Source organism: Ursus americanus, chromosome 26, assembly GCF_024610735.1.
Source record: "Ursus americanus isolate L20-20 chromosome 26, mUrsAme1.1.p, whole genome shotgun sequence".
Lineage (NCBI taxonomy): Eukaryota > Metazoa > Chordata > Mammalia > Carnivora > Ursidae > Ursus > Ursus americanus.
Genome location: NC_142152.1, coordinates 27706217 through 27778305, shown reverse-complemented (window position 1 = coordinate 27778305; position 72089 = coordinate 27706217). Strand labels below are relative to the sequence as shown.

The 72089-nt window shown below is 36.5% G+C and overlaps 2 long non-coding RNA genes across 2 annotated transcripts; one reads left to right on the top strand and one right to left on the bottom strand.

Moving 5' to 3' along the window:
- Positions 1-36516: 36516 nt before the first annotated feature.
- On the bottom strand, positions 36517-42247 carry LOC148107709 (uncharacterized). The gene is made up of 5 exons (XR_015721724.1): positions 42147-42247; positions 39602-39690; positions 38445-38620; positions 37918-38063; positions 36517-37026 (listed from the first exon to the last, which is right to left on the bottom strand). It is a non-coding gene; the product is annotated as an uncharacterized LOC148107709 (long non-coding RNA).
- Positions 42248-42424: 177 nt separating this feature from the next.
- On the top strand, positions 42425-56498 carry LOC148107708 (uncharacterized). The gene is made up of 3 exons (XR_015721731.1): positions 42425-42469; positions 56034-56175; positions 56411-56498. It is a non-coding gene; the product is annotated as an uncharacterized LOC148107708 (long non-coding RNA).
- Positions 56499-72089: the final 15591 nt, after the last annotated feature.

Sequence of the window (72089 nt, the reverse complement as noted above, 5' to 3'; positions counted from 1 at the left end):
ATTTATACGTTGAAGCACTGACCCTCAAGGTGATTGACACTGCAGACAGGGCCTAGAAGCAGGTGATAGAGACTTGATGAGATCATACAGGTGAGGCCCTAACCTGATAGGCGTGGTGCCCTTCAAAGGAGCAAGAGACACCGGAGCTCATTCTCTTTGCCATAGGAGGACACAGCAGGAAGGTGGCCAGGAAGAGAGACCTCACTAGGGATCAAATTAGCTGACATCTTAATCTTGGGCTTCTAAGCCCTTAGAGCTCTGAGAAAATAAATTTCTGTTGTTTAAATAACCCAGTCTATAGTGTTCAGTTTGACAGCTCAAGCAGACTAAGACAGGAAGCATTAAGGACTAATTGCTTGTTTGTTTGCTTGTTTTAGCTTAAGCAGATATAGAAAGAAACAAATATACACACAAATCACAGTACCCAAAAATAGTAAGAAAAATAATTGTACCTTTAGATTCTTGAAACAGAGGAGACCAGAATTGGCATATGTAATAGAAGCTGCATTTCAACAGGCGAGCATTCCCAGCTCAGAAATCATGAAATTGTTCAATTTAATGTGTGTCATACTTCCATTATTAAGACATAATGTCATGGAAGTTTTTTCTGATCAAGATTATTTTATATGCATAAAAATGCCATCAAAAAAGTGTGGAGTGATAGCAGTAACACCATATTATTTGTACAAAGTAACATAGTGAGAACAAATGGCCGTATTTGAAAGCAGTTGGCTGTCAAATCCATACTAAAGAAAACACAAACGGAATTAATTTATTCAATATTCTTATGCTTCATTAGGCTTTTGATTTAGTCTTTATGTTGCCAGGAGGCAGAATAGTTCCATTTTTTTTTGAAATGATGTATAAAAGATCATATTACCTAAAAGAGCATTTTTGCCCTTAGTGTCTATTACTCGTTGGAAATATGGTCTTACACATATGTATTCATGTGTATATGTGTATATGCACATATATACACATGTGCGTATATGTATGTGTGTGTGTCTTCGTTTATCTGTATCTTGGCAAAACCAACACGAGTGTGATAGAAAATATATTTTTTTTGGTAAAGAAGCAACATTTTGGACTCATTTTTACTGAAAGAATTTGTAATATTAAAAAGAATGACACACACTTGTCTGAATACAAACATCAGAAAAATTTCAAGGCAAAAATTAAACGAGTTTCGGGTGTTTTTTTTTCAAGTTTAGCTAATTTTATGTGGAAAATATGGATTAAGAATGAATTTAAAAGCTCACAGGGTCATTTCTCTTAATCTAATTTAACTTGAATTGCACTCAGGAGTGGTTTTCCACCTCTATGACATGCCTAGGCTTACTACGCCATTAGATCGAGGGAACAGTTCCACTCTGTCACTACTTCAGGGCCACAAATAGGAATTCCAACCTAGGTTAGCCATGGAAAGTCCTATTCTCTCTCCCTTCAGTAACATACTTGGGTTGTTGTTATTGTCGAAAGTTTGAAATTAAGACATCCAGTTTTTTTTTTTTTAAAGATTTTATTTATTCATTTGACAGAGAGAGACAGCGAGTGAGAGAGGGAACACAAGCAGGGGGAGTGGGAGAGGAAGAAGCAGGCTCATAGCGGAAGAGCCTGATGTGGGGCTCGATCCCAGATTGCCGGGATCACGCCCTGAGCCGAAGGCAGACGCCTAACCGCTGTGCCACCCAGGTGCCCCAAGACATCCAGTTTTTGAATGCCAGTTGTGTATCTGAAATATGCTCTTTATATGTAGAAAACATGTGAATATGTGTCAACTGTAGAAGTCTATTCGATTTGGGAATTAGGTTCCCGGCTTCCAAAAAGACGCTGGGACCCTCTAGTGTTTGCGGCCTGATCATGTTTGAATTCCCAGAGTGTAGCAGAATACAGAAAAGAGGGATTTGACAAAATATGTTGAATCAAGTTAAAAGAGTCAGCTACTTAGAAAGAAAAATTCTATCCCTTTTTTGAGAGCCTACGATGACAAAACATCGGCAAAGCAATTGGTGTATAGATATCTTTAGGACTATAGTTAAACTCCTAGAACGATTGTCTAAAACATCCATGAGTGAGGTATGCTAAGAATGTTTCTCCATAGGGGGTCCATATGTTTTCTAATGATAATTTTTTAAATGTCTACTGATTATTTTAATTATATAAAGATGTATACATTAGCTAAGATGTTAAAGAATGAATGGGAAACCCTCTTGTGCATGGCTTCGAGACTTCTTGGCCTCATATCTTATTCCAGCTACTGCTGCTGTGGACAGTTTCACACAGGTTTCGAGCAGCTTGGCACAAGTGTAACCTGACAGAGCCGTCACAGTGCACAGCGGGTCCTCTGACTTTCTGCCCAGAGATCCTCTGACAGTGAGTATGCGTGCCGCACGAAGGGTTTGGCAATCACATATACTCAATGCTTACGTGGTGGAAGGTGAACCAACAGAAAAATGACATCCCTTTTTACTCCTGTGCGGAATGTCTGAAATACACCAGAAGGCTTCTTAGAACTTCTTTGGATCAAGCAAACAATATTCCCTTGAGGTTGCCAATTCAATAACATATTTTTGGATTAGGTTTTACTCTTATTCTATTGGCTCCCTTAAATCACACTTCTGAGTAAAGCATTCATAGATTAGCCTTTGTCTCAGAGTGGGCTTTGGAGAAGCCCAGACTAAGACACTGAGTCTCCTTATTATTTAAAATCTTCTTGGTTGCCAAATAGTTCTGTCAAATTACAGAGGGCTAAAAATAATAATAGTAAGATAATTTTAAGAACAGGCTTATTGTAAGAATGATAAAATCCTGGAAAGTCATTGAAAATATGACTTTACAGCATATTTGAGTTAAAATTGCCCAAGAATTTGAATAGGAAAAAAGTGATGGGATATTGCATTATCCCCAGTTGCTGTGTGGTAAATACAAATCAAATTCAAGAGTCCTTCTATGGGGAGTCTGGGTTGCTTAGTGGGTTGAGTGTCTGACTCTTGATTTCAGCTCAGGTAATGATATCAGGGTTGTGAGATTGAGCCCCAAGTTGGCTCTGTGCCCAGCACGGAGTCCACTTGAGTTTGTCTCCCTCTGCCCCTCCCCCCACTCTTTCTCTAAATAAATAAATAAATAAATATTTAAATATTTAAAAAAGAGAAAAAATCCCTCTAACTACAGCAGTTAGTGCCATACTCATATAGACAGCAATTTAAATTCCTTAGTTTCCTTCCTTGAATTAAATTAATGTTAATAATTTGAAGTGCATTGACTTTCTTGTTCAGCTTGTAGTTAATGTTTGTATGTGTCTTTGTTTTTTGGTTATATGAGAACTATAAGCATAAGGAATTTAAAACTGGATCCATGTCTGTATTTGTTTATAAAACAGCATCTTAAAATACTTTAAGTCAACACTAGAGGTTTATGAGTAGATTTTCCCAAAACGAATCCATACATTACTCAGCTTTTGGAAACTGTTCAAAGGTGAAGACCTTAACTGACTTCCCTTGGGATTATTTACCACTATTAACAGAAATTCAGGAACCAGGTTTACCAGAGAATGTAATCAAGGACTGTCGCTTTATATTAGTACATTATGGCATTTATTTTTATTAAAAATATAATAAATTATTCCCCAGAGCTTTCTCCAAGATATTTTCAAAGAGTCAGATGACAATGCACATGAAATCTACAGTCCATCCACCCGAAAGAATTATCTGTGTTCACTCAAATCAGTGTAACCCAACAGATGTTTCTACTTTAAAGGTCATAGAGAATTTATAAACAGTTTCTTCTTTCCTGTTTTCCTTAAGTTTAAATAGTCCTATAGTCAAAAAAATGTAAGTCTCGTGATCAAATCGAGACTTACATTTTTTTGACTATAGGACTATAAGATAATAAATATCTGGAGAATACGGTCCTCTACAGAAGGCCCTTTGCAAAAACTGGAAAGAACAGCGGTAGATTTTGTAGTCACACAGACCTGGGTTAAAATCCTCATTTTGCCACTTCCTATTTATATAATATATGTGGGCTTAGAAAAACTATATACCACTTTTGAATCTCACTTTACTGATCTGGAGAGTAAGGTAAAGTACCATCAATTTAAGTAATGTGTGCAAGCATATTTTTTATGTAGCATCTAGAATGTATTAGAAGCACTGAAATAAATAAATATATATGCCTATTTATATATCATATGAATGATTTGCAACATATGTGCCTTTAACTCTTTTGTTAGTGCTCCACAACTTTTCTGTCTCTTTCCCTAAAAAAAAATGAACATACATAAATTAAGAAAAGGATTTTAAAACCAAACTATATACCCTTACAGGTTTTATGAAAACCAAAGGAAATCACATATGAAAATGACTAATCACAGTGCGTGGCAGAGTAAATACTCATGTTTAATCTTTATTTCTGAAATATAAAGAGAAATTAGGATATTGTTACCTAAAAAAATAATAAAAATAAAATGAGAAAGGATTTTTTGAAAGATTTTATTTATTTTTATTTGACAGAGAGAGTGAGAGAGCACAAGAAGGAGGAGCAGTAGAAGGAGAGGGAGAAGCAGGCTCTCCACCCCCGAGCAGGGAACCCAATGCAGAACTCGATTCCAGGATCCTTGCACCATGACCTGAGCCGAAGGCAGACGCCTAACCATCTGAGCCACCCAGGCACCCGAGAAATGATTTTAAAACCAAGTAACTAAATAAAAGGAGACATCAAGTGATGTATCGGAAAAAGAAAAGATTAGGAGTAAATGTTTTCACGCAACAGAAATTGCCCTGATGACCTACTGAATGTGTAGGTGAACTTGCAAAATTAAAGAAACCAGTATCGGGTGAATAAGCCCCTTATTTAGTGGAGCCTGGTGAGGAATATCGAGTCAGGATACCACCCAGGCTCTTCCAGGATGATTAGCATCTCCTATTTTTACTTTTATTCTTAGATTATCCTCATCTCAGCTCCGGTCTCCACCTTCCAGTGTTTTCCCCGCAGAATCTCATCTGTCTTGTGTAAGTCACAAACTTGACTAGTGGAGGGAGGCAGATGGATTCTTTTTTTTTTCGATTGCCAACTCCATCAGGACTGCACACAAAGGATATATAGGAAAATCCCCCGAAGGAAAACTGAGTTCCTCTTCCCAGATGAAGGGGGAATGACCAGCAAGACCGAAATTGTAAATGTTTTCTATGGCTCCAGTAATTGCCACAAATGTCATGAATTTAAAGCCAGAAAATAAGTCAAAGATCTATCTGAAGAAATACAATGAATTAATGAGGTGACATTGTGTCATGATGGTGACTACTCTTGGGATGTTAATAATTAGCTGTGTGACCCCTGTATCTATCCACTGTAGTATTTTTCTGATGAAGCACATTGGGGTCCCCCTTAACTCCCAATAAAGCATAAAACCATTTTTCATGCACCGGCCCCCCTCATTTACCCAGTAACCGATATCAGGTATAGCGGTTACCTCTGGGTTCATTTTCACCATTGTTACACTTCAATATTTTTTTCAGGTTTAATTGCTACTGTTGAAACCTCTTTGGTAAGTATATTTGAAAGTGTGACTTTTCTTTCTTTCTTTTTTCTTCATTTCCTATATGCAGAAGCTGAAAGGAGCCAGGAAACTCAATTATTCTGATTCGTCACAGCCCATCTACATGAAACAGGCCACACAGCTAAAACATAGAAACATCATCATATCCTCAATTGTGTGCCATCAAACAATACTTTGCCGAGTTAGTCTTGGGAGGATCAGACATCTCAGTCTCACTGACTCTTGTTATGTGTGCCAGGACAAAATGCTTGGGGGAAAGCTCACTGCTATGGTCCAAGGTGTGTCTAAAATTTTCTTTTCTTTCTTTTCTTTTCTTTTCTTTTCTTTTCTTTTCTTTTCTTTTCTTTTCTTTTCTTTTCTTTTTTCTTTTCTTTTCTTTTCTTTTCTTTTTTATTTTAATGTTTTTTTATTATATTATGTTAGTCACCATACAGTACATCCCTGGTTTCTGATGTAAAGTTCGATGATTCATTAGTTGTGTATAACACCCAGTGCACCATGCAATACGTGCCCTCCTCACTACCCATCACCAGCCTATCCCATTCCCCCACCCCCCTCCCCTTTGAAGCCCTCTAGCACTGCTATCTGAAATCACTAAGGTCAGATACAGAGACCATCAGAGTTAACTCTTGCACTGGATTCCATTAGTTCAAGCCACATGGTTAAGTGGCCAAATCAAGATGGATGTTGAAAGGGTTTTTTGTTTGCCGATAACAGATGTCTAAGTAGTAACAGATAATGATGACTTTAAAACCCAGTTTCATTAGATGAAGACCTAGGTATTGTGTAATACTTAGTTTTGACAGGAGTAAATTCTTAGGCAATTAGAAAGTTTTCAGAGTGTATCAATATAATATAAAGACATCTAGAATTTATTTTTATTTATTTTTAAGATTTTATTTATTTATTGAACAGGGATAGAGACAGACAGACAGCGAGAGAGGGAACACAAGCAGGGGCAGTGGGAGAGGAAGAAGCAGGCTCATAGCAGAGGAGCCTGGTGTGGGGCTCGATCCCATAACGCCAGGATCACACCCTGAGCTGAAGGCAGATGCTTAACTGCTGTGCCACCCAGGCGCCCCAATAATTTATTTTTAAAATATGCTCTATTTTTTATTACCTTTCTGAGGGTGGGAAACTTTTTAGTTTGAATTCTCTCAAAGCAGGAAATTCTAGAAGTCTAAGGAATCACCAGTGGAGGATTGCGGAAATGATGGGATGTGGCCAATTAAGGAAGTGTTATCAAACACATTACCTCTACAAACTGGGGATGAATCCCAATGGAGAGAAAGAGTCAAGTGTGTGGCAGCCTTATTCCACCTGAGAGATTGGGAGCTAGACTATTTTCCACCAACTCTCTGTCACTAGGTAATGACTTATCCTGGGGGCTCTAATTCCCAGCCCTTTCCAGTCAGCTCTGCCCTGAGCAGAGCTGCCTGTGGTGGCCAAAGGAGGACCTCACGCATAAAATGCATGGATTTGGGCAGTTGGAAGTCAGATCACTATGGCAGGGGAATAGAAGAATAGAAACATTATCCCGATAATGCTAAGTGAAATAAGTCAAGCAGAGAAAGACAATTTTCATATGATTTCTCTCATCTATGGAACATAAGAACTAGGAAGATCGGTAGGGGAAGAAAGGGATAAAGAAAGGGGGGGTAATGAAGCATGAGAGACTATGGACTCTGGGAAACAGACTGAGGGCTTCAGAGGGGAGGGGGTGGGGGAATGGGATAAACTGGTGATGGGTAGTAAGAGGGCACGTATTGCATGGTGCACTGGGTGTTATACGCAACTAATGAATCATCGAACTTTGCATCAGAAACCAGGGATGTACTGTATGGTGACTAACATAATATAATAAAAAAATTAAAAAAAAAAAGAAGAATAGAAGCAGGACACTGTATCTGCTACAGACGTATACCAACATTTTTTGTTTGTTTGTTAGTTTGTTTACGTGTAGAAACTAGGACAAAGATTTTATGCAGGTTTTTTATTTCAAGAATACAAAGAAATCTACTGGGCTAACCGGTCTGGAAAATACACTAATGCATATTAAAGTTAAAACTACAAATTAAACTAATCTATTTGGATATGTGTCCCTAATCCCCAAGGTGACAAAAGCTACCAAGGTCTACTTCACTCCATTTCCAACAGTGATGAGTCACACCTTGAACCAGTGATGTTATGAGAACCTATCAGAAAATGATAAATAAGTGGCATTTCATAATTTCAATTTAGTGTTTGGTAGCTGGAAGAATCATATCTACATCATGCTTCTGATGGTAACTGCACTAACTTTACAGATGAGCTCACCTCAACTCAGAGCAAACATACAATTTAATTCCACTTGGTGTGTATATTTGATTGCACTATATCCTGTTAGTACTTAGTGCTAACGATCTGAAATGTGAATGTGACTTTATCAATAAGGGAAGTTAACTTGAGAAGGAAAGGCTGATCTCTATAATAAAATAGCAACCTATATAGAAATCTATTTCTAAAACAATTTTTTATCCCAATTATTGTTGATCAATCCAGTTTTTAAGAGTGGTTTTCCATAATGTGCTAACAGTTTTTCTTGATTTTTATGGTATAATCCCATGTTTATTTATTTTTATAGACATTTTAATAAAAATTTTCAAATACACAGATAAATTGGAAGTATACAGTGCAGATCCATAAAGCCATGATCTGCATCCTACAGTTAACATTTGGTTATATTTTCCTTATTACATAAATCTATTAGTTTCTTATTAGTGCTGTAATAAATTACCACAAATTCAGCGGCTTAAGACAACACAAATTTATTATCTTACAAACCTGGAGGTCAGAAAGCTAAAACAGGGGCGCCTGGGTGGCACAGCGGTTGAGCGCCTGCCTTTGGCTCAGGGCGTGATCCCAGCATTGTGGGATCAAGCCCCACATCAGGCTCCTCTGCTATGGGCCTGCTTCTTCCTCTCCCACTAACCCTGCTTGTGTTCCCTCTCTCTCTGGCTGTCTCTATCTCTGTCAAATAAATAAATAAAATCTTAAAAAAAAAAAAAAAGAAAGAAAGCTAAAACAGGTTTCATGAAGCTTAGAATGAAGATGTTGGCAGGGCTATGTTCTCATCATATGACTTTCTGGAGACTCCAAAGAAAAATCCATTCCCTTGACTGTTCCAGCTGCTAGCGGCCACCTGCATTCTTTAGCTCCCGGGCCCCCTCCTCCACCTGCAAGGTCAGAAGCAAAGTATCTTCAAATCTTTTTCTGACTGTGACCCCTGTTTCCCTTGCCACATCTCCTTCTCTGACCCTTCTGCTTCATTCTTTCATTTTTTTAAGGACCCTTGTAATAAATATTGGATCCAGGATAACCCAGGATCATCTTCCTATTTTAAGATCCTTAAATTAATAATATCTGCAAAAAACCCATTGCCATGTAATGTAACATTCACAGTTTCACATTATTCTCTCAACTGCACCATCTAACCACTGTCCATCCCCCTTTCTACCCACTGATCCATTTTTTTTTTTTTTTGGTGCATTTCAAAGTAAATCACAGGATACTTATTCTTACCGGTCACTCTTTTTTGCTCTGTCAATAAAGACAAATTATTCTGTATCTTTACACTTAATTTAAAGCATTATATATTTTACAAATTCTTCATATTTTTTCAGGAATTTTTCTATGTAATGTTTACACAGTTTTGCTACTCTATGCCTGTATTTTTACTGATCTACTTATTGTGTTAACACAGGGTGCCAATTTATGGATATTTTTAGTGTTTGTTTTGACATTTATTTTCTTTTTGCTGCTTTATGTAAATATTTTGCTCTCAAGCAGTTCATATTGAACCCTTCCCACAATATTGGTTGATGAATAGAAAAAGCAAATTCATGTTTGAGTAGAGTATTTTATCTTTGTGGGCTGAGTTTAGCAGCAGTGTGGAATATATATAGATATATATATATATATATCTCCAAAATTATGTGTATCATCCTTTAATTAAGCAAAGATTTTGTCCCCCAAGGTGAGCATGTTTCTATAGAAATATGAAATGCTTCTTCTGAACTAGAATTCACCATCCTCTCGTGCAAAAGAAAGTAATAAAGTTACAGTGGTAATGATATTAATAGATATATATTGAGTATTGAATATGTGTCAGATACTGTGAATTATTTAATATTATCACTCCTATTTTAGATAAAGGGGGAAAAGTATAGACAGATTGAGTAAAATGTTCATATAGGTAATGCGTGTGAAATTAAAATGGAAGTAATCCTTCTGAGCATTGTGCTTGGCACTCAGAAGCAGGAACCAAGGAAGACATCTTATTCAGTATGAAGGGAATAAAGAGAAGCTTTCCAAGAGAAGTAACTTATTCCCTTGTTTGATTTTTAATTATATAATATATTATCATCAACTATAGTAGCCATGCTTTACATTAGATCTTCAGATTTAGTCATGTTCCAGTTAAAAGTTTATACTTTTGTACTACTCTCTCTATTCCTACCACTCCCTTCCCCCAGCCCTTGGAAACCATTTTTCTAGTCTCCATTTCTGTGTGTTTGACCTCTTCCTTTTTTCCTTCCTTTGCTGTTTTTTTCATTCTTTCATTCCTTGCTTCCTTCTTTCTCTCCTCTCTCCCTTCTTCCCTCCCTTCCTTCTTTCCTTTGTTTATTTTATTTCTCATATAAGTGATACTATACAGTCTTTCTCTGTCTGACTTATTTCACTTAGTGTATTGCCTTCAAGTTCTATCCATGTTGTCACAAATGGCACGATTTACTTCTTTCACATAGTTGAATAATATTCCTCTGTGAATATATACCACATTTCCTTTATCCATTCATCTGTTGATGGATACTTATATTATTTTGGCTATTGTGAATAATTTGATATCTTCTCTTCATTTCCTTTGGATATAAACCCAAAAGTGGTTTTGCTGGATTTTATGGTACTTCCATTTTAAATTTTCTGATGAACCTCCATACTGTTTTCCATAGTAACTGCACCCAATGAAGGCAACTTCTGGTGAACATGTTGGAGTCATTCAATTGTAGAAATCAGATTGGCATTTTCTGGACCAGGAAAACAGAATGAAAAAATATCTAGAGCAGTGTTTCTCAGGGTGGGGGGATAATTTTGTCCCCCAAGGGGCATTTGGTAATGTCTGGAGACATTGTTACCTATCACACCATGTATGGTTGCTGCTGGCCTCTAGTGGGTAGAGGACAGGAATGCTGCTTTCCATCCTGCAATGCACAGCAAATCCACAACAAAACTTATCTGGTCAAAAATATTAGTAGTGCCAGGGTTGAGAAACTCTAACCTAGAGCATACACACAGATGCATGAAAAGTGGCAGGTGCAGGATATAAGCAGTTCCAGTGCCTAGAACAGAGGAATGAGATGTACAGCAGGAAAGAAGAGAGTGGTAAGGTAGTCATGGTCCACTCGTGAATGGTTTCATACATTAGGCGATGGACTCTGGACTTTATCCTCCAGAGAATGGGGAGCATAGGAAGAATTTTTAATAGAGGGATGACTTGACAAATCTGTGTATCTTGGGAGGACGGGGTGCTTTATGAAAACAAAATAAAGTAATGCATATGAAAGCAGTTTAAAAATTGTATATAAATTTTAAGCATTATTATTTCATACAAGTCAGGCCTCATCATTAAAATAGGTTGATATCAAGTAAGATTTATTAGAGCAATAAAAAAAATCATACCACAATTTGACAAGCTCATCTGCCAATGCTCCCATAATCTAATGCATTGTTACTGTACCCTAAAGAAGCTCAGTCATATGCCTTTTGATTTCTGTAAAAGTGGCATTTCTTGTTCTCTTCACAGCTATTTATATTTCCGGCTCTTATTATGCATTCACATTACAAATCTGTCAGTCTACTAAGCCAGCTCTGTTCCAGCACCTTCTCAGGGGTATATACTGCTTTGACAAGTGCAGTAGTACCCACCGCGTTGCTGATTCTGATAGACAATTGCATGGTAGAAAGTGAAATACGTAGAAATCAATGTGGGTTTTTTTAAGCTTTTTCCCCCCCAAATTCTCTTTTCTCTTCCTACTTTTTCTCTTCATATTCTTTTTCTTCCTTGTTCTTCTCCCTGTCTTTTCTCCAGAACCTGGCTAACGGCAATAGGAAAAGCTAACAAGAAAGAAACCCTCACCAAAGTCTTCCTGTGACATCTGATTGTGTTACTGGTGAGGTATAATCATAAATGACTTTAAAAATGACCTCTGGCAGGAATCATCTAAGATAGCTCCCAATGATCTTGCCTCTTGGTATTTACAGCTTTGTGTAATTCTCTCCCCTTGAGTAATTTGCTACCGATCAATACAATATGGCAGTACTGAGGAAATGTCACTTCCCGTAATTAGGTTACAAGAGACAGTGACTTCTGTTTTGCTGATAGTCTCTGTCTCTCTCTCTCTCTCTCTGTTGCTGGTTTTGATAGAGCAAGCTGCCACATGGGAGAGGTCCATGTGCCAAGGACTTGGGGGAAGACTCGAGTCATTAGCCAGCAAAGAATGAAGGCCCTTCTTCTGACAACCCTGCAGAATCTGAGGAACTGCCAATAGCCACATGAGTTACCTTGGAAGTGGATCCTTCTATAATTGAGCCTTTGGAAGAGACCCCCGTCTCAGCAGACACTTTGATTGTTGGCTTCTGAGAGATCGTGGTAGAGGACAGGCTAAGCTATGTGAAACTTCTGGACTCACGGAAACTGTGAGATAATAAACCTGTGTTGTTTCAAGCTATCGATGTAGTAATCTGTTACACAGGAACTAGTTAGTAATAAGACTCTTAGTCTAGATTCTTTCTGAAAAGAAGTTATCTTCCTGATAGGTGCTGAGGACACAAAGATGAAAAATGTGTGGACTTCAAATGATAAAATCCCAAGGTAGCTTTGTTTCATTGTGACATAAATGAACTTAATGAAGGTAAGATACTTTATACAAATGTACAGTTATTTCTGGCATTCTGAAAAATAAGTGAAAAGAAAATGAATTTTTTCTTCCCTTCTGTGGACATTCACCTTTGGATCTGTAACCTTAGCATAGAATGATAAAATGTTGGACCTAAGTGTTGACATAATCTGTATTAGTTGGGGTAATCGTAATGACTGTAATAAATAAAGCCAAAACCACAGAGTACACAGTAGCCATTTATCTCATTCACATAAAGTTCAAAATGCACGTTTCTGATCTACATGAATTTCTCTTACGAGTGTACGTTAGAAATCCTGAGCTTTTCAATCTTAAGGCTCTGCCATTTTCAATTCATTCCTGCGCTTTCCACAAAAGGGGGAGTTGTTCATAAGAAGATTTTATGAACCATGTCAGGAATTGGGTTACATAATTTCTGCCAACTTGTCTTTGACTGTTAACTAGTGTCGTCATGCCTACTGCCAGGGAGATGGGGGAACACAGTCTAGCTGTGCCCTGTTGGAAGTATAAATGGATATGGTGACCAGAACACCAGGCTCTACCGCACGTTCTGACTCTTTCACTTTCTAAAGGAGAAAATGGAGATTTAAAGAGAGTCAATACACTTGATGATACTGACACCACAAAAGCAATTGCAGACATAGGACTAAAACAAGTTCCTCTAACTTCTTGTTTGCCACATTTTCTGTGAGTTATTCTATTTTTTAAAAAAAGGAGAATACGTGGAGCTTTCAAAGACTGAAGTTATTACAAATTTTGGTAAACTATTATTAAAAGCCATTTGCAAAGATTCAAATATGTAATTAATCAACATGTAATTACTTAGTATGCCAGTTTAAGAGAAGTAGACCATGGGTCTCTGTTTGTGTTGAAAGGGCAAATAAAATATAGCATTTCTCGAACCTTACATTAATGAAAATTAATTAATGAAAGTGTAATTCAATTGCAAGAAAACATTTGGGGCATATGTAGGTTTATCAGGTGCATCACTTTAATTAGAAATATGTAATTCTATTATCATTTGTTTTAACTAAATTTAAATTTCATGCCATTAGATCAACAACACCTGAAAGAAAAACAAATGACATTGCATCCCAAATGAGCTGTATAGATTCTAACATTCATTAACCTTTTACCTAAATGAGCTATTTCAGAGAGGTCTATGTGACCATGGGGTTAGGTAATTTAGTTAGCTGGAACTTTCCAAAAGGAATCACGCTGCTTCTAAGTCTTAGACACTCCCTTCTGCTTTCATGCTAGACTAGTCAGTTCCCAAAGCCTTCGTTTAACTAGTTCACAAAACAAATATATTTTTCTTTTTATACTCACCTGAACACTGATGTATTTTTAATCATGACATTAAAATATCTTGTACACTAGTTTTCTAACTAGAATGAGGTTTCTATCTCTTTTAACTAAAAAAAAAAGCTCATCATAAATAATTTTGAATTAGAAATCACCTGGAAATCCTTTTGATTTTTTAACAACTGCTTTTAATCACAGAAATGAAAATACACTATACTTACCATTCATCATTTTACAGGATGCAAAAGTGGCAGCACATTGTGATAAATTGAAGATGCTACATTCGGACATCCAGTTACTTTGCCCCTGCTCTGCTAGTACTCTGTAACTATGTGAAAATAAGAATCGGTAGGTTGGGTGGGTGCCGTTATGTATCTTAGTTTTGTAAAGCTGAGAATGTATGATAGACCCAGATTTTAAGGACTTCCATCTAGAATGGCAAAGTCCCACAGGCACGTAGCTGTTTGTTGGTAAGGTCTCTGCATCGAGGTATCCTGGTGGAATGTTTACTGAAGGACAGGATTGGTCTCAGAGAGAGTCATGAAAGTATAACGGAGCTCATTCTGGTTTAGGAAATGGACAGGATAAATGATACGTTATAAGTTGTTCTTCTTATAAATTGATGGTCTATAGGTGAAATCATATGTTCATCTTAAAGTTGATCACCTAAGGATCAGGACTGTAACTGGAGGCCAAAAATTTCTCATACACACACACACACACACACACACACACACACACACACACACACACAAATAAAAAAGTATTGGCTGAACAATGTTGTTTTAACTTCCATAGGGCACTTCATCTTTAATGGCTATTTATAAGGTCCTCTGATGAACTGACTCATATATATAAAATGTCTTTATCTCCTTGGTGAGAGCCACTATTTCAAGTCACATGATTATAATTAGTGGGAGTGAGCACTGAACAAATAGAAGACAATTTTTGTCAGTTTATGAGGGAAAAACTTCAGAAAACTTTTTCCAAGATGAAATTCACCTAATTGAGGTTTTTTTTCTCTTATCTTTCAAAGATAATAGGAGAGATAGTTCAAGAAAGCTGAAACATCAAGTATCTGGTCCTGTAAATTTGGGTAAAATAATCAGTGTTGTGTAATTATTGTTTAGGAAAATTACAAGTAACCTTATTCCCACCTCATGGCTATTCTTTCTGTTTCAGGCCTGGACATTCCAAGTTTGAATTTAGTTATTGTATGTAAGTGGCGATACCAGAAACATTTGTCTCTTCTTCCATACTTAGTACAAGTTCGACCTTCGTTGGAGACCAATATTTTGTCACCACAATCCTGTCCGGTTCTTTGAACCCTTGAATCAAGTACCTGCATTTTCTAGCTTGATATAGTTGCAATTGTTACAGTAGGTTCCTTCCTTACTTCTTATTTATTTATTTATTTATTTATTTATTTATTTATTTATTTATTTATTGGGGAGTTTAATTCTGGTTACTCGCTGGCTCTTTTGGCCCTTAAACTTGGCCTCACCATTGTAAAAGGCTTATATCACATGATTGGTGAGATGAGAGACAATAGTTATCAACTCAAATTCAGTTAAAGGAAAAATTCCAGAAATTTAGTGAAATTCAACTGATTCCTAATTATTAAAGTTCTTGGTTGTGTTCTTTTCTCCCCCCCCCCCCATTTTTTGTCTAACTGCAGGTAGCTTCTTGCTCACTTGTTGTCATCAGAGTTTACTCCCTCTTTTTAAAATTCTTTTTAAAGATTTTATTTATTTATTTATGAGAGAAAGAGAGAGAATGCAAGAGAAGGGGAGGGCCAGAGAGAGAGGGAATGAATCTCAAGCAGACCCCCTGCTGCACAAGGAGGCCCATGACCTGGGCTCCATCTCAGGACTCTGAGATCATGCTCTGAGTGGAAACCAAGAGTCAGATGCTTAACTGACTGAGCCACCCAGGTGACCCTTAAAACATTTTTTTTTTAATTTAAAAATTTTAAAAGTAATCTCTATGCCCAACATGGGGCTCAAATTCACAATCCTGAGATCAAAAGTCTCGTACTCTGCTGGCTAAGCCAGCCAGGTGCCCCAGGTTTATTCCTTCTTAAAATCAGTGTTTACAGTTGTCTATCATTATAAACCTTTCAGATGATTTTATAAAATTAGATAATCCTTTATATTTCATTATAATTAAAAGCAGAATAAAGAGGCAGGTAGAGTGAATTATAACAGCTTTAAGGAAATGTTAATAAAGTAAATGCATAGTAAAGGCAAAACATTTGAAGAGTCAAAATGACAAAATAAAAAAGTGAGACACGTTAAAAAGATAGCAGTTAAGGGAAATAATAACAACAATAAGCCAGGCAAGAATTCTAAGGCCTCTATCATTTTACAAATAGTCAAGCTCTACAGAGTAAATGTGAGACTTGTTGATGGTAACATGGGAGCTTCCTGGAGCTAACAATTCTAAACTTCCTTTGTGTATACGGCTTAGAAGTTTGAGTGAGTCCTTGTCAGTGTTCAAAAGAAGAAAATATGTCAGAAGTAGAGACTAGAAAAAGGTATGAAATACTGTAAGATCTCCTTGGGGTGAATCATCTAGTAATTTTTGCTGGGAATATGAGGAAAATGTTAGTTTACCCCAGGTTCACCACCAAATCTAGTGGGCTTTTTTCTTAATACTATGATTTGTTGGGTTCCCAATTAACTCAACCATGTGAGTGTCAACCTGTATTAACGTTAAATGGTGGACATGAGAAAATGAAATGAGAGATTAACCTGTTGCCCTTTAGAGATGAATATAAAGCTCAAAGTGGACCATAAGGTAATATTTGTAGAAGTCAGTGGAATAAAATCAATGTATTTTAAACCAGGTTGGTTAGTTTTTTGCATGTATTGATCATTGGTCTTTGGATGGTTTAAGGTATGCTACAGAAACAAAGCCAAAATTTCCGCAGCTTAAAGTTAAAATGTTGAAAATTCTCAAGGAAAAAAAAAATTGAAAATTTCAATCTTCCTACATGTTCACCTTGGGTTGACAAGGGACTCTAATCCATATCTTATTCAAAGACTCGCTAATAAAGACTAGCATGTCACTGGTTGAAATGTCATTGGTGGCTGTGGTGGGCAAAAGGCATATGGAGAATCACATACTTGTTCAATCATTTCTGTTCTTAAATAATACACATTTTTACTTCTCATTTTACCGACCAAAACAAGCATATGACCATTTGAAAAGAGCAAAAAAGCCTAATTGTACCCTGTGTCCAGAAGGAGGAAAAACAGAAATATTAGTGATGACCATGAATAACTACCCATTGGATCTGATGGCTTGCACCAATAAACATATGGCAGATGTTTTTGAAAGAAATGTTATCAACATTCTTAAAAATGTATATTTGTGTGTAGTATATATGCATGTGTATATATATGTATGTATGTGTCTATACCATACATTATAATTACCAATTATGCAAATGCTAATCAATGATATCTTTTATATATATACAAGATAACAAGGTAGAGGGATTACTACAAAATACAAATTTTAATTTCTTTGTCCACAAGGTCCTTGTAGTTTATTAAAGGAGGATGTTTTAAAAAATTAAAATAATTAATTTCTAATAGATAAAGCATTTTAATATTCCTTGCCTCATCTGCAAGATCAGAATATTTCTTGAAAAAGATTAAAGTCATTTTTTAAAAATGGAATTGAACAGAACTTAGAAGAGAAAACCAGAACGTATTTATATTGTTTATAAATGGTGTCACTTAGCTGTTATAAAGGAATTCCCAGCTCTCTCTGAGCTGTGTAACATAATCCTAAATTGCTATACGCCGGTTTTCTTTAGGAGAACATATGGATCCAAAGATAAAAGCACCGAACTATCTTGCATGATTTATGATGCTCTCTGCTTACCCAAGGCTCATTCTTGTTCTTTCATTCCCCTTTAGTAATATAAGTTGGTCATTTCCCAAGTATGTTAAGATGATATCCACTTTATGCTGGTCTCAGAAAATTTACAAAAATTCTTCATGTTTGCTTTCAAAGAATCTGTTCAAATCACAGATTTATTGCTCCTACGTGGCTAAATGCCAAGCTGAACCATGTCAGTGATGAGAATGGCAGTAAGTATGGGGCGGGATAAGAAAAATAAAACAAGAAATAAAATAATTCTTCATTTCTACCTTTGAGGTTTTCCTAAAACACCTTTAAGGATACAATTAAGTCAAACAAATTCACAATAAAACGGTGAAATGCTGCCAGTAAACTTTTAAAAGTTGGAAAATGACTATCCTCCCCACTTTCGATGACTTTAGCTTGTGGAATCACATGGGAAAATTAGAGTTCTCAATTCAGTATAAAAAACAATCATCAGGCAAGGTCAGGGGATGGTCATTGCCCTGCCAACTGCTTCAAAGAGGAATAGCACTTTCAGAAATTCTAAAGTTTATGTTAATACAACTGTATTGTGAGTTGGTTAAACCAAAAATTAATGCTTTCAAATGTAGTTCTTATAAATTTTAAATGTATAATGTACATATTATTTATGCTGTTAGTTTTATTCTCTTATACTGAAAAAGTCAATTAGCCCTTGGAAAAACTATTCTGAATTTACCTTACATTTGTTGAGATAAATGTTTCAGTATCTTCAAGTGTCTTTGTTTCTGCTGAATGACATTGTGGAAATGACCATTAATAGGGATGGAATTAATTATCATTTTGACTTTATTTTCTATTGAGAATACATATCATTGTATTAAGCAATAAATGCTTTCCATATAATTGTAAAATACAGGTCTTCTGGTAGCAAATGCAAGACCATGAAAAAAAACACCTGCTATCTTTATGACTATTATACCATTTGGAGACCAAACTCCAGAGGTGGCTGTACTAGAAAAATCTGTTTCCACTATTGGGGTGCCTGGGTGGCTCAGTCGGCTGAGTGTCGGTTTTCAGCTCAGGTCATGATCCTAGAGTCCCAGGATCAAGCCCTGCATTGGGCTCCCGGCTTGGTGGGTGGTCTGCTTCTCCCTCTGCTCCTAACCCTGCTAGTGCTCTCTCTCTCTCTCAAATAAATAAATAAAATCTTAAAATAAAAAATACTTTGCTACATGAAGTATTGCTACATAAACTAATACCAGAGGGTATGATCATCTGCATAAGAATGTTAGAACTAATTTTTTATTGTTGAAATCATGTTCCAGTTATGTTGACTACTGAAAAATATTTTACATGATCCTCTGACCTTGCCAGAAGTATTTAAGAGGCTGGTGAGCAGAGCAGTACAGTGGAGTTCTAGTCTTAGAATCCCATTGATTTCAGATCCTACCTCTACATAAAGGTTCGTGTTGCCTGATCTACTGAAAAGTTTAGCTTCATTCCACCCCTATGAGCCTATTGAATCCACCTCTGTGAAACTAAAAACAAACAAACAAACAAACCAAATAAAAAACCCAGTTGAGTACTTAGGAAAGAATGTTGGGATATTTCCCAGCCCATGAAAACAGACAGAGCAAGAGCAAAGTTAGCATTTGCTCATTTTGTTTGCATTTTACTAAATAATCAGCTGGACCATTCTTCATGTCCTCATCATTTGAAGACTTTCCAGGTACCTTGCCTTTTTGATCTCATTGTCCCCGTTAGGGATTCTAGCAAAGATTACATTTACCTCCTTGTACTTAAGTCGTAGTTTCTGTTCACATTGCATTCACTCCCCACAATTAGACTCATTTGTTGCATAAATAAATGACTGTATTGCCTGCTAATCATATTCTTCTGTGACCTAGAATTTTGTCTAGAGATAATGAGAGGGAACTCTCCTTACATATCATCATCTACCACATAAAGACAAGGAAATCAGCAAAATCATGGCACCTGGAAACTTCTGTGTTTCCCTTTTGCACTCTTGCTCATGCCTAATGTTGTCTTACTGGTTCTGTCTGTTGAAAACTGTTCATCAAATTCACCAGTCATTATCAAGATGTAAAAGAATACCAGTAGCTTAAGATGTTACTCTTTCTTAAGGTAGTCCTCTTAAGATGACAAAAATCATGTTAGAGAAAATCAAAGCCTTTATTAAGTGAATTAATTTATCAAAGTTAGATCTTCAGAATCTACGTACAGGACATTTTGAAAAACACCTGAATGTTCTTGTCTTCACAAAATCCCTCCTTCCCAGTGTATGCCTATATTCCCCAACACATCAAGGCAGACTCACAGAAAGTATGATTCCAGTACAAACTTAGCCAAAATATGCAACTAACATTTGTGTTGCTAACAATGCATTTTTCAAATTATAGAAATTATACAAAATCTTCAATAAGAAGCATGAGCCATGGTGTTGGGGTTTTATGTTTTCTGTTATGTCTAGTTTTCCTCCTTGTGAATATTAGACTTGAAAGGGGCCCCATGATTCCACTTCCTGGCGTCCTGTGTAACCCTCTCTCCTTGTGGGTGAGTGGACCTGGTGACTTACTCCCAACCAACAGAACATGTCAAAGGTGATGGGATGTCACTCCATTGATGATACTAATCTCTGTCTTGGGAGAAGCTCGCCATAGTCTTTCTTTCTTTCCCTCATCGGCTTTGAAGAAACAAGCTGCTGTGAATCCTAGCACTACAAGAAAATAAATTCTGCAAACAGGCTGAAGGAGATTAGTAGCAGCACCACACTGAATTGAACCTTACTGAAAACCCCCGACCCTGCCCACCCCCTTGATTGCAGCCTCTGACAGCCTAACCAGAGGACACACCTAGCCTGTGTCTGGGCTCCCGACTCGCAGAAACAGTGAGGTGACAAATGTGCATTTTTTTTAAACTTCTAAGTGTATGGTCATCTGCTATGCTGCATAGACAACTAATAATAGTTCCAGACTATTCTCAAGAAATGCAACTTCTTATAATTTTCTTGCAACTAGCAAACACTAAGTAGTTAATGTTGCTTTTATGTCACAGACTCAAACTAGCTGATTTTATGAAACATTGGACACTACTAAGGGAAGACACTTTACTACTGTACACACAATAACATGTGAAATGTTGCAAAAATGTCCCTTTTGTTGCTTATGTTTACTATATGTGTGTCAGCCTAATAGCCAGACAGAGTAAACAGACTCATCTTGTAATATTGTTTCAGGGACAAAATTAAAAGTGTAATATAAGCATTATGCAGAAATTCCCTTATAGGGGCCACACTACTCTCATTTATGTCTATGTGTTTGTCATGGTTTAAAATTAGCACATTAATAGCAATACTTTCTACAGAAGACCATATAACTTGAAAGCACAGGAAAGTTTGCATAAAATGCTAAAGGGGCAAACTTGGCATGCACAATTTGCCTCCTTGCTGAATTTTATTTAAACTTAATTTTTTTCTAGCACATTTTCTCCCTTTCTCATCACACTTTTACAGATAAATAGCTTCATAGCACCCTAAAGTCCATTGCAATATGGCGTCTTCACCATGAAATTCTTGTTTTCCACGTCTCTTTGCAGTTCTTTGCGTTCAGTGACTTTACCTAGAGTTCCTTCTTAGAGTCAGAATCCTTTTCCTCCATGCCGTGCTCCTTCCCCAAATGGATTATTTATATTCCCGTAACGGGTTTTCCAGGTTTTAGAAAGTACAGGCAGTACTATATTTAGAGTCACTAATATTTTATTTTCTTATGAGAAATTCAGTTTCATTGGACACGTGTTTTACACCTTAACAAGGTCTTACCCACACGTAATCAAATAATGTTGCTAGCACCTCTTAGTTTGCATTGACTATAGCTCAGTACTGAAAAGAAAACTTATTGGGCTACCTGGATGGTGCAGTTGGTTAAGCATCCAGCTCTTGGTTTCAACTCAGGTCTTGATCTCAGAGTCATGAGTTGAGCCCCACATGAGCCTCCTTGCTCAGCATGAGTCTGCTTGAGACTCTCTCTCTCCCTCTACCCCTTTCCCCAGCCTCCCCCGTACACCATGCTCTCTCTCATTCTCTCCAAAATAAATCTTTCAAAAAAAAGAAAAGAAGATTTATTAATATGGTTACCTAACTTTGCATGGTAAAGGGGATTTTGCAGTTGTGTATTAGTTAAAGATCCTGAGAGGGAGAGATGATCCTGGATTATGTGGGTGGGTGGACCCGATGTAATCACAAGAGTCCTTAGAAGAAGGAAACAGATGAGTCAGAGTCTTAGAGAAGCTGGACAGAGGTCAGTGAGGAGAAAAGATGCCAGACTGCTGGGTTGGAAGGTGGAGAAGGGATGCTATGAGGTAAACAAGGGAGTCATCCTCCAGAAGCTAGAAAAGGCGAGGAATAGGATTCTCCTCTGGAACCTCTAAAAGGGAGGTGACCCTTTGGGGCCATTTTAGACTTTTGACCTCCAGCACTCTATGAGAATAAATGCGTTGTTCTAAGCCACTAAACTCGGGGTGATTTGTTACAGCAGCAATAGGAAACAAACGCAGTTTAGAAACCAAAGAATCTTAAGGACTTCCACAGTCTGAGAAACCCAAGGTGGCCAGGTATTTCTCTCGTGAAGGGGGTTTGTCCTTTTGTCGTTATGCTTAGGTAATAGCCATTTTCTTTCTTAGAGGAAAGGCACATTGTTTATGAGTCAGCACAGCCCAGACTGGGAAGGCACACTAGCTCATCACCAAAATTTAAGGTCTGCAGGCAGACCTCAGCCTGGGACAAATTTCTTTGACTTTGAGTAGCTATGGAACTGAAGGATGATTTGGATCTAGACAGGTGGGCATTGAAGATTTTGCCAGAAGCCTAAACCAAAACCCCATGGGAACTGTCATTTTGGATTTGTGCGGAGACCTCCCGACTACAGATTTTGTTCCATAGAGAAGAATTTGTACAACCAGAGTTGTAGTCAGTCAAAACTCTCTTACCTGATTCGGCTCCCTGGCGACATCACTCCCCACTGTTGAACAGCAAGAGCAAAGCCACAACAAAAGTCAAGTTTGAGTTCTAACCAAAGAAGGCCAATTCATAGAAAGTTTGCAGATAGTTCATTAGTAGATACTCTTCTAACCTCCGTAGGTGCATGAAGATTATGTGCTTTGTTTAAGTGTAGCAGACAACAGTTTTGTAATCCCATCTGTTTCTCCTGGGGAAGGAAAATAAATTGCAGTAGGGAGTCAAAAGGTCTCAGAATTTCCTTTAATTCTGGCAAATATGTGATTTTTCCAGCCCGTGCTTGAACATCTCCATGTATGGAGATATATCCACAGACAACCTTGCCTTTGATGAAATGCTAGAAAGTTCCCAGTGAGAGCTGAAGTCTTCCTTCCTTCCTGTAACCCACAATCTGCGCTTACCTTATTAAAAGATGCCGCCCTTGGCAACATGACCGCAATAATTCACAAATGTAAAAATCCCTGTGCTTACTGAAAATATCAGAGCAGAGCTCCCCTTAACAGCCTTCTTATCCCAGTTTTGCACTGGTTTTTCTATCATAATCAAAGTTGAACTCAATGTTAAAAACTCAGTTATATGTTGCCTTTCCAATGTTTACTGGGGGAAGGGAATCTAAGAGTAGAATAAATGGATTGAGTGACAGAATCCTATTTCAAGCATAAATAAATTTTATGAAAACATGACTCCATGTCTGTGATAGTCCAAAATTGTTTTCTCCAAGTCACTGTGAAAAACTGCTTAGCGTGGAGTAATTTTTATTTCCTATTAAAATATATTTTGAAAGATCTTCATGTAAGTTTTGACTAAAAAGCATGTTTATCTTTTCAATAGAAAGCAAAAAAAATCATAACCTACAAATATTAAGAAAGAACAGGTTTATGGTGTGGATGCTTAACATAGAGAAAATAACAAGGTTGTTATCTCAAGGCCACAATCCCTGAAATATTTTAGCTGTTGAATCATAAATGAAAGAGGCTAGGTGCCACTCTTTTCTGATCCTGGCTCTGTCAGAATTGTCATTATGTGAATTTAATAAAATATTGTAATGCACGTAACTCTCTCTACCTTTTAATAAAAGGGAACACGAAGATGTGGCCTCTGAAAGTACTCCAGCACTAGAGACCTCTTATTCTATTGCAAAAAGAAAATCCTTCCTGTCTCATTCCTGATGCGCTTGTGTCTTTATTGTTTCTGCATCTGGAGCATACACAAATTCACTTGGCACTTCTGGTCTGGGTAGTTTTAGTATTTAGTAACTGTTCCTAGATTTTACCCATCCCACCCCTCCACCCCCACTGCAAAATCAAATCAAAGTTGGAATTTAGTAAAGTCAGGGCATCATATGCCCTACTTCTAGACTCATTTTGAAAATTTCATCGTGTTTAGGTGTTTGAAAAGAATAAATATACAATAATACTTTGGGTGCCATTCAGTAAATAAAATGAATTCTGAATTGTCCCAAGGGTGTTAGCAATGGACAACTGTCTGTGCTTGTGGACAGTAATCAAACAACCTGTTTAATTCAGGCTGAATTTTTGTTCACCCAAGACTGGGGCGTGTATTTAATGAATTGTATGGTTATACTTTAGGCAGAAATTTTGCTTTGCAAATTCTAGTAGACTAACTTACCTGACACACTTTAAGTTTAGTTTGGTGTCAAACCATATGTCAACATAATTTTAATATCTTTTAAATGATTATGAGTATTATTAAAGAAAACCATAAACTCACACCAGTATGCTCACTTGGTTTTTGACAAATGGGCAAAAGCAACTGAGTGGAGAAATTACGGTCTTTCCACCAACTGTTGCTGGACCAAAGGAGTATCTGTAGGGAGGAAAAATCAATTAACTTCCAGACCTTTAGTTTCCAATTCTGCTTGTAAGGAAATCACAGCTCCCTCCTAACTAACTGACTGACTCAATAAATAAATAAAAACACAATAGACATTATCTGTACATACTAGCTAGTCAGCCTACTAACTAGTTCATTTCCAAAAACAATTTATATACAAAGAGAAGACAAATGATAGAAAAATAATTTGAGGCTTGAACATCTCACTAATGTTTATTTTGTTTCCAAGCTAACAAAGTGCTCTTGATGTCAGTGTTTCTGTATTTTGATGTTAAGCAGAGAGTGAATAAATGTATGAATTTATTGTGAAAGTGGGAGGATATTAATAAAATACAATGAAAATTAGAATGAGTCACGATCCTTGTTCATAACATACTCTCATAATAGGTCCAGGGTGGCTTTCTGTCTCTTCCATAAGTACCTGTGAGTTCATCACTGATAATGAGAGCTTCAACCTTTGCAAATTGCTTACATCTACCTCTGTGTTCCCATCCGATCGCTCTGCCCTTCCCAAATGATACATTTTTTTATTACGTTCAGAGTGCTCCTGCTTTGTTTAATATAGTTTTTGCATGAATATATTACACCTACACATGTATTATTTAGTTTTTGATGTTTTAAAATTTATCAAAAAAGATGAACATATTATAAATAACCTTTGGGTCTATAGTTCTGCCATTCCATATTACATTGTCATGATTCATCCATATCATGGTATGTAGGTATAGTTCATTGTAGTTCGTTTATTGTCTTGGCTGTATATTTCATTGCTTTAATGCAGGGTTTCTCAACGTTGGCAGAACAATTGATATTTTGGACTGGATAATTCTTGGCTATGGGGAGCTGTCCTGTAGCAAAGTAGAATGTTGAACAGCATCCTTGGCTTCTGCTCACTAGATGTTAGTAGCATCCCCTCCGGTTGTGACAAACGAAAATGTCTCCAGATGTTGCCAAACATTCCTTGGGCACAAAATCACTAGAGGTTGAAAACCATTGATTTAATATTATCACAGTTTGTTATTCATTATATTACCAATGGCAGGTGTGTTATTTTCATATTTTGTATTATTCTTGTAACTTTCTTGAACAAGTATCCTGAAAAGCACCTTGCAAAAGTTTCTTTCAGGAGTAGAGATGCGAGTTTGTAAAGCATGTGATTATAGAACTTTACATGATGTCAAATACTTATCCAAAACACGTTGTACTAATTTACGCTTCTACATGCTATCTTAAGAGAGTCTGTTGATTTGCATTTTCTCCAACCTTCATATTCAGATTTAATATTTGCTAGTGCCAGTTGAGTAATAATAAAATAATATCTTACTATGATCTTGATTTTCATTTTCCTGATTACTATCAAGATTGAACATCTCATCATTGTTCTATTGGTCATTTGTGTTTTCTCCTTGTGAAATGTGGATTTATACTTTTGCCCATAACTTTTCTGTAATAGTTTGCTGAATATTGCTCCTTGATATTAACCTTTTCTTAGTTATATATGTTATATAAATATGTTCTCTCAATTTATAGCGTATATTTTTAGTTATTTTAAGGGTCTTTTGATGGATATAAGGTTTATGCCTTAATACTGTCAAGTTTATCTTTCCGCTTGTATTTTAGTCCTTTGTGTTAAGATTGTTTTCCTTACCCCAAAAATAGAAGGTATATTTATCTGTATTTTCCTAAATTTTTTTTTAAAGATTTTATTTATTTATTCGACAGAGAGAGACAGCCAGCGAGAGAAGGAACACAAGCAGGGGGAGTGGGAGAGGAAGAAGCAGGCTCCTAGCAAAGGGGCCTGATGTGGGGCTCGATCCCAGAACACTGGGATCACGCCCTGAGCTGAAGGCAGAGGCTTAATGACTGCGCCACCCAGGCGCCCCTGTATTTTCCTAAATGTTAAAACATTTTGCTTTTGACATTTAACTGGTAATATGCTTACAGTTGATACCTGTGTCTGTTTTAAGATAGAAATCATTTTTGTTTGGATTTTCATATGAAAATGATGTTTTGTTAGCTCGAATTGTAGAATAGACTTCCTTTTCCCCACTGATCTGACATTGTCTCTTCCCGCATAAATCAACGTTCCATAAATGTGTTACGTTTGTTTCTGGGCTTTTAATTCTATCCTAATATTCATCACTTTGTGTATCCCTATGTCAATAATTGCTTGGTAATAAATAGCACTAGAAATAGGACAAATATCTCTTTTTATGCTTTATAATTATTTCCCCCATAGAGGTAACTGAACTATACTGAGGCCTTGGGACTTCCACATAAATTCTAAATTAATTTTGAAAAATTCCACAAATTTGAGATTTTTATTGAAATTATGATGACATTTAAGATCAGTATGAACACACTTGATGAATTTATTCGGTGTTTTCTTTATTAAATTAATTCTATTAACTCTTTCCATACATGAGCATTGTATGTCTTTTTAGCTTTTTGAAACTTGTTAGCACTGTCCTGTAAAAACCTCTGGATGGGTGTTCTCTTTGTGGAGAGATTTTTAATTATACCTTTAATTTCTTATATCTACTACTATTGATGCATCTTATTTTTTAATCACTTTTGGTCAGTTACATTTTCTAAAATTTCTTATCCTTTCATGTAGGTTTTCAAGATTGTTGGCATAAACTTATATAGAGAATACCTATTACATTTTAATCTTGGCTATCTGCAATTATGTCCATCTTTAACCTTTGCGTCATCTAAAGTTATATGCATGAGGCTTTTATATTATATCATCACACTTGTATAAAATTTTGGCTAAATATAAGCATCTAGGCCCAATTTATCACCGTGTCCAATTTTTTGTCTGTGATTATTTTTATTTGGACTTATTTGTATTTCTGTGATCAATTTTTTTGGAGGTTATCTATTTCGTTACTCTTTTCAAGTAACCTTGTGCAGTTTTTATTTCCCCTTTAATCTTATTTACCATATCTTTATTTCCTATTTTATAGATTAATATGTCCCCAGGTTGTCTCTTATTTATTTTTAGAATGAGATTGTTCTTTACTTTTATAGATATAAATACTAAGAATAGTTATTGATGGAAATCAATGAATCCAAATTGAATGAGTTTTGTTATAGCAATGCCAATCAATTTTTAAATTTTTTCCAAGTTATAAGCCAAAATGAGTATGATTTATGATCACAACTCTTTGTAATGATCTTTTGAGAGACAATTGGTGAGAGTCTCCTTTAATAATTTGGAGAGAAAATTGAAAGCCTTATTATTTGCAAAATCATTTGTTACCAAGTTAGTAATGGCATTCCTTTTCTAAGATTCTGCAAATTCTATCAAAAATGCTTAACAAGATCTTATCAAATGGCTATTTAACCACATCTGTGACTTTTTTACTCTGGGCACCTCATTTAATCTTATATAATCAGAAAGGGTTTAGAAAATCTAAACATTAATCTCAATAGACTTTTATCATCATGATATATTTTAACAAAATACTTTTATCTTATCACATGTTTCAAATACATCTGTCAATACTTTGAAGTTCCAGATTTAAGTTGTTTCATGTATGAGAATAATTGTTTTATTAACTATAGGTCTAAGGAAATCTCTCTTGTTAAATTGATCAGATGAATCCGACTCACTTTCTATTAGAGAACAACTTATTCTGTATTTTAATTGAAATGAACATGTTAATAAGCATTTTTTAAAAATATATAGAGCATATTTTTAAAGATAGATTATTGAAAGTATCAAATTCAAGTTATACAGTTATTAAAATTAACTTCATATTGTCTAACAAATTATTAAACATATGTTTTTTTTTGGTTATCTGACTCGTAATAAATCAGTGCAAATGTGACTTGAAGTATAAGTTATGTATAAAATGAAGACTGTGGTGGAAAGCTTAATATGATTTCAATGAATCTGTAGCTTGTGTATGCTGGGCATTTTGGAGTTAATTGCACACGGTTGCATAAATGTGCATACATGTGTATGTATATGCAAGCACACACACATATCTCCAAGGTCTCATAATCAACCTTTTCTGTGTAAAAGATAAGAGCATGTAGTGCTAAAAATGAGTGTCCTGACATCTAACATATTTAGCTTAATGGTAATTTTTGTAAAGAGAAGGTTGAAAGCATAAAATATTTTATGAGATGAAAGATGAAAGTTGAATGTTTTTGAAATATATCATGGCATATTTAGAAAAGATAGGCTATAATAGCCTTCTTTACTCTCCCCCCCAACATGTATAAGAGATCATATAATTTTTTTGTCTATGAGTTTTATCCCATAAATTAAAATACTTGGTAGTCCAAAAAATATTCAAGATCTATTTAAAGGATAAAATTTGATTATTATAGTCTGCTTTTTAGAAGCACTTTTTCATGATGATTTTTAGCAATAAGCATTTGGAAAACATTTTAAAAAGCACTTAAATATTTGGGACAAGAAGTTATTTTTAACACTCATAGATAAATTTAGGATTTAGTATTTAAGTAAGTAACTAAATTAAGTAAATTTACTATTAAGTAAATAGTTCTTATATATATTTTTAAAGATTTTATTTATTTATTCGACAGAGATAGAGACAGCCAGCGAGAGAGGGAACACAAGCAGGGGGAGTGGGAGAGGAAGAAGCAGGCTCATAGCAGAGGAGCCTGATGTGGGGCTCGATCCCATAACGCCGGGATCACGCCCTGAGCCGAAGGCAGACGCTTAACCGCTGTGCCACCCAGGTGCCCCAATAGTTTATATTTCTTAAAAGATAAAACCACAACACGCATCTTACAGAAATATTTCTGACAAATTTAGGACAGATCTTAGTATAAACTAGAGCGACGTGTGTTTTTTTTTTTTTTAATCTACTCTGTTTAACAGTAATGATAGTCAATATTAACACATATTGGTAGGATCAAGATGCTTGGATTAGGTCTGGGGAATCCTGCTCTCCTATTTCCCTTTTATGTTCACTCTTTCAGTGTAGGCAAAACTAGATTGCTAAGAATAGCACTAAGCCAAGTGATTGGCTTATATGCAGGGACCTCATTTTTCTAGAAGATCCTCGTACAAATGAAATGACTTTGCATCATCCTGAGGGAGAGGGTGAAATCGATACACCTACTGTATGTTTCTTTTATTTTCAGCTCATATTAGTAATAATAACTTTCATGCGGGATCTTTCGTATAAATTAATGACTGGTTGGAGTTAATGGACCAGAGAGCAACCCCTCCCAGGCAGTCATTAATCTCCAGAAATGCCTTATGCTGCAATTGTAATTGTTTAAATAAAAGCTTCCAAGAGAATTCAGAGAGAAATGCTAGACTTGTACTTGTCACTATAGGACAAATGGCAGTTTCGATGTCCAATAAATCTCCAGAGGAACAAATAATTTGTGTTTCAACTGTGCTGTTTCCTAAAATGCTGTGCAGCATTTACAACTTCTCAAGGTGTCGATGCAGATCGAATTTCTTCAGGATTCAATGCTGGAAGGAATTGTCCTACAGTGAAATTTCACCATAAGTAGAAGAAAATAGACAGTACTTGTAGGAACTAATTTGCAATATTAGGTTTTTGAACTTATAAACAACTTCAGAAGGTCCTTCGAACTGTAAGACAAGCAACGTCTGCACTAATGAAGTCTACCTAAAATGTCTTTATTGATAAAACAATGGATTCTGCATTTCTTATCTTGCTTATATCTCAGTCATAGTAAACAATTGTGGCATTCGCTCCTCAAAAGACTATCATCTATTGGTTTCATATTGTAAGATTTCTTTCTCCTTCTGGCTGGCCCTTTTCACCCCCTTTCCTGACTTTCTGTTCCCTTCACTCATCTCAATGCCAATGTTAGTCTGGGGACATGTTCAACCTTATTCTCTTCTTACTTTGAATCCCAAGCCTTCACTTACCCTTCTACGGGGTGATGTCTTGCCCCATTGGGAACTAACCCAATCCCCTTTTAGTGATTTCAATCTCAGTAAATGAGCATCATCAACTTCCATTCTAGGTAAGTCATTTTCAAAATTCTTTTTACTTTACTAAGCTCTGTCAATTCTATTTTCAGAACAGCATCTCACCTCCACCTGCTGTTTGTCAGTTATGTAACCACTCCCTAATCCGATGTGACACTGCCTTTTATATGGTTTGATGGGCATCATAACTGATTTTTCTATTGCCAGTCTTGTCCTCCTCCAACTTCTTCTTCGGTAGTAATCAGCAATCCCCCTAAGATGCAGGCCATGTTGATATCTTGCTACTTAACACCTTGAATGGCATGTCATTGTCTTTTTAATATAGTTCATGCTATTTCATGCAATTTACAAGAGTATCAATAATCTGGCCTTCACTGATCGATGAAAAATAAATACGGTGAATAACCTTTAACTGTTGAGATGTCCTACTTTTATTCACTGTGGTGGACAGACTCTAGCTTCCTGGTATTCTTTTATAACACCTTCCCCTTGAGTGTGGGCAAGATCTCTGACTTGCTTCTTACCAATAGAATATGGTCAAGGTAACTGGATGTGTGAGATTAGGCCGACAGGATTATGTTACATAAGACTAACCTCTGTCTTGCTAGGAGATGGTCTCCATTCCTGGTCTTAAAGAAGCAAGTTGTCACATTGTGAGCAACCCTGTAGATAGGACCAGGTGGTAAGGGGCTGAGGGTGGCTTCTGGCCCACCACCAGAAAGAAACTTAGGCTCTCAATTCAGCGGCCTACAAAAAACTGAATTCTGCCAGTGACCACATGAACTTGGAAGCAGATTATTCTCACATGATCTAGGAAAACTTCAGATGAGAATCCGGTCTTGGCAGACACCTTGATTGCAGCCTTGTAGAGAACCCAGCCAAACTATGCCTGGATTTCTGACTCATAGAGATGGTAAGATAATATATATATCTGTTGTTTTATGCTACTAAATTTTTGGTAATTTGTCATGCATCAATAGAAAACTAATACACTCACCATACTTTGTAATGAATCTACCACTGCTTTAAGAGATCAAAAGATCCAATGAAGACATACAAATGGCTAACAGACACATGAAAAAATGTTCAAAATCATTAGCCATCAAGGAAATTCAAATCAAAACCACACTGAGATACCACCTTACGCCAGTTAGAATGGCAAAAATAGACAAGGCAAGAAACAACAATTGTTGGAGAGGATGTGGAGAAAGGGGATCCCTCCTACATTGTTGGTGGGAATGCAAGTTGGTACAGCCACTCTGGAAAACAGTGTGGAGGTCCCTTAAAAAGTTAAAAATGGAGCTACCCTATGATCCAGCCATTGCACTACTGGGTGTTTACCCCAAAGATACAGACGTAGTGAAGAGAAGGGCCATATGCACCCCAATGTTCATAGCAGCAATGTCCACAATAGCTAAATCGTGGAAGGAGCCGAGATGCCCTGCAACAGATGACTGGATTAAGAAGTTGTGGTCCATATATACAATGGAATATTACTCAGCAATCAGAAAGAATGAGTTCTCAACATTTGCTACAACATGGACAGCACTGGAGGAGATAATGCTTAGTGAAATAAGTCAAGCAGAGAAAGACAACTATCATATGATTTCTCTCATCTATGGAACATAAGAACTAGAATGATCAGTAGGGGAAGAAAGTGATAAAGAAAGGGGGGGTAATCAGAAGGGGGAATGAAACATGAGAGACTATGGACTATGAGAAACAAACTGAGGGCTACAGAGGGGAGGGGGGTGGGGGAATGGGATAGACCGGTGATGGGTAGTAAGGAGGGCACATACTGCATGGTGCACTGGGTGTTATACACAACTAATGAATCATCGAGCCTTACATCGAAAACCGGGGATGTACTGTATGGTGACTAACATAATATAATAAAAATCATTATTAAAAAAAAAAAAGAGATCAAAAGAAATATTTTGAGTAGATCTGTATATTTGGGCATCAACAATATAAAGCAAAAGGACATTTCTTAGAGTCAAACACACATATACACAAATATGCTTACAGAGAGCAAGAATTTGAACTCCTTTAGATAATAATAGAGGAAAGCGTTAACTAAAAAAAAGGAGCCTTAATGTGGGGGTAGAATAGCATTCCAAGGAGAACAAAAAGGTAATTAGAATAAGAAAGAAAAGAAAAGAAAATTTGTCAAGCAGAGGGTAGATGAGGAACCCAAGGGACGTTTGAAGAAGAAGGAACACTCACCCCAAGTGAGGGTGAAGTCACACAGACTGAGATTTCAAAGCTCTGGCTTTGACAACCTCAGATGTCAAACTACTCACAGTTGAGGGCATGGAAAACCTGCTCTGTTGCAGCCTGGGAATTTAGAGCTGAAATCTAATAGTTAGTGGTGTTATTCATTTTTACAGATGAGCAAACTGAGGCCCAAAAGGTTAAGCTAACTTTCCCCCAACCACAGGGCTTACAGTCGGCAGGGCCAGCGATCAGACTCAGATTGGACTTACGTCATAGGTTATGGGTCTACTGCCCTGATTTGTTTTGAATTTTAGAACAATGGCTTACATGATTTGATAGATGTATCAAAACAACTACTCACTATAGGCAAAATGCTTCTGTGTAAATAAACCGGTTTCTGTTTTAAAAAATAAATTCAAATATCTGCGTTTGAAGTGACTTTGGTTCAGTGCTTTGAATCCTTCTGCCTTTTCAAGGTAACTTCTTGAAGATCTACAAAGTGTTAAACCTCAAACTGATAAGAACATTAATTTTCAGTTTCCTCTACATCCTATAGCAAGCTTCTGTCTAAAAGTTGGCAGCATTTTACCTAAGACACCAGGTTAACACATAATTATCTCCTCATTGTGAAGAATGAGAAGGTTATCATGACAATCGATGGAAGAAGTCAACTCAAAGAATACATCCTGTGAAATGCAACAATTAGAGGAGACACTCAACACTTTCTAGGGATGGAGACAGTCCAAAGGCTAATTTAGATCATCATCTAAACTATTTAAATCCTAAGTGGCAGCAGAGAGTTAGGTAATCCACTTCAGTGGCATTGGAAGACCCAGCCATAAACAGCAGCAAAGGAGAAAGGAAAGTGAAAATGAGAAAATAAAAATAATGCATTGGATTTCTATGCATCTGTTGATTATTAACACACTCCTGAGGTATGTTTTATCAACAACATCCTGATCCAGCTAAGGATGCTGAGACTCTCCAGATAACACCACACAAGATAATTGATCTGTTTAAGGTCAAATATAGAGTTTATCATTAGAATCCTGCTTTTGTTTTCATTCACATTATCTTGTGGGTGAAGGGAAAAGAAAGAGGCATATTGAATAAAAGGAAGGACATAGAAAGATACAAAGGTGTCTGTTATGGTGGCTGATCGTCTGGTAGATACACAATCCACCCTGCCCGGAGATTGCCGCTGATGTATTCAAACTTAGTCCAAACATAGCTGGGAGGGAACAGAAATCAGAGGTGTTACTACTTCTGACACTGGCACTCAACAACTGCATGACCTCTTACAGGCTATTTTAACTTTGCATCTATTTTCACCTCTTGAAACTTGTACTTCCAGGGAAAGAAACAGAATCAAGTGAGATAATGAATATGACAATGTCTAGTATATAAGCATCACATAACAAATAAGTTTAATAAATGTTAACCTGATTATGATGCAAATTCATGGAAACAAACTCTTTATTTTGACATATTAATGATTAAGGAAAACATATTTGTTTAGCCATGACTATCATTTCCTTTAGAGTCCATTAATTAGGACGCACACCCCCTAAATGAACAAATATTACTGAAGAATGAAAATAATATTACATGTACTTCTGTGCCTTCTAGGAGCTTATGGTCTAACTGGGACAAGCACAACGGTACCGTTAGATGTACTGTTCTAAAGGCAACAAGTCTTCAGATGAATGAAAGATTAATATCCACCAAGGTGGCTTCCATGGTGCTTCCAGAATTTGATTGAAAGATTCTGGATAAGCAGAGAGGAGAAGGTAGGGCATTTCAAGGGCCCTGAAATTGTCACAGTGAAAGCTTCAAGGTAGAAAATGGAGATGCCAGCGAGAACATTCGCATTCACTGAGGGCCTCGTGTGTAACAAACAAACCACCTACAAAAAATAAAGGAGCTGCTTTCCATGCAACCCCTTCAAAACTATAAAAAGCATGCGTGCTTTTGTCACTCAAATAACTTTTGTGATACGTATGGATTATAACATTTTATGTCTAATCCAAATGTAAACTGACACCTCTCTTGTCCTTTGGATATCAGCAGGATTACCTCACAGCTCTGATTCCACAATGCCCTTCGTAAACCTTACACTTCCTCCAGATTTTTGCCAGTCCTTCCCTCAAAGTTCTCTCTGTTCCTCTGTCTCTGAGCTCTCCCATACTGACCCTCTCCCACAACACCACAACTAGGAAATCTTCTTTTACCAGTTCTTTCTACAAATCCAATCACATGAAGCATCGCCATTACTTGGTGTGTTGAAACTCAGACATCAGAAAAGTTGGTGAGGGGGTGCCCATTGAGCTTACGACCTTCCCCCATTTACACTCCCCCCCTTCTTTCTACCTCATACACTCTGTTTCAGATGCCAGACATAGTCTTTCTCCTGTCTCATGCAAAGTAGCCTCATTGCCTTCTTTACAGCCTTAATAACAGCTGACACCCCATGTCCCACAGAGACTCAACTAATAGTTTACCAAAAAAAAAAAAAAAACTTTCCCAAGATATGTTGTTCAAGTACCAGGGCATATTGTAAAAGATTTTGAAATGGGCAAAAACATCACGGACTGTCCTATCCTGTCAAGCTTACCATATGGCCTATTTTATCTTTTGTTGTCTTTGAGCTATTTACAACTCTGCAAGTCATAGGAATCTGATAATAATGCAGATAATTCCAATGCAAAGAAATGCAAGAATTCTGTCTGATGGAATTTGTTGATTATTGTCCTATAGATATTGACGTAATTGTGGATATAATCATCAATTCACTCTCACAATTTCTGTCTGCCTATATAATTGTGCTCTTTGGGTTCCCCTCTAAAGCAGCTATGACATCTTAGTATTTCCCTCATTAATTAATGATTTAATAAAACATTTGGGCCAGGTTTTAAAAATATTTTTATGAATGTCCTGATGTTAGCTTCCTAAAAATCTGCTCAATAATTAGCTTCCCATGAAATACTTTATATATACTCATCTATAAGGAGTCTTCAAATATTTTTAAGTTCTAGGAAAATATCTGGAAAGGCCCAAAACCAAGTTCAAGAATTTTCAAAGAATTTTTTTCTTAAACCACTTTCAAAAATAATCTTAACTGCCTTCAGTAGTCCGTAGCATATAAGCATAATAGATTCTTAAATATGCCTTCTATAGTCCATAGAATATAAACATAATAGGTTCTTAAATTCTCACTGGAAATGACACAAGGTAAGTAACATATCACTTAATTTTTGGTAGCATCATCTAACGTATTTGCTCTTGGGTACAATCATTTTATGCTCCCTATTAACTTGGAATTCGAATAGCACATAGGCCTTCAGATTTTATGTCCCGAATTTACTATGTTTGAAAAGATGTTTATGCAATGAGTCTTAATTATGGAAGATTTTATGGTTTTCTTTGAGAAGCTGGACTGACATAACGTTAAACTTGTGACGGTTTTTCTGCACAGGGTTGCAAAACAGGTACACGTACACACACAAAGCCACTCTATTATAAGTGATTAAGATGCACGTTAATCAATTCATCCAACTAATTACCTGCCAAAGGTTTCAGGTGAGCTTTTATGGCTTTTATAAATGTTAATTATCTGTAACTAAATGTATATATGTTTGAAAGAGAAATAAAAGAACGGTGTTGGATTTCTCTCTGACAGTTGTATTTCACAGAATGTATTATTTCAGTTGACTTTTTCCATCAAATGTCATGATAACCTTTCCATTTTTTCACAATAAGAAGATAATTATGTGTTAACCTGGTGTCAAAGGTAAAAAAAAACTACGAACCCCTAGAGGAAACCTTGAAATAAGATGGATAGGGGAACTGGAAATAAATGTTCTTATCTGTTTGAGGTTTAGCACTTTGTAAATCTCTATAAATTTACTGTGAAAGACTTGAAATCAGGTAAAAAAAAAAAGCTTTATTCATTCATTCATTCGATCACTCAAGATTCATCAAGTAATTATTATGTGCCATGGGCTGCACTTGGAGTTGTGGATAAACAGATAAATAGAACAGTTTATTTAGTGCTGACAGAGCTCTAAGTGGATGAATAAATATAAACAGCTAGCTAGTAAGCGGTTTAAATCCTGTGTTTGCATATTACAAACTGCCAGGCCCTGGGTTCTTTACATAATTTAACACTCAGTTCTTAATCTATAAAAGGATGCTCTTTCTCTCAACTTCTTAAGACTTTTCTGAGGTTTCACTGTTGAGCAAGTGCGTGACACAGCGGTGCCTAGCATGTCCCATCTTTCCCAATGAGATCCTGCAATTGAGCAAACAGAATACTGTCAGGGAGTAAGTAAGATGAGATTTAGTAGCAAGTACAGTCATTGGTGTCCCTATCGCGGTCATGACACTTGATACAGTGTTTCAGCAACAAGGAGGCATTTTCTAAGCAATGAGATAGTAGGTGCTAAGACTGAAGTGTGAGATTTCAACATTTCAGGTCAGTCTGGTTAGACTTTAAAAATAAAGCAACAAACAAACAAAAAACAAACCCAAAAACCTGTATTCTAAATTTGGGGTGATTAAAAAATTAAAATTCTGGAAAGTTAAAATCTAGTATTGAATGTGTTAAACTTAGAGTAAATTATGACTATAATTTCCAGAACTAACATGTATTTCCTAATACGCACCTTCCCCCCTCCCCAGCCCAAAATGTCAATATAGTGAAATAAACATTGATTTTTGTATGGTTATATCTACATACATTTTTAAACCAAAGAACAGTAACGATTTCTGAATTTAGAAGAGACATTTGAGGTTTTTTTTATAAGAAAGAAACTGGTGAGCTCTAGTAAACCAATCATTACTAGAAAGTTTACTTGAGAAAATGTTCTTTAACATTCTTTAAATGCTTAATAGGCTCCCATTGAATAGATGGAACAATTTCTCCATAATTTCTAGATTGCATGCTATTCCCATAGAGTTCATGGTTGTAAATTCTGAAGGAAGCAGTGGGGGTGGAGGGACAGTTGGGATAGTGTCAGGAAGCGATGGGAAGGGGATACCAGGGAAGGCAAGAACTCTACAGGTGACAATAATCTCTACATGCATGAGCCCGTGCAAACATCAGAAATACTTTAGCACCGCTTTCCTTTTAAAGCATATCTTAATATAAGCATAGGCTGAGGTAATATTCTTCATAACTTACAGAGAAAAAGCCCAGCATTTTAGACTTCTATTGTGGTCTCAGATGACAAATGTCAATTTCTCCTTAAGTCTGAAGAATCAACTTTTAGTTGCCTTTCTGATAGAAAAAAGAAACGCTTAGATAATACTTCATCCCCCGAAGATCATCTAAAAATGAATGATGAAAATTTTATACTTTATAAAGTATTTTTACATGCCAAAATATTTAGATAGCCCCACTGTCCCTATCAAGACCCCTTATATGAATGGAGGCTTTAGAATGGTAATTAACCAAGCCCTTATCTTCACTCGGATTGGTGCAAATTAGTAAAGAGAGGAAACACATTGATGGAGAGTACAACACCAGCTAAGGCCACACTGGGAAACTTTGTTTAACTCACGCAATTTTCAGCTTGGTGCTTTCTTTTCTTCTTCTTTTTTTTTTTTTTTTAATTTTTTATTATGTTATGTTAGTCACCATACAGTACATCCATAGTTTTTGATGTAGCGTCAACTTGGTGCTTTCTAAGTACAGTAGCCCCCACTTACCTGTGGTTTCACTTTCTTCATGGGCCATCTGGAAGCAGATGTTCCTCCTTCTGACAATACATCAGAAAGACAATAGTAGCCTAACACTATATCACAATGCATATATGTCTCACTTCATCTCATCACGTAGACATTTTATCATCTCACATCATCACAAGAAGGATGAGTACGGTACACTAAGATATTTTGAGAGAGAGAGAGAGAGAGACCACATTCACATAACTTTTATTACACTATGTTGTTATAATTACTTTATTTTATTATTCTAAATTTAGATAAATAAATTTATCTAATTTATTATAATTACTCTATAATTACTCTAATTTCTTATAATGTATAATTTATCAATTAAACTTTATCATAGGTACGTATGTATAGGAAAAACAGTGTATATGGAGTTTGGTACTATCTGTGGATTTAAACATCCACTGGGATTCTTGGATGTATCCTCTGTGGGTAGGGGAGACTACTTTAGACCTGATTTTCTGGTCTTGTAGATAATTGAATGAAACATGTGTTTAGGAATCACAAATAAACCAACAGGTGATGGTTAATATTATGTGCACACTTGGCTAGGCTGTCATGCCCAGGTGTTGGGTCAAGTAATAGTCTAGATGTTGCTGTGAAAGTAATTGCAGATGTGACTAGATTTATAATCAGTAAACTTACGGTGAAGCAGAATGCCCTCTATAATGTGGGTGGAACTCATCCAGTCAATTGAAGGTCTTAAGGGCAAAAATTGAGGTTTCCGGATACAGAAGCAATTCTGCTTCAAGACTGCAAATTATAAACCTGGCCTGAGTTTCCAGGCTGCTGGCTTGCACTACAGGTTTCAGAGTCAAGACTGCAATATCAAGTCTTCTCTCAATTTCCAATCTTCAGTTCTGCCCTACAGATTTCGGACTTGCCAGCCACTACAATCATGTGGGCTAATTCCTTAAAACAAACCTCTCCATATAGACATCTATATCTATACCTCTGTATCTATATATCCTGTTGGATCTGTTCCTCTGGGAAATAGAACCATAATACACAATGCAATATACAAAACAATAGATCCATTTTCAATTTGCAGACTTTAAAATAATGCTAATCTCAACGGGCATCTTCTAGAACTGACTTCCTTAAGAAGGTGTATTGAGTAAGAGAAAGTGTACCATGCAGAGAAGCACAATTCAACACTGCTGTATCATCTGTCACTAACAGGCCACGTGACTTCCTCTCATCTCCACCTAAATGTATTCATCTGTAAAATGACAAAATTAGATTAGCTCATCTCTACAGACTCTTCCTTTTCTAACTTTACATAATCTCCATGATCCATCATTTGGGGTTACTATCTCCAGAAGGACCAAGTTCTACGAAGACCTCCTTCCAGTAACATATGGCTGGCACAGGCAGAAAACATTTTTTTTTTAAAGATTTTATTTATTTATTCAACAGAGATAGAGACAGCCAGCGAGAGAGGGAACACAAGCAGGGGGAGTGGGAGAGGAAGTAGCAGGCTCATAGCAGAGGAGCCTGACGTGGGGCTCGATCCCATAACGCCGGGATCATGCCCTGAGCCGAAGGCAGACACTTAACCGCTGTGCCACCCAGGCGCCCCAGAAAACATTTGCTAGAGAAATTTTCTAAAAGTAAAGTAAGAATGGACTGGCCAGGCATTTCACATCTATATGTATGAGGAGTGCATACATATCTGAAACAGATTTGATTGATTGATTAAAGTGATAAAAGTCATAGAAACCCCACGGGCACCTGGGTGGCTCAGTTGGTTAAGCGACTGCCTTCAGCTCAGATCATGATCCTGGAGTCCCAGGATCCAGTCCCGCATCGCATCGGGCTCCCTGCTCAGCAGAGAGTCTGCTTATCCCTCTGACCCTTCCCCCCTCAGGCTCTCTCTCTCTATCTCTCTCTCAAATAAATAAATAAAATCTTTAAAAAAAAAAAGTCATAGAAACCCTGGTATCCATCTGCCCCAGATGAAGGGTTGTGTTGTCATTTTGCTTGGGTGTTTAATGTATCAGCTCTAACTTCCTCACTGACCCTGTTGCTGTCAGGGGCATAAGGATTTATGGCTCTGCATTCCTGGTCTGGACTCCTATTAAGCAAGCTCTGGCCTTTCGGATCATTTGTACCTCTGGGTCTGCAAAAACTTCGTTCAGGAATCTGGGATTTCTTTCAAAACGCGGTTTTAAGAACTATGATAAAAGTTTGTTATGCCCAACACTGGGGTTATCAATACCACCTTTGGGGTTAGAGGATGAGTCTCATTTGATCCAGTGACCCTGAGATTTAGACATTTAGGAACAGATGCATGGTCACTAACACTAAGTTTACCTTCTAGACCCTAATAAAAAAACGTTACCTTGGTTATTCCTCACGACGGTGCAGCTATAATATTAGTAATAATAATAATAAAGGAAAAGTGGGAGATAAAGTATATGATTACCATCAAGGTCAATGAAATTTAGACAGAAGGATGGAAATTGGGTACTAGCGTAGAATACATTCTCTTGTGCGGCCTGGTTCCTGGGGAAGTTACAAAATCTGATGTGGTGGATGAGGGAAGCCGTAAACATGCTTCTTTTTCATGTGGAGTCATATTTTTAGAGTGAATCCAATGAGACTTTATTTAGGTCCTGACTAAATTGGCCATGTCTTTGTGTGTTATACTATGCACTGTTTGATTAGTGCTAATAGATCCGTGGTGCAAAGTATGGTCCCTGGCCCAGCAGCGTCAACATCACCTAGGAACTTGTTAGAAATATAAATTCTTGGGTACTCCCCGAAGAATACTGAATGAGAAATGGTGGGAATGAAGAGCAGTATTCCTTGTCTTCACAGGCTCTCCAGGAGATTCTGATCATGCGAGTTTGAGAATCAGTACTGTGGGCTGATACTCTGGTTCACACCTAAATCTATTTGCCCAACAAAAATTCGATTACACGTCTACGGAAAAACACACTTGACTCTTCTCTATATGCCTCTAAAAATAGAACCTAATAAAACAGAACAAAGCCAACAAACAAACAAACACAAATAAGTAAGGAGAGGGATCCCAACAGGTGAATTTAGAAAGCAGTTGTTCTTTTACTTCTGTTAGTTGGAAATTGTGTTTATAGTAAGGGGTCCACAGCAAAACTGAGGCTCTTTCTCCTATGATCTTAGACTATGATTTAAGTTGTTTGCTATTTATTCATCTCTACTTCCACAGGCAGCTAGAACGAAATCAAAGCACTGCAGACATCTTAGACACTGCAGACCTAATATATGTGATTCCAATGTTCTTCTTTCCTCTTTCTCTTTATATATCTTCATTACCAACCCACTAGTTCAAAAGCTTAGCTGTAGGGGTTGAGGAGAAGGCATTTATTAAATCCAAATTCAAACAAATGTTAGGTAGTTAGAATCAGTTTTGGGGAAAAAAATAGAGATAAAAGGCCATTTGGCATATTGATTAAAATTAACCAGAATTAATGGAACGTCTAGAGGAAGAAATAATACAAACACATAATGCTAATCTCCCAAATCCAAATTACATAACAATTTGACTCCATTTATCATTGATTTGCTATTTTAGGTACAGCAGACAATTTTGGTGTGATCAGAACTATTACCACATACCAAAGATAATGTTTCAAGCCTTTGATTCAAAATCTTTAATGTTTTCAAACAATACATAATTAAAAGTCCACCTACCTTCAATTCTAGAATTCATTTCATAATGCAAACTTAATTGGCTATTATTAGCAGAACCAGATTAAGTAGCTTGTTGTGGCCATGATGAGTTTATCTATTATGCTCATAATTAGGACTCCCACAGCCAACAAACCCAGAGGAGCTCAAAGCTCACAGCCAATCCCTGTCGCCAGCAGCCACTCACACATTCTTAAATCATCAGGCTGCTATTCCTGCCACCACCAAAAGTCACCACCCCTTACTTTTCTTTTTCTATTTCTAATCTACTATGTGGACTGATTTGCTTTCTGGGAACCTCAACGAACTAAAGGCTTAATGCATGGGTATGTTTGCTTTTCTCAGGAGAATGCCGATTGCTAGGAGAATTTGGCGCTAGGGAACTAGGGCTGGGGACAGGAATTACTGCAGAATTATCCCCAGACACTGAGAAGCAAAGCAGTCTTCTGATATGTTGGTCTTTGAGGATATATATTCCACTTTACTCTTATTATTATTGTTACTGTTGTTCTTATTGAAATTTTAAGAAACTTTCTTGTATCTCCATATATGTTACAACTTCCGTCTTTCTTTCTCACCCTCTTCTGGGAACACATAAAACTTACTTTTCTAGTTCTGCATTCCAGTGAGAAGCTGGGATAGATGTCTGTTTAAAGTAATGTATTTTTAGGAGTCGTTCATATATACTAGCTAGAAAAGCTGCCAGGATCAATTTGAATGGTGTTCAGACACAAAGACTGCCGGGAGCAGCTGCATTAAGGCTTACCCTACAAATGCTGCACATAGTGACAGTGGGTTTTTTGTTTGTTTTTTGATTCCCCCCCCCCACCAGCAACTAGGGAGCTTTAAAACATTCTGGGGCACCTGGGTGGCTCAGTTGTTAAATGTCTGCCTTCGGCTCAGGTCATGATTCCAGGGTCCTGGGATCAAGCCCCGCATTGAGCCCCACATTGAGCCCCGCATCGGGCTCCCTGCTCAGGAGCGAGCCTGCTTCTCCCTCTGCCTGCTACTCCCCAGGTTATGCTTTCTCTCTCTCAAATAAATAAATAAAACCTTTATAAATAAATAAATAAATAAATAAATAAATAAATAAATAAATAAATAAACAAACATCCTGATACTCAGGCTGTAACCCAGGTTGTTCAGTCGTGGTCTCCAGCAAGGGACTCAGGCATCAATATTTTTTAAAGCTTTCCAGGAGTTCCCAAAGGCAGCCGAGGTGAGAATCACTATAGAGGGAGCTCACATTAGTTCTTTAAAGACAAAGCTGCTTGCATGTGTTTACCTTTTACAACTTATATTTTTCCAAAGGGCAATTTCTTAAATCATGATTTTAAAAAAATATAATTATTTTTATGTACTTATTGGGATTGGGGCTAATCAATCGAAAAATGGAAAGAGGTATGTCAGCTTAATTCAGGGTCCCCTGTAGATTTTGTCACTCTTGTCCCATTTTATAGGGGTTCAGAATGTTTTTTCCACCTAGGACTGTATCTTGTACAAGTTCTGCCACTTATTATCTGTTATGACTTTAGGCAAAATCCTAATCAATAAGATGAGGATAATATTACCACCTGTTTCACAGGGTTGGGGGGTTTAAGGAGATAACTCTTATTAAGGAATTAGCACAGAAAAGCTGGCATAAAAAGGGAACTCAGTTAATATTAGCTATTATTATCAGTATGACCCAAAGCTGGGCATTTGTAAGACAAATACAAATATGACCCTAGCTACTGAATTACCACCATTTTCAATGTAACTTGTTGGAAAAATGCATTAGAACATTGTATCATTAGATAGAATATAAAGTAAGTTTCTCTTTGTCACATAACAAGGGCTCTGGAAACATAGTCAGTTACCTTTTGTTCCAAATACTGATAATTCAATTACATGTTTTTGGGTGGATTCCCTCCTTAAATAATCTTGCAAAGAATAGATCTGGTGTTTTGTGTGTGTGTGTGTGTGTGTGTGTGTGTGTGTGTGTGTGTAGCTATAAATTCTTTTTTTTAATTTAATTTAATTTAATTTTTCTTTGGTAAAGTTTGATGAATCATTAGTTGTGTATAACACCTAGTGCACCATGCAGTACGTGCCCTCCTTACTACCCATCACCAGAGATCTGGTGTTTTCTAAACAGAATTCGTGTGAGGGACAAGATGGAGACTTGTCACTTGCCTTTGATTTATCTCATCTTAATAGGATTTGAGGAAGGAAGGCTGATATCTCTACATATACCCTTTAAAAAGTAAAGTAAAACAGCACAACAGTGCTTCGTCTAAGGCAAGTCTAAAAATTTCTCATCCTAGATTTAATTATTCATCAGAGTACTTCTCTTTTGTAAACATGAAATAAAAATGCTCCAGTGTTATCACATTAAATATGATAATCCAGGAGGAAAAAAAAATAAAGGGTAAAATTATTTTTTAAAAAACATGAAAAAGGAGCTCATCAGGAAGCATTTGAGCAGCTAATGAAGCTGCAATGTGGAAAGGGTTGGTCCAGAGTAAAAATGTGTATACATTGTATTTTTATTTTCACCAGAGTCAGATGCCCATCCCCCTGAGCCACCCAGGCACCCCTTGCCTCAGTTTCTTTATCAGTTATAAGGGACACTAAAAATACCTAAATCATGAGGGGTTTTTCAGAATTAAGTACTACTGGGGCGCCTGGGTGGCATAGTCGTTAAGCGTCTGCCTTTGGCTCAGGGCGTGATCCCGGCATTCTGGAATCGAGCCCCACATCAGGCTCCTCCGCTATCAGCCTGCTTCTTCCTCTCCCACTCCCCCTGCTTGTGTTCCCTCTCTCTCTGGCTGTTTCTCTCTGTCAAATAAATAAATAAAATCTTTAAAAAAAAAAAGAATTAAGTACTACTAGTTCATAGGAAGCATAAAGTTTGGCACAAGTTCATTTCAGAAAATATTAGGTGCTCTCTCAACTAGTAACATTAATTTCTGAAACATACCCTGAGAGAGTAGTTAGGGTATAGTTCTCAGCATCAGGAAGCCCAAGTCCTGATATTAGGACTATTTCTAAGCCACAGAATTGGAGGTCTATGAACAAAAGAGCATGTTAATTGTGGTCAATAGTTGAAAGTCTCCATGAAGAGCATAATATGTAGTAAGTAATAAGCTTAAGAGAGTATTGTCTAAGGATCCCTTCTAGTGTATTCTACCTTCTCTAGTCAGCTCACCCTTGTCTCTAATTTTCCAGAAAGAATTACCCTACCAGATATACACCTATGGCATTGTTTGGAAGGTTTCTTTGATGCAATAGTTCACATAACTAAAAATTGGTTTTAAAAAAATGGAGGAATCTACATCAAGGAAAGAGCACCCCAGAGTTATTTTGTAATTATTACACAGTGTCATAGCCATACTTCTACATAAAACCCGGGTATGTAAAACTATTCTGACAATAATTCCAAATTTTATTTCTCATGAAATAATAGACTTTTAAAATCTGCTGGTTTGAGTCTAGTTTTCTCCTCTGTTCAATCTCTGATACCCTTTTCTTTTTCCTACTCTGTCTCCCACACTACTGTTCTGGAATGTCACGTCTTTGTGTCAGAGCCCTGATTACTTTTCTTCAGAAAAAAAAAAATGTTTTAAGCCTTTGCTTACATACTTAATTAAAAGTTCCCTTAAGTACCTTGTTTTTATCAATAGTATTGTTAGGAAGAGATTGCTTCTCTCTTGCTAACTCTGGAAACTCAGCATTATTTACTCTTCAGGCCAGAATTTTTCTTATTTTCTTCCCTACATTCTTTTTCTTTCTTTCTTTCTTTCTTTCTTTCTTTCTTTCTTTCTTTCTTTCTTTCTTTCTTTCTTTCTTTCTTTCTCTTTCTTTCCTGCCCTCCCTCCCTTCTTCCCTTCCCTTTTGTGACTAAGTGCTCAGTCCAAAAGCCCTATCTTTCATATGCTCTGGGGTACACTGGAGGATATGCATTTTGTGATATGCATTTTATCTTTAATCTGAACACTCTATATTCTTTGATTGTGACTTTCATCTCCTGACCCCTTTTTCTTAGCCAAGACATAATAAATAATTTTCGTGTGCGTGTGTGTAGAGGAGAAGATTTTTGGTGTCTGGGAATAAACTTCATTTTTGTTGAAAGTCATGGGTTTCAGCATTGCTGGAGTCTTAACTCCTAAAATATTTAGTGCTCATTGTCATATGGGCAACAGGGTCTGACCAAGCTGTCTCCTTTCCTTAAAAGTCTCTCCTTTTTCTCTGGTCAACCATTGAAACATTAGGTAAAAGAGAAACAAGCAGTGTTTTTCCTCTCTCTCAGACAAGTGTATCATTCTAAAATTACTTAGTAACATATAGTGTTTAATAATTACAGTGTTAATAATAATGGGTTAATAACAAAGTGAGCTCTTACAAAGTATTACATCAAATTATGGATATCCATTTGCTTAACTGATCTACAAATCACTTCCATGGGATGGGGACATTTTTCCCCCTTTACAGACTTACTGAGGTTAAAATATCTGTCTACCAAATGGCACAGTCAGGATTTAAACACAAGTGGTGTGGCACCAAAGCCTGAGCTCTTTACAACAATGATATGCCACCTTCCCATTTGAACATTTAATCTGTTTGTGTGCCAATAGTTCTTCTCAAAGTTCCCTTTTTCTCCAAACAATCAACTGGGAAAATAATAGTGGTTGCCTTACTTGAATAACTGGGATCAAAGCTCCTTCCTCTGTATTGCATTTTGTATTTGAAAAAGCTCAATTGCACAAGCTGTCATTTGTTACTTCATTGGTTCATTTACTCATTTATTCCCGTATTCAATAAGGATTTAGTGTGGGCTTTCTGTGGCAGTAATGCTTTGATACTCTAGCCACCTTCAAGATTTCACAGGTTATTCCTTTTTTTCCTGCTAGAGTTCGACTCTTGAACCGCTGATGGAGTAAACTGTTTCTATAAAAACGTGATAAGAAGTGTTGGGTAGCATGACTGCGGGCCTTCTCCTTGGTTTCAGCTGTGCTGAATGGCCTTCCTGGCCATCAGATCCCCTTTCCTGGGTAGTGCCATTCCTTTGCCTTATGGAGGTCATCATCTTTTTATTTTGCTCCTGGTATGTTTTCCTGTTGATTCCCTTCTCTCTCCATTGCTTTGTTTTATATGGCCACAGGTACAGTAAAGCTGATATTGTAAGTGCCAAGGGAAAGTCTTGTTTGGATCATGAGTTCTCTTTGTGTGATAGCAAAGTGATTCTTGCTATCATCATAGGGTCTTTTCTTTGCAGGGGCCTGTGTCAGGGCTAGAAGATTGGCAGTGTTATAGTCTGTACTGTGATTGTGGGTGTCATAAAGAAAATGGGCTTTTGTGCATTTGGAGACCAGACACCGGAGCAAGTTCATGGCAGCAGCACCAGCCTCCAGAGTGCCACAGAGGGAAAAGTGCACCGTGAGCATGCAAGCAGGTATTGTTTGCCAAGGCTTTTTTATTAGCAAGGCTTTCCACCTTTGTTGGTTCTGGAATCAGAGTGAGACTGCACTCTAGTGACACCACTATTTTTACAAGACAAAGAAAAAGAATTCCTCATCATGGGCAACCACCACCATTCACTGCTGTCTAGATGGAGCCAAAATGTGTTCTACCACAACCAGAAATGCATTCTCACTTTGTCCAAGGGTTGCTTCTATACCCAGAGAGAAACCCTATCTTCTTCCAGAACTTCCTGTTGTTCCCTGCAGCCTACCTGTTTGTGCGTTCTACTTATTTCCAACTGTTGCTAAAATGTCTCAGAGCAGTGCTTCTCACCTTGAGTTTTCATAAGAATCACCAGGAGAGCTTGTCAAAACCAACCTCCCACCCCCAGAGACTCTACTCTGTAAATCTGAAATGGAGTCTAAGAATTTGCATTTCAACTGATGCTGATGTTGCTGGTTCTGGAACCACATATCAACTAGCATTGTCTGAGAGTTGTTGTAGATTTTGAATTGGAAGGGATCTTGCTGATCATAGACCAGATATAGGAAGTGACTTGTCAAAGGTCACATAGATACTCTTTCTAAGTGTTGCAATGTTTTCTATTATGTGACTCAAACTTTTTAAGTAGATTTAGCGTTATTCCTCCATAATCAGCAGAGTGTATTTCTCTAAATGGCTTCATTGGCACACATAAACCATTGCCAGTATAGACAGGGTCAGGATGAAATAGACCTTTATCCAATTCACACTACTCTATGTTATTTTGGTCTTTTTAAGTTTAAAACTATCTTTACAACCAGAAAAAAGAAATGGATTGGGGGGGTATGTGCATTCTTCCCCTGCCCAACATTAGGTCTTCAATGTACAGGTGACTTACAGCATCTTGACTAGGTTTTAAATAAACCCTATTTCTCTTGACTATCTGGTATCTTTCCATCATCTTGCATAAAGCTACCTAATTATGTTTGTCTTTTGTGGAACAGGACAGGTTTCCACCAGGAAAGCTTTGTGAACCCTAGACCAGTTGAAAGTTGGCTACACTTCCCATTTGCACAAAGTAAGCACAGGAGAATAAAAAATCATGTATAGTTTTTGTCTAGTATATGGTTCTGCACTAAAACAGGGATTTTGATTGCTCCTTGGCTGGAATAAGTCCGGTGCTATCTTTTGTCATGTCTTTTCTGGCAAAGTCTCCAAGGTATGGCAGGTACTTTAAGTCTTCTGTGTCTTTCTCTTGAAACTCATAGTTTTTGTCCTGAATGATATGTTAAGTCTTCGTGACAATCTACACTTTGTTTTTCCTTTCTAAGATTAATAAATGCAAGTTTTTGACTATTAGGAAGACCACGGAAGGGGAAGCCTTCCTACTAATAAAATCATGATAATGAGAAATACCAGACAATGTCCATGCCTTCTACAGATCTACATGTCAGACTACTCCGATGGTGAATAAAGTAATCGAAGAACTTCTACTCAGCTTCAGGAAAGCGAATAGGAAAGGATGGGAAGAGAAGGAGGGGGCTAATTTCAATGTCTCTTTGATACATAAGCTAAAATATTGTTCAAACTTCAGAAAAATCTAATTAAAGGACCAATATGGATATGATGGCAGATGAAAGGGATTTTAAAGCAGGAGACACTGAAATTCTGAAAGACAAATTACTGTCAAGGAAGGATAATTCTGTCTGGCAGGTAATACTAAAACACCGTGATATGACATTATCTTAGGAAAAGCCTGTCAGCACAGATGTGGTAAGTCACAAAGCTCCTGAGGGAGAGATAACCTGCCTACCACAGGGCGTACACCAGTTCGTCTGGCAATTAGTACTACTGAATAGAGAAGGGATGGCATTATCATTTTCTGGATAAGAGCACGTGAGTGTGTCCGTACTAGGTACAGTTTGAGTTTACATTTCTTGCTACATTACGAAACTATAAACCAAGTATAAAAATCTGTAATAAATAACACAAACCCCATAATTTTATGTATTATTTAAGAACTCTAAGAGACATAAAAGAAAGGCAAAATTAAACTTATAAAATCTAAGTTCAGTGAATACACATTTAAGAGGAGATTTCAGAAGTTTGATCCTAAATTCAAATGTCTTCAGATTAAAACAAAATGTCTAATTTTTGGACCCGCAAGTCATATAGTACCCACTTGGGGGTATCAGTGCAAAGTGCCTTATTGACTCGCGACAGTCAAACACATTAATAGACATAAGGGAAGCCAAAAAAAAAAAAAAAAAAGAGAGAGAAAATGATCAAAGTGCTACCTACTCAGCTCTTGAGATGGTTGCCCAGATGAATTTTTTCAAACTTTTCACAACTGGATATTTCCAATGATTTGATTTGTTTTACAATTTCCGTGCATTGTGAAAGAATTGCTATCACATTGATAAAAACCTAAAAAAAATCCACAAAAATAAAATAAAAGGAAAATATTATAAAATAAACATCCATGAGTCTGTAGTGATGTAAATTATCGAATAAATAAATGGGAGAGAAAGAATAAATCATTCTTACAAAAGAACTCCATATGTTATATGTAATCTCCCTTCAAAGAGGTGAGCTTAATTCCCCTGCTCTTGACTGAGGGCTGACTTAATGATTTGTTTCCAAAGAATGGAGAGAAAAAAATCATAACTTTACAATGGAGAAACTTGTCATATTGATATCGTATACCCCTGAAGTGAAGGAATGAAAAGGGAAGTTTATCTCTGTGATATTCTCCCCCAAAACACAAATCCCAGTCTAATCATGAGAAAGCATAGGCTAGACTCAAGGTGAGGGGTATTCTACAAAATACCTGACCAGTGATCTGAAATGCTGAGGTCGAGAAAAACAAGAAACAATTGGAAAAAAAAAAATCGGAGGAAGGGATATTAAGGAAACTTGATGAATGCATACTACATGGTATCCTTAACTGAATCCCGGAATAGAAAATGGTCAAAATAGACATATAATGACAGTGAAACATAAAACCTTGTTGTTTTAAGTCTTAGTGGTTTGCAACTGTGGTTACTCAGCCTACGTTAGCCTAACTTGCCAGTTGTACTGGGGAAAAGAGCAATTGTTCATTAAGTGGTGTAAGAGTAACAGCCATCCTTTTTAACAAAACTAACGGGTCATTTGGGAAAAAAATATTATTGGATTCTTCCCTCAGTGCTCATACTAAAATAAATAATAGATCGAAGGTTTAATCACTTTAAAAAAAAGAAAGAAAACTCTATAGGTTTTAGAATCAAATATATGGTGATTCTATATATATATACACATACATATAGAATTCTATATACATAGATTCTATATTCTATATATAATATATATATATATATTCTACTTCATGTCTATTCCATAGGAAAACATTTTTCATAGTTTTTTGATAAATCAAATTTTTAGAGAATGATAACCCCAAGGTTATACAGACTTTTAAGTAAAGTAGGAAAGGTAGAAGACACTAATTCAATTTGGTGAACACTGATTCTAAAACTGGACAAGCTCAGTATGAAAATGGAAATTTAAAACAAAATTTCACCTAAGAATATAGCTGCCAAAAAATTATGTCATAATTTACACCCAGCAATATTTGAAAATAATTACACATTATAACAAATTAGAATTATCCCAGGAATGTAATATATGAAGATGGCTTAAAATAGGAAATCTATTTAACTCAATTATTTATATTATCCATACAAAGGATAAAAATATATGATTATAAATAGGAAAATAACTGTTAAAACGTAATTCACATTATCATAACGAAACATTCATACCAAACTAATGGAAAAGGTTTCATTGACTTAACACATGATATAAAAAAAGTTACGTATCACTTTTAATGATTTGAAAGTTAGAATTATTTCCTTTAAGGTAGAAGAAGAAAAGAATCCCTATCATAGCCATTTTGTTTTAGATTTCGTTGGATGTCCCAGTCCATGCAAAAAAGAGAGAGAGAAAGAGAGAGGGAAGGAGAAACCATAGATCGAAAAGAGAAAAAAAAATTATAATGGATATAAAGAAACAAAGTAATAGGACCTATACAAGGATTTAGTGGATAAGGAAACAAGTTCTGTCTTTCTCTCAAGTCTCCTGTCAGATACAATTACATATCACCCACTTTCTCCACAAGCATAATCAATGCCATACTTATAATTTAATAATAACCAATTAAGAGAATAAAAATAAATCACTTAAGAAAAACTGTAAAAAAAAAAATACAAGATCTTTTTGTGTTTGTATTGAAAACCTCGAAAGAAGACCAAAATAAATATTTTACATAAGTATGGAAATATGCTGTTTTGATTCAAAAAAATTAAGAAATTCAATGTAATTTTAATGAAAATAACATATTTTCATGAAAGCTTTGACAAGCTTATCTTAAAATGTGTATGACAACGAAAAGGGAAAGAAAAAAAGTAACTAACGAAATTGCAAAAAGATGAGGCTTTTCCTTCCAGCTGTCAAGACTTATTATACATGCATAAGGATTAAAAGGAGTATACATTATGTATATATACTAATTAAAAAACATTAATATCAATTAAAATACACAAATATATTAGTTGAACAAGATTGAGTAATTGGGGAAAGAAATAGAAAGCTCAGGATATTTAACAACTTGATAACATGAATTACTGAAGAAGAATGGATGTTTTAAAATAAATGATGTTGAGGAAATTGACTCTCCATGTGGGAAAAAAATAATATCCGATTACTTGCACAGTACACAAAATAAATTTTAGCTGTACTAATTACATAAATGTAGAAAGTAAAACTTGAAATGCGTTAGAAGAAAATACAGAATAATGTCTTCATAATATGGGTGCAAGGAAGAAAAATTTAGGATACAGAAATGCAAAAATAATAAGTGTGATAAATTTAAATTAAAAAATAATATAAATTTGCCATTAGGTGCTTAAATATATATCTCTACAGATTTATATCCAGAATATATAAAGAGCTACTAAAATATATGAACAAGAAAACAAGCAGCATGGAAAAAAGATATGAGTAGGCAATTCCCTGATTATAAAATCAAGTGACCAACAAAACAAGAAAAGATCCTGAACTTTACCTATAATCAAGAAGGTAAAAGAATTAAAGTGAGATAAAATTCATAAACTTCAGATTGGAAAACAGGAGATCGAGATGCTATTCCTACTTGCTGCTCTTGCCCCCACACTGTGGTCATGTCACCATGAAGTTGATGGGTAGACCTAGAATGTTGTCTTTTTTTTGTTTAAGAATGTTGAGTCTTGTTGCAGTAGCTGTCTTCACGCACTTGGGTCTCAAAACCTTGCTTTGTAATGTGAAATTATAGCAAGAAGAGGACTTCCAAACTGACTCTGTCTTTGGATTTCTTATGCAAGCATCTAATTGCTGAAACCCAATTTGCATGCTAAAACTTAAGTACAAGGGATTGTGCAAAATGTAGACTTCAGCTTTTCAATCTCTCTAATTAGGAAAATGGAAGGGAAGTTAGAAAAGTTCATCCAAAATATTTATCAGAGTGTATATTGTATGTTCTGTATTTTCCAATTTTCATTCAAAAACAGGAGAAATATTTCCTGCACAGGCAAAGGCACATCCCTACATAAACCAAGGGCAGTCGATACGGAAAAGGAGAAAAATAATCATTTTGACCTTGAGTGGCCTTGGAACCAGAGTGTACCTCAAAGAACATTGCCATTCCAATTCTCCTTCTGTAATGTTCGACTTACCATTTCTAACCCTCTTTCTTCTCCTGCAAAATGGAAATAATCTCTAAATGACATTACGGTAATGGAGAACAAGTCGGTTGTTGCCAGGCATTAGAGATGGGGAGACTGTGATTGTAAAAGAGTAACGTGAAAGAATTTCTTTCAAATATCGGAGTAGTTCTGCATCCTGATTGCAAGGCTGTTATATAACACTACACATATAATAAAAATGTATATATATGCAAAGATTGAGTGTATGGTAAAATTCAAATGAGGTAAATAATTTAGTTAATAGTATTACACCAGTGTTACCAATGTTTTGGTCATTGTACTATGGTTATATAAGATGCTATCCCTGAGGGTCTGAGTAAAGGTACTAGGGAACTCTCTGTACCCCTTTCGTAACCTAATGTTAATGTAAAATTGCTTCAGGAGGAAAAGTTAAAGAAGAATGTTGTAGGTTTTTTCAATTGCAAAGATCACTTTGCGCTAACTATACTGAAAAATGATATTTATCTTTGGATCTAGGCACTCCTCAGAGAATAAACGTGCTGACCACATTGTTATGGGCTCTAAATGTATGCCAGTCTGCCACAAGATGACAAGGAAACCATCAGAATTCTCTGCAAATCATCTTTTTGTCAGTGGTACACAATGTTATCATTCATGCTTCCAGTAAAAAAATTATAAAATAAGCACAGAATTGAAACTCTGTTATATTTTTCCTGATTTATTTTCCTCACACATTATAATCATTTAAACTAAATGGTCTAAATAACCATCTGTGGAGGTGTCCCCACTGCTACCTTCTCAGTGTAGCTTCTCATCGACCTCTTCTCTGGATACATTTAAGAGCTTTTTAATTCCTCTGTCTGCCTTCAGTCTCCTTTCCTTCTAAACCAGCTTGTTGGCTGCTCCAAGTTTTCTTTTTTCCCTTCCTTCCCTCCTCCCTTCTCCCTTCCTCCCTCCCTTCCTTCCTCCCTCCCTTCCTTCCTTCCTTCCCTCCTCCCTCCCCTCCTCCCTCCCTTCCTTCCTCCCTCCTTTCCCTCCTTCCTTCCTTTCTTCCATCTTCCCTGCCTCTGTTCCTCCCATCCTTTCTTTCTTCCCTCCTATGTATTACAAACCCAATATAAATATATGTATCCTACACATATGTAAACATTACAGTTATAGACACCATACATATAGTACACATATGTATAGTATACATTCATATGTACATATATGTTACATACTTGTGCACATAGGCTTTTTTTCAACATTCTCTCCTTGTTCAAAAATGTGGACGAATTCTTCACTACCAAGAATTATAGACTGATTACTAAGTCTGGCTTTCAAGATCCTACAAAACAGAAAACCCAGCTGTTCAAGTTCACCCTTCACTTCTCTGAACTAGCTGTTCCTTCACGTACCTTGCTCCTTCCGCCCCTTTGCCACTGCGCTCACACGTCCTTGAAACACCACTGAACCTGCTCACTCTTGTGCCAGTCAAACTGGATTTATCCTTTCAAGTCCCTCTTGAGGCCCCACTGGTATCTTAAGATTGTCCTTCACAGCTGAATTTGTAAAAACTCCTCTTTCTCTCATGGTTTGCTGCACTTGTGATATGCACTGCACAATATAATATTTCATTTTTTTCTCAGTTATTTATTACTATAGCCTTTGTGATGTCTCCTTACAAAGATGGTAAGGTCTTAGTGACAGGGAATAGGTTTACACCTCTTTCAAGGTTTCGTTGTACCTGACACAATAGCTCTAAATATATATATTATTTTCAAATTCTATGTCAGTTCTCCATTGAAATAGAGGCATCTATAATTGCTGAGGTCCTCTTAGGCTCCTGAGTTATGATAATACCAGTTTCTATCCAATTAACATTTCCCCAAACACTCGATGAATAGCAGACTCGAGAAGGTTGTATTTTAGCACAGGTTTTCAGTCACTGACAGGACAATAAACCATATTTACCTCCCACTAAGATATGATACTTTAGAAATCTCCTAGGCAAATAAGTACCCAATTCCAAGAACAAATATCTCTAGTACAAACAATTCAAGCTTCTATTGATTTAAATCTGAGTTTACGTAACCACTCAAGGGTGGCCTGTGTGGGGAACAAGACCCGCCTGAACTAAGCTAATCCATCATAACACTGACTAAAGCTCTTAATCATGTTCTACAGAAACAGGAAAGAAGTTTCAGAAAGATTTTAGGCAAAGGTGTCTTCATATTTTATTTGAAATTATTTTGTTTCACTTTTCCCAGAGAGAACATAATTCTCTAGCATTTATCTTCATGCTGTAGATGGTTAAACAACAACAACAAAAAGAATCAAAGTAGGGCTTTGGAGCTTTGCAGGTTGCTAAGATCTATTATTTAGAATTTGATGTTCAAGTGCTCCCAAATCCAGTGTCAGACCTTGGAAATTGTCCGAGGTGGAATTATCCACATTCGACATAGTTTTCCTTTTATTCTCTATGGTCCACTGAGTTCACTTTACAATTAATTGAGATTTGGAACGTGCGTCCATTCTGTGGCTGTCGAGGCTAATCCGGATATGAGTCCCAGAGAGTCTCAGGTCATCATTGTGTTTCTTGGATATTGGATTTTTGGTTACCAGATGTTTCAGGAGAATTAAGGGATTCTTTGCTTTGAATTTGTTTCGAATTCAGTAAGTGAATTTAGTTTAATCATAGAATTATCAAGCCTAAAAGTGAAATTGGACTTATTTTTATTCCCAGGAAAATCTACTATTTCATCACCATTTGTTATTTAGCGGAGTACCAATTTCTCTGGTGAAGTCTTTCAACAAAGTGCCTTGGGGGATAGAGGAACAGATCAACACAAAAGGAAAAGAAAACAAATGTGTATCAAATAACCAAGGTAAAAAGTTTCAGGGCAACATTAGCCAAGATACTATGTGTTTTTGTTTTGTTTTGTTTTTTTCCTCATGTAGATGGCAGCTGTTCTTTCAAAACAATTTTTTCTCAATAGTACAAGCATCAGGATTCATTATTATCAGCACACAAGTGCACAAATCAGATCAAGCCATGTGTATTGGACCTAAGGCTTTGGACCAATTAGAATACGACTGGACCATTTGTTTTCTACCCCACAGTCTGATGCAAGTTGTAAAGAAATGAGAACATTTAGAAATATGGCTTCTGTGGATGGTCTTCTTTTCCTTCACCACAGCTCTGGCACGGAGAGACAAAAATAATGGTAAGGAAGTAGAAAAATGCTATAACTCAGAGGTGGAGGTGGCAATATTTCTATTCAAGTTACCTGATTTTTCTGCTGTTTTCTCTCACCCACCCAAGTGCACTAACCGATCCTTCTGTGAAGGATTTCCTGGTCCAGCAGGGAACACTTGACCTGCACTCAGACATTAGCCTCCTGTACTGTCTTTGGCATGTAGTCATTTATTATCAGTTACCTCTGCATAAGTTGTTCGATATCTTGAACTGCACTTCCATCATCTGGATTGGGATAATAATATTACCTTGACCCACCTCAAATGTGCATTGAAGTCTTTGTACCCAGTTGTTATAGTTAGCATATTATAATGGGTCAAAATAATATGTCGGAATTTATCTCTTACACTTTAAGTTCTGTGAGGACAAATATCATAACTTACTCTTAAAAGAAAATCTATAGTGCCTAACCTAGCACGAAGCTTGAGACACAGTGATCACTTAATATAGTTCAAATCCATTTGGCCAATTATAAATATTGAATTATTCAACTAATACTGAACTATTAATAAAATAGATAATGTGTGTGAAAATGATTTTTGCACAGCAAGAGTAGATTATCTCTCTTGTCATCTTTCATTAGGTCTTTGTTAGAAATCAGGTGTTTATTGTAACATTCTATCAAGTCAATATATTTGAGGGAGTGAAATTATTTTATTTTAAGAACACGAAGATTTATAATATAAATCATAATGTCAGCAAATGTAGAGATGAAACAATGCTTAACCTAACTATGCAGCATTTAAAGATATTTTGGAGATTTCACAATTTTAGATCTGATTGACACAGAATTTTCACATGGCATTTGCTCAGTTGATGTCTACTGAGTGAAGGGCGCCTGGGTGGCTCAGTCATTAAGCGTCTGCCTTCGGCTCAGGGCATGATCCCGGAGTTCTGGGATCGAGCCCCATGTCAGGCTCTTCTGCTGGGAGCCTGCTTCTTCCTCTCCCACTCCCCTTGCTTGTATTCCCTCTCTCGCTGGCTGTCTCTCTCTGTCAAATAAATAAATACATTTTTTTTTAAAATGTCTACTGAGTGAATAAGTGAATTAAGAAATTAAAGAATATCCCACCTTAATCCATCGAGGAATATCCATTCTCAATTCATGATCTCTTTACCTCAATGATAAAAAAAAAAAAAAGGTGTCTCTTTTTCTTTTCTTTTTGGTTTTTTTTTTTTTAATCTTTTTGCTTTTGTTTTTCTTTTTAATTGCCTCTTATTTTGGCACACAATTTAATTTTTTCCTTCTTTATTTGCTTTCTGAGTCAGGAGTCTCTTTTTGTCTCTTTTACTTATTGTTATCCTGGATTTGAGTAGAGTAAGCTCCCACCCATATTCCAATTTATAAAATCTAACTACAGTTTTCATATGTATAAAGGTGATGCCAGGCTTACTCCCTACTGTCAAACCCAATTTCTTCCATCTCTTGAATTTGGGGTCATGACCTTATCCCTACTTCCCAGTCTAAGAATCTCCCACCCATTTTCTGAATACCCCAAGGATTCTATTCACTGTTTAGCATTTCCCCATTTCACTTACTCTTAATTAGGCACATCTTAGAATTTATGAGACACTGAACAATACAGATTCCCAATAGCCTCTTAAGAACTCAAATATATTTGATTATTATAATTAAAATAAAATATATGCATGCAAATTATATTAATTTTGCAGATCGCTTATAAAGATCAGAACCTTTCAAAAGTCCAGTCTAAGGGAGTTTTCATAACAAGAGCTGTTTCTGTTATGCAGACAGGGAGGACTCTAGGCAAGGAGGTTTCTTATTGTTGCCTGTCATTGTAGTCCCCCTAACTCTATTCTCCCAGACAGCTTCATCATAAACCCTTCAATTATCCTAAATTGTCTTTGAATGCTTCAGATACCCAGGGCAAGAAATGTTCCATTTCTTTCCAGCACTGTCACCATTATCTCTTTCCTCATCCGTGCCTGCTTCCAGCTTATCCATTTTTAAATCTTTTTTCCATTTGCTTGGTTCTTACTGGGGACCAGAACAATTCCTTTAGTAGAAAGATGTGTCACAAAACTTGATTAAATATCCTTGTAGTTTTAGGTCTAAAGCATATTCTACAATTACAATGAGATATGCTCTCTATGGGATAGGTCCACTTGATTATCAAATGCATTTCAAAACTACTTGCAGAATGTCCTCATCTGGCAATAAATAGACACCTGTAGGTATGGACCAGTGTCAAAGATGCTTTTTTCAATGGCCAAGATTTCTCCAAGACTTTTCCTGCTAGCCTGAACCTGTGAATTTCTTGCAATTTAACTATTTTATCCTTTACTATGATAATTTAACAACAATGCCTATCAGTTTGGATTAGTTGAAAAGAAACATAAGGTAGTCTGTGAAATTTCTCATTTTGTCCAAAGATGCAAGATTGGTTTAGCACCAGAAATAATTTTTTTCTTTCCACTCAGGACTGTGGGCAGTTAGATATATACTAGTCAAACTTAAATAGCTGATAAGATAACCAAAAATAAAAATAAAAAGCATGGAAGACTGAAATTCTTCTGTACTTTTATGTGTCTGAGATTTCCGTGGAAACCACCCATCTTTCTCCTATAATTGAATATGGATGATTGGAAGCACACAGACAACTGAACTTGGAGTCAGAAAACCTCGCTGAATGGCTATGGCTGCACCACAGCTGCTGTTGGGACTCCGCCTTGTATCTCTCAGTCCACCTCCACGTTCACCGGCAGATGGAGTGAGAAGTTTGCAGAAATCTAAGCTTTCTCTTATTGTTATTTTAACTACCTGTGCCTTTTCGTCTCTCTGCATGGACGTGTTCTTTACTATCTCCGAAGCTTGCTAAACACATAGGAGAGGCAGCCCTATAAAGCCTGGCATTTAATATTCCTAGGTTCAGTACTGATCTAATGAGGAATGGGAATGGTGTTAAGGTCAGCATGTCAACCGCCCTGTCCCTGTTCCTCACTGGGACAATGTTGAGGTATATGCTGTGTAGAATCTCCAGTGACCCTGAATCCACAGCAAAAGATCACACATTACTGAACACTTTATTGGGATACTTGGCTTTGCTGTTACATGCTCCCTTCACTTGTACTTTCCAAAATGACTCCTATATAACCCAAACCCTTATTTTAGTATTTGTTTTGGAAGAATACTGAATTCAGGCATTCTCCTTGGATACGAGATTTTTACCTATTTTTTTTTTAAGATTTTATTTATTTATTCGACAGAGATAGAGACAGCCAGCGAGAGAGGGAACACAAGCAGGGGGAGGGGGAGAGGAAGAAGCAGACTCATAGCGGAGGAGCCTGATGTGGGGCTCGATCCCATAACGCCAGGATCACGCCCTGAGCCGAAGGCAGATGCTTAACCGCTGTGCCACCCAGGCGCCCCAGATTTTTACCTATTTTAATCTTCACTTTGCACACTTAAAACATTTATTTAACAGGATAAAGTGGAACATGCCCTCTTGCCTTGCATTCCCAAGATAGGGACAAATGGTTCTGACAAACAGAACCAAATACACATTTGTGAAAATGAATTTATCACCTGGGAGTATATTTGTATTCCTATGACTTAATGTCCACCAACCACAACCACTACTACCACTCCCCCACTCCATGACCAGCCTGCACACTCTTACCTGAGCCCATACGAGAGGTAACTCAGCAAAGGAAGAAGTAGAAATTTAATATCAAACACCATGTTGTATACCTTAAATACATTCAGTTTTATTTAAAAAACAAACAAATGTGACTCTCTAAGAAACTTGCTTGCTGAGATGGTGTTGACTATAAAGAATGGGAAGCTAATCGTTCATTCATCCATTGAATGTCTTCTTAAAGAGTGGACTTACTGCTCTTTCCCTGTGCCTACCTTTGCGGGATTTCTTTTCCATTAGTGCCTGAGGTTCTTGGTCACGCTGCTTTGAAGAATGAAGAGGTAGACCAGACGAAGAGGGGTGGGCAGCAAAGCAAAGTTAATTGAGTGATAGTACAAAGCTCCCAAAGAGGGAGGGGAACCAAAAGAGTTGCCACCACGGTGTTTACGGGGTTTTATGAGCTCTTTTGCGGAACTGTCTTAAGCAATCAGGGCGTGCTGAGTTGTGTCAATCAGGGCTTTGGTCACGTATCTATCTATTAGGTTAATTGTCTATGTGCTGATGGTCTTTTTTGACTGACCTCCAGAGGCTTAGGTCTTAACTGCTTCTTGCCCCTGATGGTGACAGATGCTTTGTGATTGTTTTATTTTAGGACACTTAGGATTACAAAACAGAATGCTAGTGTGGTCCTGTCTAACTTGCAAAACAGGATGTTAGTGCTATTTTATCTTCACTGTCCTGACTCCATATTTTCTTGTTGGGGACCCTGGCCCTGACTACCTAGCTGTCCAACTCACTCCTAACAGTCCCTAACAAGGTAAAAGAGAATGCATAGAGATGGCAAGGAGTGACAGGAGAATGTCACCTGAGCAACCTGCAGACTCATCAGATGAATTTTCCGATGTGTGAACTCCTGTGTGTGAGGTTTCCTGTGAACTCCGCAGGGTGGCTTTGTTTGAGCCACTCTGCAGGGGCGACAATCAAGTATTTACCTTCCCTGTAGCTGGAAGACAAGAAATAAAAATAATGAGAAATAACGAAGGATCTGTTAAAAAGTTACAAAAATATAACATGTAGTTGAGAATGGGACTTTTATATATCTGTTGAGAAAGAAAAATCTGGACAGGCAGGCAATTCTAGGGAACGGTTGAGAACTGAAGAAAGATCTACACCTATACTCACACATGCCCCCAGAGACAAGCAACTCATGAGAAAGTGGGAGAAGAAAATAAACAAGAAATCTCCTGGAGAAAACATGCCAGTAAACATTGGAAAAGATGTCCAGGCTCAGTAATGATGGGACAAATATAAATTAAGTCAATATTTTGCTGCTATTTTTACATCTATCGAATGGGCTGAAATTTTAAAAAAAATGGGTACTATCTGTTGTTCTTGTGGTATGTGGAGAAGAACCCAGTCATGTGCTTCTTTCTCTGGGTTCCTACTTTGAAGATTTGTATGTTCGTTTGCATTTATAGCTTAAAACCGTGTAAAGATGTTTACTTTTAAAGATCTTCCTTCTGGGCATTTTATTAAGGCCTTGAATAAAATTTGCAAGTAGTTTAAAAAGCCAATTCATATTAAACATGTTATAACAACACAGTGGAACCTGTCTGTGTCTTCTTCATCCCCCACTTGCGTTCCCTGGAGGCGTCTACTTTCATCTTTCTTAATGTTTTTTCTGTTATTTAATTCTGAATTGCTAATCTGAGTCTTTCTCTCTTCCAAAATTTCTTTTTATCTCTTCATTATGTATTTATATCACAAAGATTTATTCAATCAGTAACCCATATCTACAACCTAATAGAGTATAAATATATCTTTCCATGAACTTATCAGGATCCCAAATAGCCCAACAAATCCATCATCAATCTGTTAGTACTCTTGTCCAAAAGCTCAAAGTATCTAGTTATCTACTAGTTCTTTTTCCTTTTCTACAGATCTTATTCCTGATGCCCTTCATTTCCTGATTTGATTTGTGATTTGCGTTGATAATGCTCCAGGCCTGTATAGTGTTTTCATGTTAAGACTATTTTCATATGGTATCCTGGGTGTTTTCCCCCTTTCCTGAAACCCTTATTTACTTCTTTCATTCATAACAGCCATGTTTGTGAAGTAAATATTTTAAGGTTTTGTATATCTCGAGCAGATTTTGTATTTTTTGTTTGTTCTTAAACTTTCGCATTTGTTAATAGTTTAAGCAATATGGAATTCTAGGATAAAAATAATTTTCCCTTAGAGTTTTGAAGGTGTTATTCCATTATCATTTTGATTCTAGAGTTGTCTTTGATAAATCTTCTATTCTGTTTTCCAACAGTCCCAATACTTTTCTAAATGTGTGTTTGCTTCTTTGTTTTCTTATTTCTTTCCTTCTTTTCTCCTCAAAATATTTAGTATTCTAGCATTCTATGCATACATTGCTACAATAAGCAATCATCCTGTGTATTGTGATTTATAATAAAAAATATACGTTTGGTCTTCATCTCCATTTCTGGCACAGAGCTCCTAAAATCCTTGGAATTTCCTAAGTGCTGATTTTAGTAAAGGGATCTTTTGTTATGCTAAGGAAGTGACTTTTGGAATGCCCCTCATCACCTAAGGATGGAGGGTTGGTTGCCAGAGAAACCAACCATATGATTAAAGAGTAGGAACTTTTAGTCCCAGGACCTGACCTCCAGGGAAGGGAAAGGGACAGGAGGTTGATTCTGTTTTGTTCTGTTGCCAATGATTTAATCAAGCATGCCTATGTAATGAAGCCTCCATAAATCCCCCAAAACACTGGTTTTAGAGAACTTCTGGGGTGGTGAAACACACAGAGATTTGTAAAGAATGGCACTGGGAGTGGGCATGGAAGCTCCTGGTCCTTCCCCTGTACTTTGCCCTACACATCTCTTCCATCTGACTGTTCCTGAATTATATCCTGTTATGATAAACTGGTGATTTAGTAAATAAAATGCTTCTCTGCTCTAGCAAATTGATCAAACCTGAGGAAGATGTTGCAGAAACCTCTAATTTATAGCCAGTTGGTCAGAAGCACAGGTAATGATTTGGACCTGCAACTGGTGGTCTGAAGTGGGTTGGGGCCGGTCCTGTAGAACTGAGCCTTCATCCTGTGGAATCTGATGCTAATCTGATGCTATCTTTGGTAGATAGCATCAGAACTGAGTTCAATTCTTGGACACCCTGCTGGTATCTGAGAATTGCTTGGTGTTGCATGGGAAGCCCCCTCCCACCAAACACATTGGAATTGACACAGGAACCCAAAATATATCCCCAAATTCAGTGCTTTAAACAAAATGTGTTGGTATCCTTCATGGTTCTGTGGGTTGACTGAACTTGCTTGGGTCCTTCATGAGGTTGCAGTAAGATGGTGGTTAGGGATAAGGCCACTGATCATTTGATTGGGTAGGATGTTCAAGATAGCTCACTTGTGTGGGTTGCACGGGATGCTAGATATTAGTTGTAGAATCAGTTGGGACTGTCTATTAGAGTGCCTACATATAGCCTTTGCAAGTGTTATGAACCTTTCATTACATGGCAACTGATTTCAGAAGAAGTATCCTAGACAGAGTCTAGATGGTTTCTTGTGACCTAGCCTTGTAAGTTCCTCCACATCATTTTTGCCACATATATTTGTTATAGGACTAGTCTTGATTGAAGGGTAAGTTGTCCACTCCTAGTGTGAGCACTGGTAGGTATGGTTCATTGGAAAACCATATGAGACTAGCTACCACATCTGATTTTCTGAGATTCGTCAATGACTTTCATTTCTGAGTCTTTGCATATGTGTTTTAGTCATTGTACTGGACACTATGATGACTCTTATAACCAGAAACCCGTGTCTTTAGCCTTAAGAAATGTTTATGTATTATATTTTGATATTTCTTTCATTTTATTTTCCTTACTACCTTAAAGAAAACCTCGTATTGGTTACATATGTTGACTGCTGACTGTTCTTTAATTGTCTTCTCCATTTCCTCCCCCCGTTTATTTTTCCTTCTACCCGCCTGGAGATTTTCTAAATTATCTTCCAACACTTCTATAGAATTTTAATTTATTTTTACTACACAAGAACATTCACATTTTATTTTTTTCTCTGCTTCATTTATATAATATTCTCTAATATTTAAAAACAGGCACAATATATTTGTTAGTCTTTGAAAATATTAATAGTAGCTGTGTTGGATGTCTGCATGTTTTCTTCTGTATACTTCTTCCAAATTCCCTTTCTCTGTTACTTTATCTTTTTCATAATGAAGGATCTCCTCAAATGCTGCGATACTTAATGTTCATAATTTGGAAAAATGCAGTATCAATGGATTGGAAATCAGTGGGCATAAGCAAAGTATTCACTAGATGACTCATGAAATGCTAGGCAATGAATCATATTTTTCATTGAGAACCAAACAAAATGACAGTACTTATAAATGGATTTTTTCTCCCTTCTTTTTCTTTCTTTTTTTCTTTTTTTTTTTTTTTTTTTTTTAGTTTCTCAAATAAATAAGCTGCAATCTGGACACAGGATGGGGCAAGAGCTGTTGGTTCCACTTTTAGATTGGTGACTTTTTTCTAAATCCAACATTTTCAACTTTACCCCTTAGGTTTCCTTCAGCTGTGCCAGGATCCTGAGCATTAAGTGCTGTTAGTCTGTAGCTGTAACTGTCACTTTGTCCCTCCGTTGTGAGTAGAAAGAAGTTTATGATTCCTCATGCCAAATCATCATGATTGTTCCTGTTAGCAAAGAATAAAGAGATTTTCATTTTCATTGTTTATACTTGAAGTTTCTTGCAGTGTTTCTTTATTTTTTGAATATTTGGCAGCAATCCTATCTATGCTGAATGTAGAGACAATTTGGAAGTAGAAAAACAACTTGGTTCTCTGGGAAGTAGAGAGAGAAGCTCCTGGGATTGAATTTTTATCTATACTGCACACCTGCCATTCGCTCACCTGCTTCGTTAGTAACTTAGAATTCCTTGAGCTGTGGTTAATGGCTGGCTGCATGGAACCCTGCAGTTGGCTTATTTCAGAGGGGAGTTAAGAGACAGAACATTAGGGGCGCCTGGGTGGCACAGCGGTTAAGCGCCTGCCTTCGGCTCAGGGTGTGAGCCCAGCGTTCTGGGATCGAGTCCCACATCGGGCTCCTTGGCTGGGAGCCTGCTTCTTCCTCTCCCACTCCCCCTGCTTGTGTTCCCTCTCTCTCGCTGGCTGTCTCTCTGTCACATAAATAAAATAAAATCTTTTAAAAAAAAAAAGAGAGACAGAACATTATTTTCCTAGAAGTAAGAAGAGGACACATAAGACCGTAAACATTTCGGATAAAAAAAAAAAAAAAAAAAAAAAAGTTCAATGGTGAATCCGAGAGAGTCCCTCTCTGAGGCAAGAAATTTCTTCTTTTTTTCTCAATAAGACGGACAATATAAATGAGTTGCTTTCCATTGTCGAGGCTCCAGACAGCACTGGCGAGAGTTTCCCTAAAAGGAAGAGCACAAGGAAATGGTGTTTTAAATTTTGACCCATGTTCTCAAACTCCATCAAAGACATAAGGGTTCAGCAAAGTAATCCTGAGGGGGAAAGAAGAGAAATTTCTTGCGCTTTTAAACTTCAGTCATCACAAATTTTGATGAGTGATGAAATAAAAACTAAAACAAAGGACAAGCACTGTGTGTGTGTGTGTGTGTGTGTGTGTGTGTGTGTGTGTGAAATCAGGATACTCTGAGGAATGACCTCATCCAAAGTAATAAATTACCTGCTTTTAATAACATGTTTAAAGAGACACCCTGTGAGTTTTCTTCCTTTGAAGTTGAAGGTAACAAGAAAATAAATGTAAAAAATATCCATTAAAATATCCCCTAAAAAAATTCTAGTTTAGCATTAAGCAAGGCTAAATTATTAGAAAAAAATATGTTTTTAAAGAATTATATGAATCTGGGTGAGAGGATTAATTTTTGAAATTCTTTCAATCATAGAGATAGTCATGAATATTAAGTGTTGTATATTCCAAAAATTTGTCTTTAGTTTTGGTAATTTAATAATAACTTCCCATAAAACAATGATCTATATGACATTTTAATTTCTAGGCCAACTAATAGAAGGTTACTTACACATAACATGGCTTTAAAATTGTCTTACATCAATATGCCCTTCATATGCTGGGACAGCATGTGTGCATTTATGTTGTGTATGCATTTGAATCTCCGCACAGTCAAAAGTCCATGTAAAACTTTTAACTGTCCCCCCTCCAAACTTAATTACTGGTGGCCCACTGTCAACCAAAAGCCTTACCTATAACATAAATGGTCCATTGACACATATTTTGTACGTTACATGTATTATCTATTGTATTCTTATAATAAAGTGTTAAAAAGAAAACCACAGGCTCAAAATGGCAGCACTTGGGCCAAGCCTCCAAACCAGGGCTTAATGCCTAATCTAATTGCAGCTTCAACTTCCCCCAAAAATGTAGTCTTAACAGATCAGTCAAGAATTCTCTGATCATCTTCAGGGAGTCTACCCCGTGAACCCTCTCCATTCCTCAAAAGAAGGTGAGGTAACTGGCATAATAAGACCCTTTATTTTTCTCCCTAAGGGAAAGCGACCTTGCCTGGACCAATCTTTTTTTTTTTTTTTTTTTTGATCATAACTTCCTTGACCCATCGTCTTCCCTATAAAAACCTCCTCAGAGCTCCCCTCTACTTGCTAGGTGGGATGCTGCCAAATTCTTGAATCACTTAATAAAGCCAATTAGTTCTTCAAATTTACTGCGTTGAATCTTGTTTTCTTAACAAAAATAAGCTCGAGAAAAGAAAATGTTATTAAGAAAATCATAAAGGAGGGAAAGTACATTTAGAATGCTGTACTGTATTTATTGAAAAAAAGCATGAGGACACGTGCAGTTCAACCTTGTGTTGTTCAAGCATCAACTGTACACAAATAAACTCATTATCTTACATACACTATTGTGCAGGCTTTTTCATCTTTTAGTAAAAAAAAAAAATAGCAGCAATGTAAAATAATTTGAATGATGTAGAAGGACTTATAGTCCAAGAGCTAACCTTGACCTTTGCCCCTTAATGCTACCGCAAACATATACATCTATCAGGGGTTACCAACATCCACCATTTGGGTTTATACTTAATTTTTTCCCCTCTTTTGGTGTATGTACATGTGTTCTTGTATATGTGCGTGCATTCAACTATGAATGTTTTGAAAGAAGAATCAAATATATAAATTGTTCTAAAGCCTGCTTTAAAAAGCAATCTTATGGATACTCCCTCGTGAAGCAAACTAAAGATCCACTTCATTATTTACAATGGATGTACTATGACCCATTTTACAAATGAACAAGGAAAATAAAATCATGCATCCATTAATAAACTTTGGGGTAACTTTCATTTGTTATACTGTAACCAAATCTCTAGAAAGGCAATGTCTGGAACAAAGAATGGACAAGTTTTAAATTGTGATAGAATCCACCAAATTGTCTTGCACAGACTTTATAACAGTCGCAATCCTAACAAAACTCGTGGGAGTGCCATTTTGCCACTTCTACCATTAACAAGTATAGATTTATTTGCCTCTATTTTTTCCGATTGTTGAAATTGTTTGAACTTGCATTTCTCTCATTATGAGTGACAGCAAAGATGTTTTGATATGCTTAGTCACATTTATATTCCCTCTTCTGATTTGGTTGTTCATGTCCAATGCCAATCTACTTTTTGAGATTTACAATTTTCTTACTGACATATTTTTCCACTTACAAGTCTTTCTCTATATCATTTTTCTTGTTGTGTCTCTCTTGCATTCATTTTCTGATTCTTAGTAGACGATTCCATCTTCTTTTTTTCCTTTGTCATTCTTCTGTTAAATTGGGACTCTGAGAATTTTATGTTACCCATGTATTATCTACATAAGGCCAGCCTTGTAATTTTAAGAAACACACTTCCAAACTGTCAAAAATAAGTCACCTCATGTGGATACACTACTCAGTTTTTTTTTGTCTTTGTCCTACTATATCATCCTTCAACTCTAGTTAAATTACCTGACATTTTTTCATATTGTTATTGGTACTTTTATATTACATTGATTTTCTTTTATGCTTTTACTGAACTATTATTATATATTTTACATGTATTATCAATAATGAGTTAGAATGAACTGTTGTTTCACTAATTCTTTCATCACCTTATTGTTTACATTTATAGATGTTCTTGAATCAAGTTTTTGATTTACTGAAACATCTCTTTAAGATTTCTTTTATTAGTGTCAGGCGTACATGAATTATTTTTAAAGTCTTTATGTGGTTGATGATGCTCTTATTTGATTCTCACAATCAAATATGTTATTATAGCTGGATCTAAGTCTAGATTCAGAGTCCTTTACCTTCAACATTTCATCATCATTTTTCTGAAATGTACTTACATTCTGTAAAAGAAGTGAACCAGACCAATTAAATAGGCAAAGAAGATTCTATTTAAGACTACTGAAAAAGGGAAGAGAGACTGAACTCAAGCCTACAGAAACAAAAGGCTGGAAAATTTTTAAGTGCTGGGTGAGCTAGCAAAAAAGCACTGGAAGACATGAGGGGAATCTAAGTTGCTCCCACCCTCCTATAGAGACTGGAAGGTAGAAGCCATATCTTTCCTGATGGTTACATCTTAAAGGGATGGCACCCAAGTTCTTGAGAAGATATTTATGAGTAGTAGATGATTCACATCTGAAAAAAGCAGAGAAAGAATTTACAATTGCAAGTTTTCTAAAGAAAATGCTCTAAGAAAATGGCAGGAAGAAACCTATCTAAGCTGAAGGGTATAGTGAGGCTGTCTCAGTCAGTTCCCTTAAATTGCTTTGATGTTGTTTTCTGTAAATACATAATTTATTCTCCGTATTCTTAGAAATCATAAATTTCACCCAGATATGTGAAGTTAGGAACCATTTGGTGTTAACAATTTTTTATTACGCTGGGTATTATTCTATTTAATACAATAGTCTCTTATTTTTGTTGCCGTTGTTGTATTTTTGTAATTCCTACAGTTCATCTTTGAAATCCTCTCATGCACTCTTAGAAACAGATGAGGGATCTCCTAGGTTTAGTTTTTTAAATAATAATGCTTTTGCCTTTGGCATCCTGAACCAGGTCCTGTGACAATCACTTTATTGTCACCCTTGATAAGTAAGCTGATTTTCAACCAACTCAATTCAGTTATTCAAACCATTTTCTTGGGTTTTCAAAAGAGAATTCATTCACTTTTTAGCATAATTTTAGACGGACACCAAAAATTGTGAAGATAGTTCAGAGAATTTCCATATACTTGGAACTCTGTTTTCACTATTATTAACATCTTACATGAATATGATACATTCGTTACAATGAACCAACCAATAGTGAAGTCCCTATCTTATTCAGATTCCCTTGATTTTATTCAGTATCTGTTTTCTGTTCTTGAATCACAACCAGGATACCACATTACATTAGGTATTCCTTATGATCCTCATGACTATGGAAATTTCTTTGACTTCCCTTGTTTCTGATGTTTTTTAAAATTTTGAGGACTACTGGCCAGATATTTTGGGGGATGTCCTCTATTAGAACTGGACTGATGTGTTTCTCATGATAATCTTGGGGTGGCGAGTTATTGAAAGGAAGATCGGAGTTATAGTGTGCCCTTTCCATCACATCCTATCAAAAGTACATACCATCAACATGATTTATTACCGTTTATACTGACCTTAGTCATCTGGATGAGGCAGTGTTTATCAGCTTTCCCGATTGGAAAGCTAGCATTTTCCCTCCTTCTCTATGCTTTATGGAAGGAGGTCATTATGTGCAACCCACACTTCAAGAGAGGAGAGTTATTCACTCCACGCTTAACTACTTAATGTATTAATCAATTTGGACTCTGAGAATATAAGCCTTGGCTCTGAAGTACAATGCATAGTGTGGTCTCTCTGCACTTTAAAATAAATTTCTCCAACTATGGCCTCATGGTCCACTCCTGTTCTTATTTCCGATGATGATTTTATTTCTGTTGTGCTAGGAAAATGAACTCTCTTTCACTGATCCTATATGTCACCAGTATTTTTTGGTGGGTTCTCCATTCTTTCAAAATGCCAGAAGGCTGCTCTTTTCATCTTATCTCTGGAGAAAAATCAAGAACAACCAGCCTTTTTTCACTGACATTTTCAAACAAATATCTAAAAACTGTCTTTCATTCTAAGTTTCCTGTACTACATGTGTCATCTTTCAGCCTGTGTTATGGTCCCTGGTTTTAATGCAGGTGCATTACTGACCACCGAGAATACTTCTTCTGTATCCAAGATTCCCTTTGGCCTGAGAGCAGTGCAAGAAATAGGGGCTGGTATATTGGCATCTTAAAACTTCGAAAAGTTTGAGCAAGCTTTTAAGTGAAAGCTGCCCTAAAAGGCAACACTGATTTAGACAACTAGAAGAATCCCTTGAGCCATCTATTTTCCTCTGACTCTGAGCACTTCTCCCCATCTCTGCTCTCCCCACTGCATACACACTCACACCCACACACACACTACATGTTTGCACACAAGTTCTCATCTCACTGCTTCCTTTACAGAGTTTCTTACTAAACAACTCTTTCCTACTGTCACAGGTTACATTATGTTCCTCTACCATGTAGGTAGAAATAACCCTCAGCACATACTTATAACCCCACTCCCTATTAGGGCAAATGGGGACCCCCAATCACTAGATAAATCAGTAGTTCTGATCTCAGTTTTCTCTCACCTCCCACAAACTATTATTCACAAATAGGCTTTGTTTAGTAATTTATTGGATTGTCTGGCTTTTACCATTTATTCCAATTGTGTGTTTCAGACATGGCTGTGAAACTGTTTACTGGGTCCATGATAGAGTATCCCCATGTGCCTTCTCTATCTCTATATCTCAGTACTAATGCCTTGGCTCACATATCTTACCAAGGACAGTTCTTTTTGGTTCATGACTTGTTACTATGCTTAATGTGAAATATAATCTTGATAATTTTCTGTTTTATATGAATAACGAAACTGCTCAAAGAAAAAAATTCAAATATGAAACTTTATTATTTAAATGTTATATCCTCATTCACAGTAGAATGGATATAAATATAATACATATTCCAAACTGTGCTATTCTGGGATTGAAAATAATAATATATGTAAAAGCATGTTATATAAATGAAAGTCATGATTATTTGTATGGATTTTACATATAATATGGTTCTAGATTTTTAATAATCCTCAGTGAGATGGGATTGTGGGTGACTCAGTCAGTTAAGTGTCTGAATCTTCATTTTGGCTCAAGTCATGATCTTATGGGTGGTGAAATTGAGCCCTGCATTGGGTTCCACGTTCAGCGGGGAGTCTGCTTAAAGATTCTCTCCCTCTCTCTCTCCTAATGCCCCTCCCTTAATGCACATGCATACTCTTTCTCTCTCTCTAAAATAAATAAATAAATATTTAAATAATTAATCCTCAATGAGAATATAAAAGGAAGAAATTGATAATGGAGGCTTTTGGGACATTAGGTAATAGTTATAAGATTTTTCTGGACATCCGTGGTAAAAGAATTATTAGATATCACTTCAACATTATTTTTGATTCCATTAATTTTATGATTCCATTAAATAGATGCATATATTTATATCAAAGAAGAAGTTCATGCTTCTTATAAATTGTTGTAAAGAACCTATGGAGAAGAGGGAAATAAATGCTTTGAGTTATTTAATGAAATTTGTGAATAAAGGCTAGTGTACTTACAAGAAGAATGAATGAAAGAAGTTATGTTCAAAGACTATTTTACCAATTCATTTGAAATATAATCAAGCATGAGAAAAAAAGAGAAAACTTATAAAGTTACAATGGCCATCATTAATGTCAGTTCTTATTTTTTTCCTTTACCTGACACACCAAGAAAAATCCAGAAGTTGTAAACCAG